The sequence below is a fragment of the Gracilinanus agilis genome, chromosome 6 (assembly GCF_016433145.1).
Source record: "Gracilinanus agilis isolate LMUSP501 chromosome 6, AgileGrace, whole genome shotgun sequence".
Classification (NCBI taxonomy): Eukaryota; Metazoa; Chordata; class Mammalia; order Didelphimorphia; family Didelphidae; genus Gracilinanus; species Gracilinanus agilis.
In genome coordinates this window covers 42,313,379-42,378,875 of record NC_058135.1, presented here as the reverse complement: position 1 = coordinate 42,378,875, position 65,497 = coordinate 42,313,379, and the positions used below count along the sequence as shown (strand labels likewise).

Here is a 65,497-nt window from a genome sequence, read left to right as displayed (position 1 = left end):
ACCTGCCTCATATGTGTTTCTTGTAGACAACATATGGTAGGATTTTGGTTTCTAATCCACTCTGCTATTTGCTTCTGTTTAATGGGTGAGTTCATCCCATTCACATTCAGAGTTATAATTATCAGTTGTGTATTTGCCGACATTTTGGTGTCCTCCCCTAATTCTATCCCTTCTTCTTACACTATTTCCTTTTAAACCAGTGGTTTGGTTTAAGCCAGTAACCCTTGCCCACTCCCTTGATTTACTTCCCTTTTTATCTCCTCCCTTATTATTCCCCTTTTTTTATTTTTAAGGCCTGATGAATTCCCTCCCCCTTCTTCTCCCCTCCCTTTTTTGACCTCCCCACTCCCCTGTTCCTCTTGGTTTATCCCTTCTGACTTTCTCAGTAGGGTTACATAGAGTTTTATATCCCAATGGATATAGCTACTCTTCCCTCTCAGGGTTAATTACACTGAGAGTAAGGTTTAAATATTACCTCTTAATGTTCTCTTCCTCTCCTTCTTATAATAGTATTCATCCCTTCCCCTTCCCATGCCCTCTTTGTGTGTAATAGAATATCCTATTTTTGTTATTCCTTCAAGATTCTTTTGGTGTCCTCCACTATTCACTCCCCTCTTTCCCTCCCACCCATATCATCTTAGACTATTTAGTATTCCAACCTCTCCCTATGAATAATTCTTCTAATTATTATAATAGTGAATGTTATAATGGTGAACAGCGTTCACTACAGAGAATTATACATAACATTTATCCACATAGGAGTTCCAATAATTAGATCTTATTGAAGCCCTTAAAGAGGCAAATTTAAAAAAAATATGAGTTTTCTTACTTTCCCTTCTGTTTCTTATTTACCTTTTCATGTTTCTCTTTATTTTTGTGGTTGGATATCTAACTTTCCATTTAGTCCTGGTCTTTTCTGTGCAAATGCTTGGAAATTTTCTATCTTGTTGAATGACCAAACTTTCCCCTGGAAGAATATAGTGAGTTTTGATGGGTACGTGATCCTTGGTTGTAAACCCAGTTCTCTTGCCTTTCTGAATATCATATTCCAAGCCTTGTGGTCTTTTAGTGTGGAAGCTGCCAGATCATGTGTGATCCTGATTGGTGCTCCTTGATATCTGAATTGTCTCTTTCTGGCTTCTTGTAAAATTTTTTCTTTTATTTGGAAGCTCTTGAATTTGGCTATTATATTCCTGGGGGTTGTCTTTTTGGGGTCTAATGTAGAGGGTGATCTATGGATCCTTTCAATGTCTATATTGCCCTCTTGTTGTAGAACTTCAGGGCAATTTTTCTGAATAATTTCTTTTAGTATGGAGTCCAAATTTCTATTAATTTCTGCTTTTTTCAGGAAGACCAATGATTTTCAGATTGTCTCTTCTAGACCTGTTTTCTTGATCTGTCAGTTTCTCATTGAGATATTTCATGTTTCCTTCTATTTTATCAATCTTTTGACTTTGTTTTATTTGCTCTTGCTGTCTTGATAGATCATTGGCTTCTACTTGCTCAATTCTTGTCTTTAGAGACTGGTTTTCTGCTATAAGCTTTTGATTTTCCTTTTCAGTTTGGTCTGACCTGTTTTCCAGCTGTTTGATTTTGGTCTCCAATTTGCTTATTAATTCTTTTGATTTGGGGGCATCTTTTTCTAATTGCCCAATTCTAGCCTTTAGAGACTGGTTTTCCTTTTCAATCAGGTCATTTCCGGTCTTTGATTTACTTGCCTCACTTTCCAATTGTGAAATTCTGCCTTTTAAACTGTTATTTTCTTGCCAGATCTCTTCCATTTTTCTCATGATCTCAGATCTGAACTCTTCAAGACCTTGTGACTCATTTTCATTGTTTTGGGAAATTTTGTATTGCTTGTTCTCCTCTACTGTTTCCTCTGTTGTCTGGATTTTTTCTGTGTAAAAGTTGTCAAGTGTTAAAGGTTTTTTCTTCTTCATCTTTCTCTTCTGGTTTTCCTGATGATTCTGACTTGCCATTGTAAGCTGAGTTCTCTCTCAGCTTTATGCTCATGGCCAGAATCTGTCTGCACCCTTTAGACTCCTGAGATCTCAGGTTTAGTTGTTTTGAGACAAGCCTCCTGGTGGTCTCCTTGCTTGTTCTTCTGCCTGAAGCTCCTTTAACAGTCTCAGGGAGCTGCTTCCACAGTCAAGCACCTCTCTGCACTGGGTCCCCACTCAAGGTCCGCTCCTGCACTCAGAATCAGCCCCTTTGTCTGTGCCTTAGTCCGCGCCTTAGCCCGCGCCTGTGTCAGTCCCTTTGTCTGCGCCTGGGCTCAGGGTCTGTGTTCAGAGTCTGTGAGTTCTTTAGCCTCTTGGGGGGTCTTAAGTCTTGCTGCTCTCAGGAACAAGCCCTGGTGAGCTGCCAATGACTTAATGCCCCAAGCTTGCTCTGACTTGTGCGCTGGCTTTGGAGTTGTAGGTGGTTTGGGGGTGGGGGGAGGGGGTTGCTCCACTCGTGTTTTCATGAGAGCTGTTTCACCTCTTTATAGCATGGAAATGCCCCGATCCCACGTACCTTCAATGCTGCGCCCTGTTGTGGGGTCCCTTCTTTCCTCTGGATTTGTTTTTATGTCCCCTTGAGGAGTCCTATATGAGTGGGTTAGGAGAGGTCCAGCAGTTACTTTTTACTCTGCCACCATCTTAACCCCGCCTCCCTCCTGTGTCAGTTTTAAACGTTCTGAGACAGTGTTCCTAGTCAAGTCTGTCAGAGGTTTTGAGATCAGAGTATAACCAGGTATCCACTGCCTATAGTAACCCGTGATTCCTAATATTGCACAGAGCTGCTTCTTGGTCTTAGGCATGCACAGCTTCTGCACATGTGCAACTCTCTTTTGGGAAATCCGTCTTCTACCCTTCTTCAACATGAAGCCAAGGTACTCGACTAGTGGCAAAACCCACTGTATCTTGGCCCTAGAAATTTTGTGTCCCCCCCCTTTTTTTTAACCCTTAACTTCGGTGCTTCGGTGTATTGTCTCATAGGTGGAAGAGTGGTAAGGGTGGGCAATGGGGGTCAAGTGACTTGCCCAGGGTCACACAGCTGGGAAATGGCTGAGGTCGGGTTTGAACCTAGGACCTCCTGTCTCTAGGCCTGACTCTCACTCCACTGAGCTACCCAGCTGCCCCTTGTGTCCCCTTTTGCATAGCTCTTGTAACAGATATTTGCTGTCCCTTTGACACACTCGAGCATTTGGTGACATTAGCAAAAAGTCATCAACATAATGCACTAGTTTACTCTCAGTGAATATGATTGACTCAAGATCTCTTTGCAGGATCTGGCAAAAAATATTTGCACTTTCTGAAAAATCCTGTGGAATTCGGGTCCAACAGAGTTGCTTGCCCTCCCAGGAAAATGCAAAAATCTTCTGACTGGACTCATGCAGGGGTACAGTAAAATATGCATAGCACAGGTCCACAACCATAAACCAGGCTGCATTGCTTGGAATTTCAGTGATGATATTTGCCGGGCTAGGTACCACTGCATGTCCCTTCTTAACAAATTTGTTTATTGCTCTAAGATCCTGCACAAAACACCATTGTGTTTTGCCATTTGGATCTTTCTTTGGTTTTTTAATGGGCATCATGGGTGTGTTGTACTTAGATATAGTATAGACCAAAATGCCTTGTTTCAGGAGACCTTGGATAATGGACCTGATACCCTCTGTGGCCTCTTTGCTCAACCTATACTGAGGGATTCTTGGTGAAGTGCCCTCTTTCACCTCAATCTTAACAGGTGTGGCAGATTTTAAAATTCCCACATTGGTTGAATGCTTAGTCCAAACTACCTCTGGGATATCTTTTGGTATTTCAAAGATACTCCCCATATGTTGTTCTTCCTCATCACCCTCCACTTGCCCTAGGAATAGCAAGGGATGGTGCTTGAGTGACTGTTTGGGTAAGTGTAGAAATATCTGACCTGACATATCACACTGGATAGTGGAACCTAATTTACAGAGAACATCCCTCCCCAGGAGGTTGGATGGTCATTCGGGTATCAACAAAAAGGAATGATCTAAAGTCATTGGACCTATTTTCACCATCTTAGATCTTAGCTTGGGCATCAACTCCATTTGCCCAGTGGCTCCTTTTACTCTCAGAGACCCCATTAGTGCACAATTTTCTGGTGCTGATGTCAACACAGATCGGGTTGCTCCAGTGTCAATAAGAGCAGGATAGATTTAATCTCCTATTGTCACCATAACCAAGGGTTCCCTGTCTTTAGGTGTCTGATCAACAGGTACCAAAGGTGTTTCTATTTCCATGTCCCCCAAATCCCATTGATCTTGTTCTAGGACTTCTGTCTGTGCTGGCTCAGGATTCTGTGAGTGTAATGATGGTAAGCCTCTTTCAAGAGTGGCTTTTTGGACTGCCAATGCCTGAATTGGCATCCCTGAACTGTTCATGGGCCTATCAGTGTCAAGGTGTATCTCAGTTTTTCCCAGACCATGAGTAAGGTCCTTCTCTTCACTGAACATGCTTTGCTTGACTTGTGCAAAGTTAGATTCAGGAGAGGTATTTCTCTGCACTAAAGGAAATTCTTCAGAATTGGGAATGTGTTTTTGGCTCATGAACACATCCCACTCCTGTGAGTCTATGCCTTCTTTTATTTGTTCCCTAGACTCCATGTCAGTAACAGGAAACTTAACTGCAGATGTACTTTGCATAGGAAACAAAGTCAGTGTTGTAGATTCACTCTTTGTTCCTATTGGTGTCATTTTGTTTCTCTCTTGGCTACTGACATTTATGGAATTGAATTCCTTTAAATGCATTAACTCAGAATCTACTCCAAAGACAGCTGTCTTTGGAGTATCACAGGCTTGAAAGTGTGCTACATCTTCATGCACCTGACCCTGAAGTAGGCTTGGTACAAATTCCCTAGCTCCAGGATCCAGCTTTAAAGTTCCTTTAGTATTGTAGCTACTAGACCTTCCATTTTCCCTTCCAGCTTCCCTAGTTGGTGATAGAGAAGAGGCTGTGCCTGTGTCTGAGAATTTAGCACTTTCATTCTCAATGGTCTACAGGAGCCCATCTCCCTTGTTGACACTGTCTGTTTTTAAGAGATCCCCATTAAAACACCTGTCTAAAATCATTGCCCTTATTGTTTGGCCTTGCTGTACTACAGATTGATGTAAATGATCCACAGTCTTACTACAGAATGATGTTTCTTTCCCCTCATAGTGAGAATCAATGAATGCTACCTTCTTCAAGCTTGTATCAAGAATTTGTGCAGATGTGCCTGGTTCCCTGTCAGTGTTCCCCACATCACTGTTTCCTTTCCCATAAATTCTCTCCTTTATTTCTATTATATCCTCCTCCATTTGCAACTCCTCCTCAGTCATTTCTTTGTAACTTTGTGTTACATCCACCAACCCATAATTCTTAATTTCTTCTGCACCCATTTTGTCTTTCCCACATTCCTCTGCCACCTCATTGTCACTGCCCTTATCTGTTCTTGCAACAACTAAGGCTGCTTTCTTGGTTCATAAGGTACAAGGTCTGGCTCCTCGGGACAGGTTTTCCTCCATTTTTGATAAACTAGGGGAATTACTAAATTTGGCACAGTCATGGTCACAACATCTGGCCTTTACTTTATCACTGTATCTGTTGTTGTCCCTGTTGTTGTTACTATTATTGTTGTTGTATCTTGAATAGGAGCAATAATAAGATATTGCTCCTATTTCCAAAATTTATTTGGGACTTGAACCTACATTCCCAAACTACGTGTTCAAGTTTTGAGCATAGGAAACACCGCTTGACCGAGTTGTTTGCACTGCTGGAAGATTGCCTAGGTCTGCTCTGGCTCCTCTGATTGTTGGACATCAGAGCCATATTTTTAATCTCCTCTATTTCCTTGGCCTTCTGAGCTTCTTTCATTTGCCTCTTCAGCTCTGCAATCTCCCTATCCTTTTCAGAGGTCTTTGATGGCTTTGGTTCACTATCTCTAGATTCATGGACATATGCAGCTGTTTTCATTAACTCCTCAATGGGTAATGGTCTCCCACTGTGGGCAATGTAACTTGAAATATGCCTGGATGTAATTCAGACTCCCCTTAACAAATTGCCTCCTGACATGCTGAATGTTGTCCTCAGCTGTCATGTCCCTGAAACCCAGGATAGTTTCACCAGCCTCTAATAACTTGTCCAGATAAATACTTGGGTGTTCCTCCACCCCCTGCCTTAATTTTTCAAAGGACCCCCATGCATTAGACCTTCTTGCATGTAGCCTCATTGCTTCTGCTAAGTCCTCCCTGCACCGTCTAAGGTAGGTAATATTAGCATGTGAGGACAGCTCTAAGTCTTGATGTTGTTCTGGCCACGAGGCAAGATGGGGGTTGCTTCTAGTTTCGGCAATAAATTTTGCCTTTTCGCTAGGGGTGAACAATTCTGAAAGTAGCAATTCCACGTCCTCAAAATTTGGGTTGTAAAGCCTCACTGCCCGTTTATATTCTTTTATTGATTTGTGTGGATTGACACAGAACTGGGGGAACCTCCTTTTCAAAATCTCCAGATCTCCCCCTGAAAAAGGTTTGTAACCATTTCACATGTATAATGCCTGCATCTGGTTGTACTATAGTTCTGTCGGTGATTGGAAGGATAGTTACAGGAGCTGCTTCAGCCCCAGCAACCTCTTGTTGTTCAGGGTTCTCATCTTTAACCTGTTGTTTCATATCACCCCCCTTCTTTTTTGTGACAGCCTTCTCAATGATCTCTAGCTGCATTATTGTTTTAGCATCCAAGTCCTTCTCTTCCCTGATCTGCCTGTTAATTTCAATTAAGGTCTTCATGTGTTCCACCATTTGCTCTAAAACCGGGTTTCTAATTTCATTTCTCCCAAAGGCAAATGCCAACACCTTTCTTAAAATCATAAGGGCCCCATAGAAAGTTGCAGTCATGGCTATCCCTGATAGCACATATGCCAAGGCATCACCCACTGATATTTTTAGCCACATGTATGTATCATAAATTTCTATAACCTGCTATATCTTGTAATATAGAAAATGGCAGGATGGAATTCCTACAAAATACAGGGTCAAGCCTCACCCAGAATTCCAGGAGACCCCCCCCCCCGGAGAACTTTGGGTGAGGGGGCAGTTGGTAGGGAGTTAAACAGTTGATTCCTGGGGGTTGAGGGGAACAGATCTTTCTGCTTGCTGTTCCTGATTTGGGGTTTGCCTGGGAGGCCATAGTGGCAAAAGCCATTGTGGTTTCTACTGAGGAGTTTGCCTGTCTAGTAGGATTAGACCTTTCCAGCATCAATATAATAATTATTTAGTTATTTAGATATTAGCAGTAATTACTATTAGCTTTGAGGGCAAGTTAGCTAATGGTCTACCACTCCCTCCTGGGGGGGGAGGGGCAGCTTCAACCCGACAGTCCAGGGCTTCCCAGTTCTTATCCAAATCCTAATTACCCCCTCTTGCCTTCCCCTTCCTTGTTTTATCAATATAAGCTTTATCTTTGATAGCAGTGCCTGGGTATTATTTGGGTATACTCACTACAGCCATTAAGCTTGATTCCTGTCCGTTGCCAGCCCAAGAAGTCTGTTCCTTCTCAGTCCTTAACATCAAGATATCTAGCTTCTACTCAGTCCTGTGGGGAATATAAGTTGAGGAGAACATCATTAGAGATTAGCTTTTCTGAGCCATGTCACAAGTCATTGCCCAGCTTCCATATTCAACTGAAAACCAACTGCTGAGTAGGAGGGGTTTGAGAGCAAGGAGAACTTGCCCCTCCCCACTCACTCAAGCCTGTGGGGTGGGGGAGGAGAGTGTCTTGCAGGCACCTGGCCCTGGCCAGACCATCAGTTTCCCATCATCCCTGTTATTACAAACATAATAATTAGCCCTAATATCAATGCATACCTAAAAGCTTTAGACTATAGAAACCTGTCATTGACTGTAAAATTTTATGGTTGGTACCCTCCTCAGGGGGATTGTATAAATAACCTAAAATCCAGGGTTTGAAATCTTTTGGAGGAATTTTGGGAGAAGAAACTTGCCAACACCTTGAATTAGGAAGACCAATCTTTTGAAGAGGGTGCCATGGAGATACCTGCAGAAACCACATGCTGCATCAAGATATCCAGAATGAACTGAACTGAAGAGGGTTAAATACATTCATTTTGAAGGTAAATTCTTATGCCAAAGTGGAACGCCCCCTACTTGGCTTTTTTTCAATGTGTCTGTTAATTTTTGTTTTTGTTTTCTTTCTCTTCTATTCCTATCTTGTTCCCAGGTTGCTGTAATTTCCCCTTTTAAAAAAGTGCAATGTTTTATACACCTTTAGTGGGAGAATCCTTAGAGGTATAGGTTGGTTATTTGAAATGATTCATTGGGGAGACTAGGGATGTTAATCTCCCAAGACCCTCAATTGGGGAGATTTCAGCATACTCACCTCCCAATAGAATTATAGGGGGGATTGTGGGTAGGGAATTTGTGTGTTGATTTGATCAATCAGAGATTTGAATTTCCCTTCCATTTGTTTTGAATTTGGGTCAATTAGCAACCACAAAATTGATCCCACAGGCCCTGCCCCACCCCCCAGGCTAATTGCAGAACTGGAATTGGTTCCTGGGGAGTGATGTAAGAGAGCTAGTGGGTATAGTAAGGATTTACAAGATGAGACCCGGCAGGAAGCTGGGGGGAAGGGGAGTGTTGTTTTCTGAGGCTGAGATTTGGAGACAGTCCCTGAGTTGTTAGGCTTTGGATTGTTAGGCTATATTTCCCTCTCTCATCTTTATCTGATTAATACAGCTATTAGAGCTACTAATAGTCTGGTGATTTAAGGATTAATTTATATAAAAGGTGATCACAACATTTTTTTTGACTCTTATAATTTAGTCAAACCCATTCTAACCATTACCCTAGCTAGACACTTTTCTATAAGGTATCCCAGGTCTGCTGGTCTACAGGTTCTTATCATCTCCCATGAAAAAAAGGAGGAATCTAAAGCTGAGAGGAGCTAAGGTGAAGTAGGAGTCAGGCTGTCCAGCCCTCTATTCACTTTGCTGGCCACCAGTGCAGATTCAGGGTATGGAGGGGTGTGTGTGTGTGTGTCCAATGTTATCTTTGACATTTGCTCATCATATGACTTTAGGCAAGTTATTTCCTATCCTTCATCCTTTGTTTTTCATTTGTAAATTGATGGTTATCTATGTGTCGTTGGGCAAATTAAAACAGTTTTCTTATTTGCAAAATAAAGAAGTTTGTAAAATTAAGAAGAGCTTCAGTTTCCTCATCTGTAAAATTAGGGACTACCTTTGTCAGTCCCTATTTAAACATCAGTCTAAGGTTTCTTCCAGTTTTAAGTCTAGAAGCCTATGATAATTAAAAAAACCCAAACTCCTCCTAGAAGTTGTCCTAAAATGCCTTTGTAACTAATTCTAATATTCTGGGAATTTTTGAGCAAGCATGACCTTGGAAATCTAAAGTGCTATTTATATAAGTGCTAATACTGTTATTTATTAATAATTTAGTAAAGATAATTTTTTTTTAAATCTTGAAAACTCTGATCGACACAAAAGTCAACTGTGATTCTAGATAATTGTTGATGAAACAGGTTACCTACACTGTGATAGAGGGGCAATGGACTCAGAGTGCAGCCTGAGATGCTTTGTTTGGATGGCTAAGGATGGAATTTGTTTTGCTTGACTCTGCATATTTGTTCTTAGGGTTTTGTTTTTCTTTCAAAAGAAAAATAAGTGGGGTGGGGGTGGGGAAGAAGGTGAGAGGGAGAGAATGTGGACTGTTATTCTTTGAAAAAATAAACCTTGGATTGCCTCATATCCTGTGTCCTTCCTTTCACCCCATAGGGGAATCATGTAACTCTGGAAGAGTTACCCTTTTCCAACCCAGGTCCACTGCTGCCATATGCTTGAGCTTTGGTCTCTGGCTGCCTCTACTTTTCTTTGCTTGATTAAACTGACTGAACTTTGATTTGGGGTTGAACATTTGGAGGCAATCTTGTGATTTTGAGAGGTCAGGAGGTCTTGGGTCTCTCAGTTCATGTACTTCAAACAACTCAAATGAACTCACTGCATTCCTCGATACCTGGGTCAAAAGAGAGCAGAGGAAAGGGGCAAAGAAGGGAGGGGAGAAGTGCTGTGAGCTAACCTCTCTGGTCCCAGAAGCAATTATAATTGTTAGACTTAACATCTCTGGGCCTCAGTTTCTTCATCTGTTAAATTAGGGATTCTCTTTATCAATCCTTATTGAAACAAGATGATGTCGAAGGTTTCTTCCAGTTTTAAGTCTAGAAGCTTAGGATAATTAAAAAAACCCAAACTCCTCCTAGGAGTTGTCCTTAACAAAAAGGTGTGTCTGTCTCTGGCTAAACTTTGCTCCATAAACACAAAACCTTCTGCTGCCAGGGAGGAAGGGTGTGGTGATTACTTTTGGAAGATGAGTTTCGCAGCACCACATTTTTTCTGCTCTGTTTTCAAACTGGTGCCTGACTACGATATGAATATAAGTCCCTGGATTGAGACCCATGCTTTGAGATATTTTCCAAACTCTTGGATGAAAGTGTTTATTACATTCCAGCAAAATGCCATAAGTGGAGAAAGGATGGACTTGGAGTCAGGAAGTCTTGAGTTCAAATTCAGATTCAAATGCTGACTAGCTATGTGGACAAATCACTAAACTGTTCTGTGCCCTAATTTCCTCATTTGTAAAATGAGAATAATAATAACAACACCTGCCTCTTGGAGCTGTTTTGAGAATAACTTTAGATAATATTTGTAAAGTGCTCTGCAAATCTTACAGTTCTATAAAAACCTCTGAATAACTATAACAATTACAGTTTAATGATGTTGTCACTGTTTTCTTAAAACAGAAGTTATTCTACAATGGAGAGACATTTCCTTTTTATTATTCTGAGTAAAAAAATTCCCACATATTTTGTAAAACTGGAACTATATACATTTTATTATTACATAATACTGAATTACCACAGGCATCTGACCATTGTCCTTAGTTGCTCTCTTTCATAACATTCTTGGATCCAAGTTAGAGAAAACCAAAAGACTGGCTGAGATTGAAAATTCTCTTCTGTCTTGAAAATTACTTTCACTTGCACTGTTGAATTCGTCCTATTTTTGTTGGTATCTTGATTTTATATTTCTTTCATTATTAAATATGCCTCTCCCTTACTTGAGTTTGTAAAGAAACTCAAAGTAATGAAATGTAAGGGATTCAATTGTAATGAAAAAGAATGAGAAGAAAAGCAGTTCTGAGAAACCCATTAGCATAATCCCTGACAGCATGTGTTGTCCCAGTCTTCATCTTCCAAATGCTGGCATGACTGTTGGGTGTGGTTTTGGCACAGTTTCCTTCATATATCCAAAGTTCGTTTCCATGCAAAAAATTTTCATCCTGGTCTCTCTGAAACAGCTTTAAAAGTGGGCGGAATTATGAACTGGAGGCTGGCCTGCTTTTCCAGAACACAACTCAGTACAATGCTAACAGCATGACTAAGTCATTCCATGACACAATGATTCTTTTTACTACTCGCTTACATGATGTTTCACTTATTTTTGACAGGGAGAACTCAACAGAAACTTTCTTTTTTCCCCCCACTTGATTATAATTATTTTCATAATTCCACTTGTGAAGAAATTGATCAGATTGAGATGACACTGTATGTGCTGCACACTGTGTGTCACCACTAACCAGTACTTACAGGATTACCATTCCATGACTGGCTATTGGGTTATTCATCCAGCTTTCTGAAATGTTTTAGGATGAACCTGTTCCATCATCATCAAAGCTGTTCATAAGACTTTGAAGTAAGACTCATGAGAAGATCAAGATGGTAAACTGTTCCAGCAGCTTAGCATGCCCTCACAACTTGACGGAGGAGAAGATGGAAAGAGGTTTGGAGAATCATGGGAACCTGGAGCTTATTTTCATGGTGGTTTTGGCTGTAATGATGGCACTGGTGATGTTTTCTCTGGGCTGTACTGTGGACATCAAGAAGCTATGGTTGCATATCAGGAGACCCTGGGGGATTGCTGTGGGTCTACTCTGCCAGTATGGGCTGATGCCTTTCATAGCCTACCTCTTGGCCACTAGCTTTTCTTTGCCACCAATTCAAGCCATTGCTGTTCTTATCCTGGGGTGCAGCCCTGGAGGGACAATATCTAATATTTTCACCTACTGGGTTGATGGAGATATGGACCTCAGGTAAGGCTACACTCTTGGCTGTATTTTGACACAAGTTTCTGGTAACCAGTGTTAAACCAGGGAATGAAAATTTCATTTTTTATTTTAATTAGTCTGAGCCAATATATATGATCTAATATTTCATAATATTATAGAATATATAACATTCCACAGGATTGTGGATTATTAATATTAACACTTCATAATATAACAGTATATATGATATATTATATAATAATATCATAGGATATATAATATGACATTATGGAATATTATGCAGTATGTGACATTACATAATAATATAAAACATATTGTTTATATTACAATTATATATTAATTATAATAGTATGTTAGAAAATATATAATATAATGTTCCATAATATCATTATGTTATATGTCTGACATATAATATAATATTCCATAATATTACAGGATATATATTGTGTATGTGTGTTCAGGGCAACTAAAAATTTTTAAATTAGGTACAATTTTTTAAAAAGCCATTATAATGTTAGAAAAAAGTTATCCCTTGTAAGAAAGAAAGCAAAAGAAAGAAAACAAAAACCAGTTTTGTAAAACTAAGCAACACAGTAACTGAGTCTGATGATAAATGCAATGTGTCTCACCCAGAGCCCTCCAACTCTGCAAAAATGAGAGAGACTTTTACTTGCTTTGTTTTTTTAATTTTCTTTTTTAAGTTGTCATCTGTTTTCTTTCTTTCCCATCCCTCCCTGCTCTACCAACTGATTGGAAAAGAAAGGAAAAACAAAACCTTTGCAACAAATATGAAGAGTCAAACAAAACATATTCTTGCATTGATTGAATCTAAAAATATATTTCTCTTTATGCATCTCAAATCATGTCAGAAGGTGGTGACCTGCTTCACTACTGGTTCTCTAGAGTCATGGTCTAGCCCACTCATTTTATAGATGAAGTTAAATAACTTGCCCAAGATCAATAAGGAGAAAGTCTCAGTTTCTCAAAATTACTCATGCTCAAGAGAAGGGAAAACTGAAAGAAGATCCTTGTTTGACTTAAGTACAAGGAACTATGGGATTTCAAGGATCAGCAAGCCAATAGGAGAGGAATCCTGTGTAAGGAGACCTTCAATTTGAGCCGGAAATTTTACCCCCAAATCACCTAATAATATTAAACTGATATTCTCAAAGCCCTCAAATGAACATTTTATGGGAGGTTTGCAATTTCAAAGGAAATAGCTATATGCCAGTAGGTACTCAACAAATACTCAAAGACTGACATTTTTCAGCTACCATTCTGTAAGTGATCTGAGCTGGTTAGAGTATATAACAAAGGTGTATATAGCATTTAACTCAACTAGCCACTTAAGAGTAAAACAAACATGCAGAATGAAGTGGAATGAAGTGGAAGAAAAAAACAAAATAATTGAGTCAAAAACAACGACTTTGTAAAAACTTTGAGGGTTTAAAGAATATCAATCAATGAAATAGTCATCCACATCTCAGTGAAAATGAGTTTCTCCCCTCTTTTTTGATATTTGGAAAAAGGGAGAGAGTTTGATGTTGTTGAAGTGGCAGAGATGGAAAGAGAAAAGGGACATCTACTATGAGGAAGTAAGAAGGATGAGGAGAAAACCAAAAGGATAGGTAAGGGCATTGACAATTCTTTGATTAGTTCCATGCAAAAATTTTTTCTTCTCATTTTTTAAAAAAAGGACCAAATAGGGTTCAAAAGATTTGTCTAATTATTAGAGTTCCTATAACATTAATAAATCAATGTTCTGATTGTACTGGAAGATAATAAGGCTCAGGTGTTAGCCAGAGGTAGTCACCATTTGGCCCCAAGTGTGGTTGTGGCATGTATTGATCAGATACCAATGATGGATTATGAATGAGCTTTTGCCATACGAAACTAGTGATTATTATACATGGTCATGTGGCAATGACCACTGATTATCAGAGTAAGAGAAACAATTCATATCTTATCACTAAGCCTTGAAATTTAACTAGTTGCCATCAATATTGTATTTTACTTATTTCAGTTCAAAAATAGTTGCTCTTTAACATATTGAGGGTATAATAAATATTTGTGAGTGAGTGTTATACTTACGATATGATCATTACTTATATTGTACTAGAAATCCGGCTTAAAGTTTCTGTGGGAAAGCCATCATCTGTCCTTTGAGACCAAGATGGTCATTGCTCTTCATCTTAGAAGATAAAGACATCTTTTAGTTTCTTTACACTATTTTAGCAAAATGTTGCTGGATCTCACCAAGTCATCTTTTCCCACTTATAGTCTAGGCACAATCATGAATGGACTCTTATTATGTTGGAGTCACTTTTAACAAAAATTCCACAATGATTAAATAGTCTAGCTGCCTGGTTGACTGCATTCTCTGATGTTTATGCAATACTGGAATTTCTTGTCAGAGATATTAAGTAACCTCTGACTTCTCACACTCTTCACAGAAGTTCATTGTATAGTTTTTCTATCCATATTAATTTATAACTACATTGGGGTTATCCAATCTTATCTAATGATTTAAAAGGAACATTTAAAAGGAAGTGCTTGAATAATTGATTTAATAATTATTTCAAGTTATATTCATGTAGTTATTTTTGTATAATTGTTCTAATTGAAAGCCCACGCAATTCCCCTCCCAAATCATGATTCTTTTTATTCAGTAAATTTATTCTGCTTTTTGAACCAGAGAGATGTAGGGAACTTTTTTGGGCCATGCTAATGTAGAGCCTTTGCCCTATTGGAAGTTAGAATTAAAAAAGTATTAAATGGAGGTGATCTTTGTCAGAAGTCTGGAGGGAAGAAGGGATGGAGAATGAAGAGTCTGGTCAGAGGCTCAAGAATACATAACACAGTGGGACAGATAGGTGGCTCAGTAGATAGAGAGCTCTTCCTGGAGATGGGAGATTCTGGATTCAAAGCTGACCTCAGATATGTCCTTGCTGTGTGACCCTGAGCAAGTCACTTAACCTCTTTTTCCTAGTCCTCACCGCTCTTTTGCCTTGGAGCCAATCCTTAGTATTGATTCTAAGTTGGAAGGTAAAGTTTTTGTGTTTTTTAAAAAATATATGCATAATCCCCTATTACTTAGACTTTTGAATGAATTGAGAAAAGGAGCTCTCCTGAATCATCTCTTCCTTATCCTTCATCTTTATTTAGTTATATGGCCTTTAGAGTTATTATACTGTGATTCTCTGAGTGATTTGACTCCTTGAGGAAGAATAATAATCATAAGCGCAATGGCAATAATGACTACTATGAAAAACTGTCAAAAAATAAAGTCTAGCAGAAATCAGAACCCTGAGAACAGAATGAGGTGCATCGCCATCCCATTATCCTGTCTACTTCTAGAGTTGTTACCAAGATGATTTTAGCTCATGTCATAAGATAAACTGGCAAATCCCAATACTTTTGTTCAATTACAAAAAGCTTTATTAATGTAATAATCCATAGAAGATTAAATATTAAAAAATAAACATAATGGGTGTTCTTGTATGAGCCTGACCCGGGTCAGTCCCCTGGAAGTTTAGGTTTGATACTGGAACAAAATGAGATACCTGGTCATTTAATAGTTAATTAATAGAGTAATTGCTATAGCAGCAGAAGGATATTCAATAGGGATAGACACTGAGAACTCTAGTTCATCCAGTTGGGTGAAACTCCTGGCCTGAGTTGCCCATTGTGTTTCACAAGCCAAGAATCACCAAGAGGTACTGAAGCTCCTTGTGGCTGCTTTGTATGTCTGGAGGTTGCTCTTAACACTTTTAAAATCAAATAACCCTTCGATTCTAAGACAAAAGAGCAGCAAGGGCTAAGCAACATGGAGGTTAAATGACTTGCCCAGGGTCGCACAGCTAGGAATTATCTGAAACCAGATTTGAACCCGGGTCTTCTTGACTCCAGGGTTGGCACTTTGTCCACTATGCTACCTAGATTCTCCCCTTAATAAATTTTAAGGAGCATTAATTTTACTAGCATAGGGCCAGGGGTTAGGAGAGTGCTCTAACCACAATAGGATAAGTGATTCTCCATCTTGTTGCTAGATTGTTCTGTAGGAGTAAAAATGAATAAATACTCCTAGTTTATATATATATAAAGCCTGGCTTTAGAAGTCTAACCCTGATTTCTCTTATATTCTATGCGTCTAGTTGATTTTTAAAAATACAAGTAAAGGTTCTATCTGTCTTTCTAGTTTGTCAGGATTTTTGTTGTTGTTATTGTTCTGATAGTTTACCCTCTTTCATCTCAAATTTGCAAGTTTGTTAAAATTTGATAAGCAAATTTGATCTGTCTTCATTCATCCAAATCACTGGTAACAAATAGTGTTTGACCTGTAGACCTCTCTCCAGACTGACAGTCATTTGTTGATTAAAATAAACTCTTTGGGTCTAGTTGTTTAGACAATTTCACCTAAAATGTGTTATCTTTCTCCCCATATCTTCCTCTATTTTGTGCAAAGTGAAAACATTTCTCAAGGGGTTTGCTGAAATCCAACATTGGTGTTTATTGAATTTTCCTTGTTTGATTATAGATCTGATTGGTTTCCAGTCTGTAATCAAAAAAGGTAATGAGATTAGTCTACTCTGATTCATACCCAGACTCATAACTAGCAATTTTGGAACCTGGGGACAAGTAGTTGCGAACTTGCTCTGAAGACTACATGCCACAATCTGGGGACCCCTGCCCCTGCCTCTTGGGCACTAACACTGCTTCTGAAGAGGTAGGTGGATAGGATGGGATCTGTGAAGAGATCACTCAAAGTATGGATGTATGTGTGAGTGTGGATGGGCTTCAAAATTATTTTATCACTATTCCTCGAATATATGATATTCTCTCTTATCCACCTGCCTTTACTGGTTTTATTTCTCCCACCTAGAATTCTTCTGGCTACTCAAATTCAAGGATGAGCTCTAAGAAACTTCACTTCTCTAACCAATGCTAATCTATTCTTTTTTTTGAACTTCTTAAAGGTAGTGAATTTCATTTTGTTTAGTATTTATTTCTTATGTAAATTGTACCCCCTCTAACTAAATTATAAGCTTCTTGAGAGCAGAGATCATGTTTTATATTTATATATTATATGACAGTCCTAGTCATATAATGGGTCGTCCACAAATAACTGGTTGATTGATTGCCTTGTGACAGAGCCCACTTCTAGAACCCTGTTCTAGATCACACAAATCTAGCCCTCTGTCCAAAATTTGTAACATTCAGAAGAATGCCAGATAATTTATCTCATGGAATCCACAAGAGTTCAATGAATTGAAAACTGAATTTTAATTTTCGCCTTGTCTTCTAAGCATCACTTTTATTTTACTTGCAGCATTTGTATGACAACTTGTTCCACAGTAGTTGCCCTTGGAATGATGCCACTTTGCCTTTATCTCTACACTCAGTCCTGGGATTTTGAACAGAATCTTACCGTGCCATATCAGACCATAGGTGAGTTTGGGGAGCAAATGTCAGCTTTTAGATACATGGAAATTAATTTTATATTCATTTCTCTGGAGAATGGATAAAATCAAAGGACTAATAAAAATGAGTAAATTTTGCTAATTTTAAATTTTAAATCATTGGACTGGAAAGTTTATTGGGCAATCAATGTGTGATTTAATGAATTATTTATTATCTGGGTTTTAAAATGATCATAGTGTAATTAAGTCAGATCTCAGCTTCCATAAATTCTTTTTCCATCATGACTATTAGACTATATGCTCAATTCTGATGAGATACAAAAAATCCATAATTGCTGCCCCCAAAACCTTCCTTTAGCCTTTCTTGGATCTAACAGTCATCCATATTAATAATCACAATATCATGCTGAATCTTTGAGCTATCTCACCTCTACTACCCAAGTGATCAGGTCTGAGTGACTTGTCTCCTCTTGCATTTATCCCTTTATTTACATTAAATTATAAGGGCTACCATTATAGTTCAGGTCATTATTGCATATCATATTCCTAGCCTTTAGATACTGTAAGGAGTAAAAATGAAAGGGTTAGACTAAATTTATAAGAGTGTGGTCACCAGGAATTATTATTCAAGTCAGAAAGACTTTTTTATGGTAGTTTATTTATAAAGGGAGAAAGACTAAGGAAATCAGAGAGAGATTAAATAATTACTCTGGCTGGTCCGAACCAGGCTGGGCTTCAGAGTCCCCAGCAAAGGGGGCCCAAAGGTAAATGAAACAAGGGTTTTAGCCATGAGGCCTCTTCCAAGATGAGGTGGCCTCTCTGGAGCCTAGTACCTCCAGGAAAACCAGGAAAAGGAATTCAGTCTTTTTCACTCACCCACGTGGTAGTTCTAAAAGAAAATTCAAGAGCAATCTGAGGTCCCCAGCTGGAGCTCCTTCAAGATCAAGTTGAAGGCGAAAGATCTCATCACAGAAAGTTCCTGACACTTTTAAAGACCCTTCCCTTCATTACTACCTGTGCCTTTCTCCACTTTACTTGGACCAATTACAGCTAAAGCTTTGCTTAGTACTGCCCAGGGGGGTAGTCAGTCGATTCTGATTCATCACCTACTATCACACACGTGGGTTACAGACCTCCCCCACTTAAGGATAAGTGGGGTATATATACTTTTGGAGATTAAATCTAAAAATGGGCAGGGGACAGTTAATCCCATCTTCACGATACTCTTACCCCAACTATCTGTCACATAGATGTCAAATATACTTGTATATTATATCCTTGTCATTTTTTGGTTCAAAATGTCTCAGTCTGGCATCGAAGGCTCTCCATAATCTGATGCCGACATGTCTTCATGTCTTTCCAGACAAATTATTATTTGAAAACTCTATGTTTCAGCCAAAGTGGGTAGGGTTGTCATTTAATCTCTTACCTATGCATCCACATAGGCTATCTATATTCCATGCTTTATCTTAGACTCTTGGACTTCTTTTTTTTCTTTAAGATTTAAGCTTAGGCATATATACTTGGTGAAGCATTCTGATCCTCCTAGGTAGTGTTCCCTCTCCCTCCTCAATTTACTTTGCATTTGATTATCTAGACACACTTCCTCTTGTAAATTTTGTTTTTGTAAATGTGCCCAGCATCTTAAATGTAAGAGATGTTAAATAAATGTTTGTGGAACTGAATAATATTTTCTTCATGGACAGCTTTTTAAAGTTCACCTGTATTCTGCAAATATTCCTTGATATCATCTATTCTCCACCCCCACCCCCCAACCCTGCACAGGACTGCTTTTATCTTTCTTTCTGATCATTTGCCTATGCCTCTTTTCTCCCTGATGACCTCTCTCTGGAAGCAAGAGATATGATAGGATCTTCTACCAATTATTATTTGATTAGAACTTTGGAACAAGTCACTGAAACCTTTGGGACTAATTTATTCCAAATTCTATAGGCCAGTCCAATACTATTTATCTTGTAGTTGCTCGAAAAATGTTTAATGATGTTGATGGTTGTGTTTAATAAAGATTTGGAGAACTTAAGCAGAAAAATTAACTTTAAAAATAAGATTTTTTAAATTCAGTTTTTCTTATCAGCTATATTGCAATCCTAATTAATGATCTAAATGACCATGTGTAGGGTGTGATAGAAAGGGTCTTGGATGGGGAGTCAGAAGATTAGAGTTCCAATATCATATCATTTTTATAGCAGGGAGAGTGGATTCTAATGAGTTCTTCAATCCCTTAAAACTACACTTAAAAATGTTCATTTCCTTGGTTATGCTGAAAGAAATTATCTTTTAAAAATTGTTTTTTTTATTTAATTGAAATAGAAATAAAAGTGAGAGATCAAGTTTCAGAAAGTGTTTGGTCTGATATATTTTCCATTTCTTCAGGAATTACTCTGTTATGCTTAATTGTACCTGTGGCTTTTGGCATCTTTGTGAATTTCAAGTGGCGGAAACAATCTAAAATCATCCTAAGAGTAAGTTACCCCATTTGTGACTTGGAAATCTTCAGTATATGACACATGACAGAGATAAAGGAAAAATTATGGTATAGACCAGTTTTTTGGATAAAAGCCACCAATTTTTTAACTTGCCCAAATAGGAATTATCTGAACTGCAAACTTGATCAAATTATTCTCCCTCTTCTCCAAAATAGTGAACTCTTCTTTGGTTTACTACATCAGTAAATATATTGAAGTATCAAATTGGAAAACTGAGAGACAATTGGGAACTGATGAAGAGCAAGCAGACTACATTTATTTATTTAACACAAGCCTTTCTAGAACCTATAGAAAGACAGTATATCACTGCAGTAATTTTCTGGTGAGGACACCACCTGAATTTCCTACCAGGTGGTGATCTAGTTAGGTGTCCAGTTCAATAGATTTGTCAGTTTTTCCCTGGTGCAGGTATCTTTCTTTAAAGGTCCTTGTTCACCAACATAGGATGTGATCTTTAGACTCCTAGACTCCTTCTGCTATTGCCAAGCCTGACATTTCAACAGTGATGCTAGACCATTTGGACCAACTCTTGCTGTATGAGTATAAAATGCAATCTAAAGATGAACTGGAATATTATTTAAAATATGGAATTATTTAGACTATTAAAATGTATATTGCACAATATACATAAAATGGAAGTTTATTAAAATGTATATATATAATATAAAAATGTAATATTTAAATTCTATACACAGAAAATGCACCCTCATTCCACTTACCTCCATTCTTCTTTCAAATCCTGACTGCCTACATTTACAAATTCAGAAATTTAACAAATTATGTTCCTATGATTTATTGCGAAAAGGGAAAAAGGTCAAACATTTCCTTTGGAGATACCTTTCTGCAACCAGGTCTGAAGTCTCTTCCTGCTTGCCCTCCCAGATTTCTAGGTGTAGCCAGGAGAGAATCATGGCCAAATGTGCCCACAGCTCATAGAAAAGAATACCAGAATGAGATATTTCTCCAAAGTCTCCAAAGAATCAAAGGCTAGAAACATTTGAAAATGAGAAAAAATGATTAGAGAATGCTCTTTCCCTCCAACTCACCAGTTGTGCAACTCAAAATCTTACTTCATACTTCTATCCCTGTTTCTTCTCCAGGACCACCATCTTAGGCTGTTTGGCTTTGCAGGCACCTCAGCTTTGGGGAGTTACTCTTCCTGGTCTTGGCACTTTCCCCTTCCATTGGCCACTTTATCTGATCACTTTCTTGGCTACATGGAAATCAAAATCTAAAGAGGAAAGAAGAAAGGAAGTAACCCTCTTTCTTATAGTTGTTACTCTCTTTTTTCTTCTAAGCAAGAAGGAGCAATCTCATTTCTGGTGGTTTGTCTCCAATTCTGTAGAAACTTACTGGGCTATTTGTTCTTCAAAAACCCATTATGGAAGCACCTGCTACAAATATAATATCAAAAATGATCTCCAGACTAAAAGATCAAACTGAAATTTCAAATGGCCCAAACATGTACCTGAAAAATATTCAGTGCAGATTTTGAAGACTGTCATAGGGACAATGTCAGTATCCTGAATTTGCTGAGACATCTCCTTTGTTGATTATCGTTACATTACAGCTACTGTTACTCTCCTCACTTCTTTGACATCTTTCTGCCTTCTGGATTCAAACTAGTGCTGGTAAATGTTTGATAATTGATCTAGGGGTGGGGAGAGAAGACTGGGAAAGGAATGCATGTAAACACTTCTAAATGTAATCTATGTTATTAACACCTTCTTAAGTCTAGACAATTAACAAAGCAATAAATCAAGCCCTAATTTGTAGCAACTTCTGAGGTGTTGATACTCAAATTAAACATTTAATAAATAGGCTTTTTAAGTAGATTAGCGCTGACTCCACCATGCCCGTGCCTAGGTTCCTGCTTCATTTAGAACTAGGACTCCAACATTAGTGTGGGATATAGGAGCCTGTGTATAGACACAAAATCTAATTAATAGTTCATATCATTTTGTTGACAGGATTGTTGATATGGAGAGGGTCACTGCTCATCTCTCAAGATCCTAGTTTTCTATGTGTCAATAAAAGCCGAATCAGAATTTTTGTGGAACACTAGAACCCCAGAAAGTTGATAGTGTTGCTTTTCCAAGCTACGTCTAAGATGGCCCTGAATTTTAGTGTAAAATAAAAATGTCTCCACAAGACTTTGGATCAACTTAACTGTTAATCTGGCTAAAAGTCATCCAGAAAAGTTTTAGGCCATTGATAACCGGACTGAATTTATATATTGGATTTTGGAAGTGGAAGTGGAAGTCATTTTGGGAAAGCCCTACCATAATTTGTGGGGTGATCTCCACTTTCTGGCTCTAGTTTCTGGACCATGCTACAGACAGGAATGTTGCTGCCATTAACTCTTCTATTGGCTAGGCATCTTCGCTTTTCTGTTTCAGCCTTCCATGCCCCTTTACTCCAGAGGCTTGGACTGCTGACCCAGTGGCTCCCATGGGCTGACAACAATCCTGGGAGATAGATGCTACTGTTAACCCCATTTTGCAGTTAAAGAAGCTGAGGCACAAAGAGTGACTTGCCAAGGATCACATAGCTAGTAAACGACTGAGGATGTATCTGAACTCAGAACTGTTGAGGAACAAATAAGATCATAATTTTTAAAGCACTTTGCCAAGTTTAAAACCCTACTCAAGTGCCAACTATTATTATTAACTGTGTCTTAAAAAACATATCTCTTTAATTAAAGTTCCTCATTCTCTTTCAGGAGGTGTACGGTATGTTTTATTTTCATTCTTTTGGACTCATTAATTGCCATTGTTTTTATCAGACCTAATGTTTCTATAATGTTGTAAATTCTCTTCCTAATTCAGTTCACTTTGCTCTTCATCTGTTCACAAAGCTCTTCCCATTTTCTGCTGAAATTATTCATTTTATTATTTCTGGCAAAATAACATTCAATCATATTCATATACCACAATTTATTTAGCTATTTCCCAATGAGAGAACAGCCCCTTTATACATACAAGATACAAAGGAAAGAGATGGATATAAGAGGAAGTTTTCAAGTTTTGGCTTCTCCAAAAAGAGCTGCTGAAGTATTTTGATATATTATGGGTCCTTTTCTTCTTCTTCTTCTTCTTTTTTTTAAACTTTGTGGTACGCATGTACTACATAGCCAAGGGGCAGCTAGGGGTGCAATGGATAAAAGCCAGGCCTGGAGTCAAGAAGACTCATCTTCTTAGGTTCAAATCTGGTTTCAGACACTTGCGCGACAGTTGTATGACCCTGGGCAAGTCACTTAACCATTTGCCTCAATTTCTTCATCTGTAAAATGAACTGGAGAAGGAAGTGGCAAACCATGCCAGGATTTTTGCCAGGAAAACCCCAAATGAGTCATAGAGAGTTGGACATGGTTTTCCAGAATGGCTGGACAACTTCAAAGTTCTACTCGCCCTATGCCAATGTGTCTGTGTATATTCTAATACCAATGTGCCTGTTTTCCCATAGCACCTACGGATTTGTCATCACTTTTTTGAATCTTTGCCAGTCTGATGTGTTCCGTGAAGAACTTCAAAGTTTCCTGAATTTCATTTCTCTACTTATTAGGATGTTAGAACATTTTTAACAATATGATTTTTTATATTCTTTTTTTACTTTATTTTTTCTTTTTTTGAAAACTGTTTAAGAGAACATTGTACACAGTAATAGTAATGCAACAATAATCAAATGAGAAAGACTATGTAAGATACTCTGATCGGTACAATGATCCATGTCAGTATCAGAGAACTTGTGATTAAAAATCCTATCCACACTTACCTTCCATCTTAGAATCAGTACAGTGTATTTGTTCCAAGGCAGAAGAGTGGTAAGGGCTAGGCAATGGGGGTTAAGTGACTTGGCACAGAGTTTGAAAGTGTCTGAAGTCAAATTTGAATCCAAGACCTTCTGTATGCAGACTTATCCCTCTATCTATTGAGCCACATAGATGCCCCTCTATCACTTATTTAGTTATGAACTTTTACCTTATGCATAGATCCAAAAGATAATTTCTTCTTTGTTTCTCAAATTTATTTTATTTATTCTTTTATGCCGAAATCATGTATCCATTTGCAGATTTTTTTGGTATATGGTATGAATGTTTTTTTTAACATTTATTAATATTCATTTTTAACATGGTTACATGATTCATGCTCCTACTTTCCCCTTCACCCCCCGCACTCCCCCCACCTATGGCCGATGCGCATTTCCACTAGTTTTGTCATGTGTCCTTGATCAAGACCTATTTCCAAATTGTTGGTAGTTGCATTGGTGTGGTAGTTTCGAGTCCACACCCTCAATCATGTCCACCCCTACCCATGCGTTGGTATGAATGTTTTTTAAATATAATTTCTGCTAAACAGATATTGAATTTTCCCAGTGATTTTTGTCAAATAGGGAATACCTGATGTCTTTGGGTTTACCAAATACTACACATTTGTTTGCTTTTGTATGTTGTGTACCTTGTAATCTTTTCCATTGATTAATCTTTCTTTTTTAAACCAGTATCAAATATTTTTAATGATTATTTCTTTACTATACAGTTTGGTAGCTTACCAGTCTGCTTTGAGACTCCTTTCCCTCACATTATTTTTCTACTATTAATCTTGAGATTCTTGACTTTTTGTTCCTCCATAAGAATTTTACAAATTTTTCTGATATATAAAATATTGTTTGGATACTTTGGTGCAGCACTAGATCAGTAAACTAATTTAATTAATACTGTTAATTTTATTATATACCAGCCTTTACCCTATGCCTGACCATTTAATGTTACTCCAATTATTTAGATCTACCCTTAGTTCTACATTTTTTTTTTTAATTTTAAACCCTTAACTTCTGTGTATTGACTTATAGGTGGAAGAGTGGTAAGGGTAGGCAATGGAGGTCAAGTGACTTGCCCAGGGTCACACAGCTGGGCAGTGTCTGAGGCTGGATTTGAACCTAGGACCTCCCGTCTCTAGGCCTGGCTCTCAATAGTTCTACAGTGTTTTATAGTTAGATTCATCCAAATACTGCTTCTTCACTGATTAGTAGGATTTGTAGACTCTTTCTAGGCATGAGCACACATTCCTTGGTTCCTTGGAATGGAGAACTCCAATTATTAGAAACAGTAAATTCTTTCCAATTCTTCCTCATTGCCTCCTTAGAGTATTTCATCATCTCTCTCCCTTTTTTCCTTTCTTACCAGCAAAACAGAATGAAATAAATGCCAGTTGGACTCTATATTTGTCTTTCTTTATTCCCTCTGTGTGATCTTGGGACAGAGTTTAATTCTAAAGAATTATGTTTCTTTTCCATGAAAGCACTTAATCATCTTTTAGCCTTTTTCTTCTAATTTCCTGTGTCTGTGATTAAAAGATCTCCCCAAGCTCTTATCTTTTCATTGAGAATTCATAAAAGTCTTTCATTTTACTAAACTTCAAAATATTTTTCATCATCAGTTTTACAAAGTAAGTTATTCTTTGTTGTTAGCCTATGTTTTTTTCCCCCTTTGGACATATCACGTTCCCAAATTTTCTGTCCTTTACAGTCATTACCTTTTCTTATTTTAATGAATCCGTTCGAGGGTACACCGTGCTCTACACTTAATCCTTTGCCTCTTTGTCCAATAGGCTTATACCCTGCCAAACACCATCAAACACCATTTGTTGCCATTATTCCCATTCATGTGCTACTGAACAGTTAGAGAAAATGAAAAAAAAAAACTGTACTGATTCTGTCCAATGCAAATCTATGCTATATACTCCCTGCCAGTCCCTCATTATAGCAAGGCAATTCTTTCCTACATCCTTAATTGAGTCACCCTCTTGCTCAGCAGTCAGCTATTTCAAACATTTTCACTGCTTTATAACCTTCCCATTGCATTACCCATTTCCTTCAGAAGAGGACCTTAACTCATCTATCATTGGAAAAATTGATGCTATTTGTTTAGGGCTTCCTCTTCATCCCTCCTCTTCAGCTCACATTACTTAGCCATCTTCCCCCTTATCTCCTCCTTCATCTGTCTTTCAGGAATATGTTTCTTTTCCCTGCCAAGGCAAATCCCACTACACATAGAGTTAGCCAGCAGGCTATTGCTATAGTCTAGAAGTAAGGTGATGAATGCCTACAACAGGGTTCAGAGCAGAGTCAGAGGCAATTAGGTGATGCAGTGGATACAGGGTCATGCCTGAAGACAGGAAGACTCATCTTCTTGAATTCAAATCTGGCTTTAAACACTTAACTCTGTGACCCTGGGCAAATCACTTCCCTGTTTGCTTCAATTTCCTCATAAGTAAAGCAAGTTGGGGAAGGAAATGGCAAACCACTCCAGTATCTCTGCCAACAAAACCCCAAATGAAGTCATGAAGTGTTGGACACGATTGAACAAAAAGTGTCGGACGAGAGAAAAGGGTATTAGCTAGAGATACTATGAAGATAAAATCCACAGACTACATATATATATGTGTATATATATATATATATGTCATAACTTGGATATGGAGTAAGGATTAGAAGGAGAGTGGAGTCAAAGATTCATGTGCTAAATAATTATTCAAGATTCATTGGAAAACAGAAACAATTTTGTTTGATGATTCTCTGATGATTAATATCCAACAAAGCATAAAATAAGGTGAATTTGCAAGGCTAGCAACAGTGTGTTCAAAAAAAGTTATTCTTTTTTAAGATTTATAATTTTATAATAATTTAAAATATTTATTTTATTGAAGAATTAAAAATACATAGAAGTAAACAGAAGGAAGCTCAGAAGGAAATACAGATAAGCAGGACAAGTTTGGAAAATAGCACTGAATTTTTTATCTATTTATGCAACACTTTGTTACAATAATTGGTTTGTTTTATGTGAAGGGATGATAAAATGGTGCATGTGACTCCTTCTGCTGCTTTAGGTAGTATATATATTTAAACTCTTATCGCCTGTCTTAGAATTTATACTGTGTATTGATTCCAGAGCTAGGCAATTGGAGTTAAGTGACTTGCCCATGTCACAAAGATCTGAGGTCAAATTTGAACCCAGGACCTCCCATCTCTAGGTCTGGCTCTCAATCCACCGAGTAACCTAGCTGGTCCCAATAGTTTCCTTTTTACAAAAAAAGTTATCAATATAATCCCAATCACTTTGAGCCTCTAGTTAGCACTGAGATATTTATGTGACCAATCCTTGGTGTCTCTCTTCTGAGGCATAGATCAGTCTTCTTTCTTTTTTCACAGGTTGCTGGTTCTTTCTGGCTCAGCTCTGTAGGACCCTACTCCTTTTTTTGGCATGCTCAGACCCTCAGACTCTCCATCTGGCTCTGAGCTAGTGCTTCCTTTATATATGAGTTCCTTTAGGACCTGAACAAACCTCTCATGTAAAGGATTTGATTCACTCAAGGAGGTATACAAGCTCTATTCAAACTCAATTCTAATTGATCCTATCAAGAAACACTCTCATCTAATAAAGGTAATTACTTCTAAATGTTATGGGATGACCAATGAAGCTCCATGCTTATATTTATTTACTTAAAAGGAAACCTTTACCTTCTGTCTTAGCGTGGATACTAAGTATAGGTTCCAAGGCACAAAGCACTAAGGGCTGGGCACTTGGGATTTATTGATTTGCCCAGGGTCACATAGCTAAGAAGTATCTGAGGCCACTTTTGAACCCAGGACCTCCCATCTCCAGGTGTGGCTCTCTATCCACTGAGCCACCAAGCTTCCCCCACAACCCCCCATCTTGTAATTAAAAAGAAAATCAAGTTATTCTTAATGAAGATTCAGTTTTATGTGTAATCTTCATTATCTGCTCTATTTGGTTTATGAAAATACTCGTTTTATTTCTTGTATGTTAAGTTCAGAGTACCAAAAAAAAAAAATTTTTTTTTCAAAACAAAGATACTGTAGACATACAATGATCAGGGCCCAACCTGGAGGGTAAAAGGGAAGAGATGGGCTGTCCTATTGGAGGTAAAGTACATACTTCAATGAGCTCAAAGATTTATTGAAATGCCAAAGTAGAGGTTATATTCTGGTTGAAATGGCAAAACAATCTAGTTTGCTTTGCAGTTCAAATAAAAATTTTTTTAGTTTGAAATCTAGCAAATTTGTCCAAAAATCAAGTTTGGTTGTCTCTGTTATGTTGTTTGACCTTACAAAGTACACACTAGCCTGTTTACCTTCACGTGGGGAGAACTTTTTCCTGTTCATCCTGCATGACTTTGAGGTTGAGTCTATAGTCTCTTATGGCTTTCAGTCAAAGCAGTGTAAAACAGGGGGGAAAAAAGGTTCTATTTAGACTTAGAAGACACAGGTTCAAATCCTGGCTCTATCATTTACTACCTGTGTGCCATTTCTAGACCTCAGTTGCCACTTATGTAAACTGAGAATGTTGTATTAGGTGCATCCATGATCCCTGCTCAGGGCTAAATCTTTCCTAGAGGGGACAGATGCAGATGAAAATGGAGGTAAAAGAGTTGATGGTTGCCTTCTTCTGCATCCATTTGTTACAAGATTGCCCAAGTTCTTATTCTCCAACAGTTCCAAGAACTCCATGAACCCAGCCCCATCTCTGCTGCCTTGTCCACTAACTCACTTAAAGAAGGGAGAGAATGAGGAGCGAGGATGCCCCAGCGAGCAAAATGAGCTTGGTAGAGAGATGAATCAGAAAGTAAACATGAACGACTTTAGCTACTTTGGCCACTTCTTCATTAGGGAGGCAGCTAAGTGGCTCCATGGATAGAGAGCTGGGACTGATAGGAGGTCTTGGGTTCAAATCTGACCTCAGACTCTTCCTAGCTTTGGGGCCTTGGGCAGGTCACTTAACCCCCATTGCCTACCCTTACCACTCCTGCCTTGGAAGCAATGCACAGTATTGATTCTGAGACAAAGTAAGGGTTTCAAACAAATGTATTTTTTTAAAGCACGCTGGTTTTAGGAGTAGAAAATTTGGATTTAAATACTAACTCTCCACTAAATTGCTATATGAATGAAGAGTAGATTTTTAAAAAAACTTTTACCTTCTGTCTTGTTATTATTTCTAAGACAGAAGAGCAGAAAGGGCTAGTTCATCAGTATTAAGTGATTTGCTCAGGGTCATACATTTAAGAGATGTCTGAAGCCATATTAGAACCCAGCTTCCTCCCAACTCCAGGTCTGGTTCTCTATCCACTGTGGTACTTCGCTGCCCCTAGAGTAGTTTTTAAAAAATTATTCTGAGACTCCATTTTCTCATCTAGAAAGTGAAGATAATAATATCTGTATTTTGGCTCATACCCCATGTAGGGCACTTCCCTGGCTGTTTAGGTTCAATATTGGAACAAAATAAAACATTTATAGGTCATTCGACAGGCAACAAGAGGTTTTCTTAGCAGTAGGAAAAGACAGGCATTGGGAACCTGCTGAGTTGAGTGATGCTCCTGCCAGAGGGCCCCTCTAGTCCCTCGTGGTTTCTCTGTACTCAGGCAATAATGAAGAGACAACAACCTGAGTCTTGGGCCAGCCAAGTTTCCATCAAAGTCTCTAAGTCTTTTCAGGAAAAACTAGCTTTCCCTGCATGGGGAAGGTGGGGCTATTGCACCTAACACTACCTGAATTACCTGTCTTATAGGGTTGGAAAGTTCTCTGTAAGCCAAGTGCTGAAATGTGAGATAGCATTATTTAAATGTGTTTCTGAAATAGCTCTTTTTCCATTATTAATACTGTCATTTCATTGGGTGGAAATTCTTTCAAGAAGGCAGAGAAGTAACATGGTATAACCAAAAGAGCATTTACAGGGGCAGCTGGGTAGCTCAGTGGATTGAGAGTCGGGCCTAGAGACGGGAGGTCCTAGGTTCAAATCTGGCCTCAGACACTTCCCAGCTGTGTGACCCTGGGCAAGTCACTTGACCCCCATTGTCCACCCTTACCACTCTTCCACCTATGAGACAATACACAGAAGTACTTATTTTTAAAAAAAGCATTTACATTCACGGGGAGAAGAAACACCTCTATTCTGTGGGGCCCTGAGTCTTCCCCATGGGCTTTATAGGCTCTGGCTGAAGGACTTGGCAGTTTGGGATGACACAGTCATCACTTGGTATTTGTGATGACGTAGGAGGAAAGGATCCAGTGGAAGTATGTGGGAGTGTAGAACTCTCACATTTAATTTTCTTTAATTTAATTTAACTCCCTTCCCACAATTTTATATAAAAATAGTTTCCAACTTTTTTCAAAGAATATTGAGTCTAGAATTCTCTCCCTTCCTCACTCCCTCTCCAACCTTTCCAAACCTCTTCCTTGAGATGGTAAATAATCTCATATAGATTTTGCATGTGAAATCATGTAAAATTTTCCCATATTAATCCTTTTGTGGAAGGAAATTCAAATAAAAAACAAGAGAGAAAATGAAAAAAGTTTGCTTTGATCTGGATTCAAACTCTATGACTTCTTTTCCTCTGGAAGTAGATGGCATTTTTTTTTATCATGAATCATTTGAGATAGTTTGGGATCATTGTATTGCTGAGAATAGCTGTTATTCACAGTTGTTCATTGTACAGTATTCCTGTCACTGTGTACACTGCTCTCCTGGTTCTGCTTATTTCACTTTGCTTCACTCAGTTCATATAAGTCTTTCTAGTTTTTTCTGAGCTCCTCTTTATTGTCATTTTTTGAACCCCTACAGCTGGAGGGGATAGGAGCCCCCTCTTCCAAAATCAAAGAGAAAGAGACAGACAGACAGAATGACAGAGACACACAGACAGTATTAGGCTATTAGCCATACACATTTTGCAGGGAGGAAGTGAAGAGTGAGAACAGCTGCTATCTTTCCCTTTAAAGTGTATCAAATGGAATACTTTTGATACTTTAGTGACCAGTCCTCTTTTGAGTTATCTACCTCTCCTTGCTGACCACATGGGGATTGTGTCATTCCCAAAGGGATAAGTCTTTCATCATTGAGCCAGAACCCCCACAATCCATTTGAAGTGTACAGGGTCCCACAAATCAAGTTTGCTATAAAAAAATCTGTTTACTCCCCCTCTCTGCCCATTACATCAGATTAGCTGTTTGAGAGAATGAGCTCTAAGATGGAAAAATGTTGGTAAAGGAATCATGATAGTAAAAAAAGTAGAGGGAAAAGTGGACCAGGGTTGGCATGTCCCAGAATAACAGAGTTTTACAGAATGGTGCTGAGGGAAATGAAAACACCATATATAATCTAGGATTATATAAAAATTTTACTTAGGTTCACACATATTCAAAATTGCTGTTATAGGGGTGTAGGGGATATATTAAGACAAACATTGCCTTCTAACCGTCTGATCAACTTCCATTTTCATTCATAACCAATATCTATTTTTTTAGATTGTTATTGCATTGATTAACTTTTATGGCCAAGTGATGTTATTTACGTGTTCTTTTTTTCTCCTTTTTATTTTGTTTTAGCTTGGGGCCGTTGTCGGGGTGGTCCTCTTATTGGTCGTCACAGTAGCTGGTGTAGTATTGGCTAAAGGATCTTTGAATTCATCTATTTCCCTTCTGGTGATCAGTTTCGTGTTTCCATTGATTGGACACATCGTTGGTTTCCTTTTGGCTCTTCTTACCCGTCACTCTTGGGAGAGGTAACTTCTGTTAAGTGACTCCTATAATTCTTTGTTTTTTAACCCTTACTTCTATGCTAGAATCAATATTGAGTAAATTGTAAACTGGTAGAGTGTGCAATTGTAAAGGTAAATTGTAAAGTGGTAAAGGCTAGGCATTGGGGGTCAAGTGACATGCCCAGGGTCTCACAGCTAAGTAGCATCTTAAACCCAGGACCTCCTGTCTGCAGGTCTGGCTCTTCATCCACTGAGCCACTTAGTTGCCCCTGCCCCCATAACTCTTAGAGGAGAATAGCTTATTGAACTCCCATTGCCTAGCCCTTACTACTCTTCTGCCTTGGAAATTATACATAATATTGAATCCAAGACAGAAGGCAACAGTTTAAAAAAATAGTAATGAAATGCTCCTGGGTCATTTGACAGTTAACAACATGATGCTTCGTGCTAAGAAGGAAGTGTGAATATAGCAGGACACTTTTGCTAATTTCTGAAATAACTTGTATGATACACAAAGTTTCTTACTTTAAACTTTTCTTAGCAGAATGATAAATTATTAAGGTTAGAGAAGTAAACAGAATACTCAACAAGGATATAGCATTCTACTTAACATCCTTTCAGTCAGTGGAGCAGGGTCAAATCTGTAGGGTCCTATCTCGACTTGGGGTGCCCTTAGGTGACTGAGAAGCCTGAGTCTATCAAATTTCAAGTCTATAAAGCTCCTTTGTCTTTCAGGGAAAGAAATGGCCTAATTAAATGCTCCCCTAGTAAATATGGCTCCTAACTCATATGGATAAAGCCCAACTGAACATTTTACTACTGATTCTTTTTTATTTTTTAACCCTTGCTTTTTGTCTTAGTATCAACTCTAAGCCAGAAGGGCAAGAGCTAGGCAATGGGGTAAGTGACTTGTGAAGGATCGCACAGCTAGGAAATGTCTGAGGTTAGATTTGAACTGGGGTCCTCTTGACTCCATGCTTCTATGTACTGTGCTACCTAACTTCCCTGCTTATTGAATCTTCCCCCCCCCCTAAATTTTTACCTTCTGCCAAGGCAGAAGAGTGGTAAGAGCTAGGCAATTGGGGTTAAGTGACTTGCCCAGGATCACACAGCTAGGAAGTGTCTGAGATCAGATTTGAACTCATTTCTAGTCCTGATTCTCAGTCCATTGAGCCACCTAGCTGTCCTCCTGCTTACTGATTTTTGATCACATTCTGCCATGTCCATCTCTCTGTCTTTTGTGATACTGTTCTGGCTTCTGGAATAGCTGTCTCCCCCTCAACCTCCTATCTATTGAAATCTTTCTCAAAGCCTGCTCAGGACCCATTTCTTCTAGGAAGCTTTTCTTTTTTTCCTTTGTATTATATCTAGTGATTTTTGTAAATATCATATCCCTTTACTAGATTATAAAGGCCTTGAAAGAAGGGGTCATTTTTGTCATCTTTGCAGCGCCTCTAGGAAATCACCAACATTTTATGATTATTGCTCATCTATGAGGCTTAAAGATGCTGGAGGTGGAAGGAATTTTAGCGATAATGGAGTCCATCTTTCTCATTTTTCCAGATGAAGAAACTGATGTCCAGAGAGGGGAAGTGATTTTCCCATGATTAAACAGCTCGCTAGTGATGGAATCATTACTAAGAGGCAGAATTGCCAAATTTTAAAATATGCCAAATAAGAGGCTGAAAATGTGTGTGAGGTGCTTAAGAGCATCAGTTATTGCCAGACTCTGACCATCTTCATAGATGGTGAAGAGTAATGTAGAGAGAAGAAAAAGGTAAGAAATGACAAGATGGAAAATTCATCTCAAATCTACATTTGGATATACTCATATCATTTTAAATCTATAATTTTATGCAAATGAAAGTCTTAAAAATTAATTGGTTTATTTGTTACATTAAAATTTCTACATATCTCTCACTCACCCCTCCCCACACCAGAAAAGGCATCACTTAACAAAGAAATTCACTTATATTATATCATATTTATTAAATGATATGATATATATATAAACTATATCTTACTTGCTTCTATTACCAGTTCTTTTTCTGGAGGTGGGAAATCATTCTTCAAGCAAATTTTCTTTTGCTGTATACACGTCTCTCTTGGTTCTGTTTGTTTCATTCTTTATCATTTTGATTTGGTCTTTCCATGTTTTTCTGAAACCAGTCTGCTCATCCTTTCTTACGGTGCAGCAGTATTCCATCACAATCAAATGCCACAACTTATTTAGCCATTCCCCAGTTGATGGGCATCCCCTTAATTTCCAATTCTTAGACACCACAAAGAGAGCTGCTATAAATATTTTAGAACATAGAGGTTCTTTTCCTTTTTCCCCAATCACCCTGGGATATAGACAAAAATAGTGATATTTCGGAATGAGAGGGCAGTTTTATAACTTTTGAGGTATAATTCCTGATTGCTCTCTAAAATGGTTGAATTGGTTTGCAGTTCTACCAACAGCATATTAGCATCCTCATTTTTCCACATTACCTCCAACATTTGTCACTTTGCCCTTTTCTCATTTAATCATCAATAATAATCTCAGGGATAAATAGAGAAACTAAATTATGTTAAAATGTACCATAGGTATATTTATATACTAATATAAATAGTATATACATATATACATATAGTATATATATATATATACTAAACCTATATGCACCAAAAGTTATAGCATCCAAATTTTTAAAGGAAAAACTAAAGGAGTTACAGGTGGAAACAGATAACAAGTTTATATCAATGGGGGACTTTAACCTTCCTCTCTCAGATAAATAGATAAATCTAACTGAAAAAAATAAGAAAGAAGTCAAGTAGATAAGTAAAATCTTAGATAAACTAGATATGATAGATATCTGGAAAGAACTGAATGGGAATAGTAAGAAATATACCTTCTTCTCAGTGGAACATGATACCTTACAAAAATTGACCATATATTAAGACCATATATTGACCATAACTTCATGTAATTTCAAAGGATGATGGTAAGGAAATTTTCATTGCATTTATTTTATCATAAAGCCTCCTAAGTGTTTTTAAAAAGTGGTCAAGGACTGTGGAAATAATAATACTCTTATTTACCTGATATTGATGTCTGCTAGCTTATGTATCAGCATGTATATGACCAACAAATATGTGTCAGAGATGGGATTTCAGCACAGATTTCTGTAAACTGTAAGTCTAGCACTTTTCCCACTGAATGACCATAATAATAATTTTATAAATGGTAGAGCTATACATGATCACGATATCATGATGATGATCAATTATAGACTAGGAGTATAGGAAAAAACTAAGGTTGGTCTTGAAGAAAACAAGACTAAGGCAAGTAAAATTTAAAATTAAAATATTTTCACATATGCGATTCACTATTTATCATGACATTTAAAAATCAATTACTAATATTTATTAAACTTGCCATGAGTCATTATGCTTAGTAAAGGGACACAGAGACAAAAGTGGAATAATCCCTTCCCTCAAGGGAATTACATTCTATGGGAAAGACAACATGTGCACATCAGTGAATGAATTAAAAAGCATTTATTAAGTATAGAGCCCTATGTGAAGGGCCCTTGATATAATCAGGAAAGAAACCTAATCCCTTTTTTCCAGGAGTGCACATTTTAAAAGAGGGAGAGAACGGTTCAGCTATTCACGTTTTATGTAAACCATTAATTGTGGTGGGACTTTGGAGATGAGAACTTGGTTTTTTTTTTTCCAGTCTTCAGTAGGCAAATGGGGAGCTAGGGACTATCAGGCATGTAGAAGCAGTCTTCACAAGGATTCATTACTTGGAAGGCGGTTGGGAGGATGGTTGGCAAAAGAACTGGGCTGGAAACAAGGTTGGCCATCTGAAAGATACTGCTCTCCTGGGGGCTCTTAGGAGCAAAGTCCTTGACTGGTTCCTTCTGGATCTGAGATTTGCCTGGCACATGCTGCCTCTAGTCTCTCCCTCAGTGGGCCTGGCTGCTTCATTACAAGGAATTTTGAGGGGGAGTATTAGCATCTGGTAGGATCAGGAAATGTTTTATGTAGGAGACGACATTTATGCTTAGCTTTGTAAGAAGCTAGGAATTGTAAGAGGTGGAGATGAGCCTGTGGGAATGGGGCATTTTATGCAAAGGTCCCAAGTGACAAAGGGAATGCCATGCTTGAGGAGCAGCAAATAGGACATTTTGGTCAGGATATAGAATGCATGAAGAGAAATAACACATATTGTGTTTGGAGATCTACTTTGGAGAGATTGTGGAGGCAAAGAGAGGGATTTATATTTGTCTGTGAAGCAATAAGGAGTCTCTGGAGCAAACTGAACAGAAGACTATGGTTCAGACATGAGCTTCAGGATTTTCACTTTAGCAGCAGTGTGGAAGATGGATTATAAAAGGGAGAAATTTTGGGCAGAGAGGAGTTAGGAGGTTCTTACAATAAATAACCCAGGAGAGAGTCAAAAATAGTCCCATGAGTAGAAAGGGAAGAATATGAGTGATAGAGAGGTAGAAATGACAAGACTAATTGGATATGGGATGAAGGAGAATGAGAAGTCAAGGAGAACATGGAAGTTGGAATCTGGGTGGTTGGAAGTGGGTGGTCAAGAAGCAGGAATTCAACTCAGGTATTCCTTACTCCAGACTTAGCCCTCTATCCACTATGCTTTGCTGTCTCATAAACATAAGTAATCATTGTTGCCAGAATTTTACTTTAGATCATCATCCCTTGGCAGGTGCAGGACTATTTCCTTGGAAACAGGAGCTCAGAATATCCAAATGTGTTCTACCATGCTTCAGTTATCTTTCAGTTCAGAACATGTGGCCCAGATATTTAGCTTCCCTTTAAGCTATGGATTTTTCCAGTTGCTGGATGGATTGCTCATTATTTCAGGTTGGTGCGTCCTAAGTATACCTCCTATAAATTTCTAGTACTTGGATTGGGATGGGAAAAGGCAGATGCCATTTTACTTCTTTTCATGGGGGCCTGAAAACATCTTACTATAAAGGACAGTGTTTGTGAATCACACTTTCCCTCATTCTGAGCACTGACTTTAACAGTACCTTAATGTACTTTCAGTTTGGTATTTCTGGGGAAAGCAGAAAACACAAAATGGGCTTTTTGGGAACAAGTTACCTAGGGAGAGATGCAAGCCAAACGATGAGATTAAAAACATAAGCATATAAACCTCAAACAAATGAAAGTACTTTCCAAAGGTATATTCCAGGTCCCATTATTTGGAGTTTACCATGAGTAGCTATCAACTAAGGAGAGTAATAATTAGATGGTAGAAAGGGGACAAAGATTTTATTGGAGCACTGCTAATGGGACTGGGAAATCTATATTAAAATACTTTTCTTTCAATTGTGTCTCTTCAAGAACTCAGATCCTCACAGACAGATTTCAAATATCAGCTGATTTTAGCAATCCACGAAGACTTCCAGACAATCAGTAGTAAAACAGTGAATGCCAAGTGCTCTCTAAGGGCATAATAGAGACTTAAGGTCTAGCCCAACAAAGTTGCATATACGGTTTATTATTATATAATCAATAATTAATCTTGTTATCCAGGATATTCACTGAAGCAAATTGTTATTAACATTTTACTGGTCCCTATTACTCTCAGGTCAATTGAATTGAGTTAGTTTAATTGGAGCAATAATAAGACTATAGTATTCAATAGGGAAAATCATATCAGAGTGAAACGTTAATTTCCAGTGTTCTTAAGGCCTTTTTTTGGTTTTGCCCAAGGTCTTTCACTGATGTAACAGATGGCTTTCAGCCTTGAATAGAACAAACTTTACACTCATGAGATCATAGATCATAGACGAGAAAGGACCTTAAAAGAAATCAATTTTAACTCTTCCTTTTACGAAAGACAAAACAATGGGGGCAGCTGGGTGGCTCAGTGGATTGAGAGCCAGGCCTAGAGACCGGAGGTCCTACGTTGGAATCTGGCCTCAGACACTTCCCAGCTGTGTGACCCTGGGCAAGTCACTTGACCCCTATTGCCTAGCCCTTACCATTCTTTTGCCTTGGAGCCAATACACAGTATTGACTCTAAGATGGAAGGTAAGGGTTTAAAAAAAAAAAAAAAGACAAAACAATTCCAGAAAGGTTCAGTCATTTGCTTGAGGTCATTTAGCTAGTAAGTGCCTATGCCTTTCAAAATCTAATTTCATTGTTTCTTCACCATATTTAGGGAGTTTGTTTTATATTTCTGTTTATATTACATTATATTATTATATTTATAATTCCCTTTGAATTATGCCCAAAGGACAGCTCTTTCTCTTCTGTTACAAGTTTTTTGCTTATTTTTAAAATTAAAAAAATTTTTTTACAATTGCATGTAATAATTTTTAACCTTCATTTATTTTTTACAAATTTTAATTCCAAATTCTTGACCACCGCTCCCCTTTCGAGAAGTCAAGAAATTTGATAAAGGTTATACATATACAGTCATACAAAACATATTTCCACATTAGTCATGTTGTGAAAGAAAACATAGACCAATCCCTCCACTTCCAAAAAAATAAAGAAACAGTATGCTTTAATCTGCATTCCGATTCCATTAGTTCTTTCTCTGGAAGTGGATAGCATTTTCATCATGAGTTCTTCAGAATTGTCTTGGATTTTTCTATTGCTGAAAATAAAGTCATTCACAGTTCATCATTGCACAATATTGCTGATACTGTGTACAATGCTCTTTTGGTTCTGCTCCCTTCACTTTGTATCAGTTCATGTGACTCCTTACAGGTTTTTCTGAAGGTATCCTGTTCATTATTTTATTTTTTTTTAAAAACCCTTGCCTTCTGTCTTGGAGTCAATCAATTGTGTATTGGCTCCAAGGTAGAAGAGTGGTAAAGGCTAGGCAATGGGGGTTAAATGACTTGCCCAGAGTCACACAGCTGGGAAGTGTCTGAGGCCAGATTTGAACCTAGGACTTCCCGTCTCTAGGTCTGGCTCTCAATCCATTGAGCTACCCAGCTGCCCTCTGTTCATTATTTCTTATAGTATTACTTATGTAATGGTATTCTATCACAATCATATACCACAACTTCTTCAGCAGTTCCCTAGTTGATGGGCATCACTTCAATTTACATTTCTTTGCCACCACAAAAAAAAAAGCTGCTATAAATATTTTTGTGCATATAAATTCTATTCCTTTTTTTAAAACCCTCTTTGGGATACTGACCTAGGAGTGCTATTGTTGGGTCAAAGGGTATGCACAAGTTTTATAGTCCTTTGGGCATAATTCCAAATTGTTCTCCAGAATGCTTAGAAAAGTTCACAATAATAACAACAACAAAAGAAAAATTCTTACTACACCAATGGTGTATTAGTGTTCCAAAATTTTCCCACATCCCCTTCAACATTTTTTTTTTATTTTTCTGTCCTAAATAGTCAATCTGATAGGTGTGGGTAGTACCTCAGTTATTTTAATTTGCATTTCTATAATTAATAGTTATTTTCGTAAGACTATAGAGAGCTTTGATTTCTTCCTCTAAAAACTGCTTTTTCATCTCATGTTTCCATTTATCAAATGGAGAATGCTTTGTATTCTTATAAGTTTGTTCTCTCTCTATATGAGAGATGAGGACCTTATAAGAGAAACTTATTAGAAAAATTTCCCTCCCATTTTCTGCTTTCTATCTAATCTTGGATGTATTGGTTTTGTTTGTGCAAATCCTTTTTAATTTAATGTAATCAAAATTATCCATTTTACATCCTTTAAGACTTTCTATCCCTTGTTACTATTATAAATAACTATATATACATATATATATATATAGATATATAGATATATAAACCCTGAAGTAAATTTAGTTGACTGCAATACAAATCATTAAATTATTAACCTTATCAAAATGGCTTACGGCTGTTATGTATTTGTCTTCCCTGAAGTTTATCAGGTGTACAAGAGACTATTTAAGAGAAGGAATGAAGAAAAGAACCTAAATTGCAATGAAGTCTCTGAACTGACAGAAAGCGATGCCAAGCATGAGACGACTTCCTTTCTGGAAAGGAATGACCCCATAGCTGCCATGACAATAGATCTCAGTGAAGCAGTCCTTTCTTCATCAAAACTCTAATAACTGTTGGCTGGCAAGTCAATTCATCTGCTTCAGATGCTGTAACTGTGTGGACAGAGACTATTTAATTATTTCAATGTGTCAGTTGTCAATGTATATTATTATTGTATGCACTGTGAATTGTAATGTGATTCCTTTTGGGAAATTGTCTTATTCCCTTTTGGGGGGGAAATTAATTTGGTATTTTCATAGTCTTGTCTAAGTAGTATTCTTATATATTAATACTTTTAATAGAACAATATACTTGGAAAAGTTCATTCATGTCATTTTATAATTCTTCTTTTGTAGTTAATGGCACCTAGTTTGGACCATGGATCATCCTTACTGCCTATAGAACTCATGGACCTGCCTGTTTATTTAAATTCAATCCAAAGTGATAAATATTTTCTTCTAAGTACTTTACTAGGCAAGGTACAAATTCCAGGTAACATTGGATCTCTGTTATCATGGAGCATATAGTTCTTGAAAATTTGCTTGCTCAATGCTGAGTGAATCTGTGACTTCCTATTCTAGTACTGCAAATTCTGTTCACCTAGAAGAGAACAAAATCAAAGTAGTTGTGTGACATAGTAGAAAGAGAGATGGACTTATCCTGGAGTTAGGCTGGAGCTCTCACCCACACTTACCAATTGTATCTTTGTTATGTTTCCATTTTCTCATCTGTAAAATGAGGAAAATATCATTTGTACCTAGATGTCAATTGACTAGGAAATAATTTAGCCAATAGTGGTAATGAATGGTCCAATGCTGTGAAAAAATGGCAATTATGAAGAATTTAGAGAAGTCTGGGAAAATATTAGGGAAGAACAAGAGAAATAACCTATACTAAAGAATAAAAAAACCTTATCAAATGCTTAGTATGATCAACCTTGGCCTTTGAAAAAGGTTGAGAAAATACATCTTTGCACAGCTGGGAGACTATAGGTGTGGAATACTGTGAATCTTGTCAGCCATGGTAGATGTGGCTGACTAATTTAGCTGCAGCAATGTTTTGTTTTTTTTTTTTCATTTTAAAAAGTTTTGTTACAAAGGAAGACACATTGGGTAGGAGAGGGGGAAAGACTATGTATGGAAACTTAAGTGATGTAAAACAAAAAGAACCATTTAAGGATGAGAAACATAAATATTAGACAACTGTTGTGAGGATCAGATAACGAATGTATGTACTGCACATTATGGTTCTTTCATTCTCATTATGGTATCATTCAGCCTACCTGGTTCCAGCTCCAAATTGGCTGTGACTGCTCTCCTCTGTGCCGTTCCAAATTCTTGCCTCTTTTATTTTTTAATGGAAAATCTTTAATTAATTAAGTAAGAATATTTTTCCATGGTTACAAGATTCATGTTCTTTCCCTCCTTTCCCCTCATCCCCTCTCGTAGCCAATGAGCAATTGCACTGGGTTTGCCATGTGTCATCGATCAAGACCTATTTCCATATTATTGATATTTGCACTAGGGTGATCCATTAGAGTCTACATCCACAATCATATCCCCATCAAGCCATGTGTTCAAGAAATTGTTTTTCTTCTGTGTTTCTATTCTCACAGTTTTGCCTGTCTTTTACAACCACTTACTAGTTGAGTGAGCTTGGGCAAGTTGCTCTCTCCTCTTAGCTTCCTCTTACATAGAATGAGGAAGAAGGCTTTCTCTGGCTTCTAAAATCCCTTCTGGTTTAGAATCTCTGATTCTAAGATCCTTTGACTTCCATTTCCTTTCTTCATGTCTTCTGGATTTTCTGGACTAACTTCTTCTTTACCTTTCATCTACCCAGTACAGGTTATCTCTAGATTATTTATTAATGACAATTCTCTATTTCCAGCAGATTGTGGAGAAGGAAATTGAAGAAACTGAGGGAACTGAGGGGATTAGAAGAGCAAGTGATTAATTTTGGGAATTGAATGAATCACACTGATGTCATATTTTGACTCAATTCTAGAGTCAGCTCAGTTCCCTTTTTATTCGAGCCTAGTCCAAATTCAGTCTTGTGAGAAAAAGTTTATTAGACCTGTTCAGTTACTGTTTCCATGTTCCTTTGATTGTTTACAGATACTCCGGAGGAGGGGAACACCTCTTTTCCTGAATTTAGGGAATTGCACCTGTTCACTCTCCCCAATCTAACTTGGAAAGTCTCTAATATTTCTTATTTAAAATCAGATTATCTAATGCTGCATTATTTTCCTTTAATTAATTTGTCTCATTTGGTTGTTTTTAATGTATAGAAGACTATTTCCTCCTGTGTTTGGGGGCCAGCACTAAGCTGAGGAAGGGGCCTGGTTTCAATTTGTTGGGCAATTGCCTTGTAAAGCTTGATAAATTAATATGATCAGAAGATCTACCCTTTGTTTCCTCGGTCATTTTATCTTTTGCTGACCACAGTGGACACCCTGAAGGAAGGAATATTTCCCTTACAAGACTTATAGATTTGGCAGAAAATGGTGCCTGCGTCAAAAAAGACATATTTCCTTACGCAACTTTATGCAAAGTTGGATCATTGGGACACACTTGTCCTGTTTTCTTCAGGCTGCTTATTGACCACAGGATTCAAGAAGTTGAATTTAGCTCCTAAAATCTTAAGTCTCCAATATTCCCAGGGTTCTTAGTTAATGTTACAATGAAAAATTGGGTAAATCAGATTTTAGTACTTTAGTCTGTATTATCTTCAATGGTATCCCAATGGTGTTTGCATAGGAAATCCATGTCCCTTGGAGCCCTGTCTCTTAAGGTTTTGTAGAAGGTAAGCACATTATTAGAGTCCCCAAAGTTTATTTAAAAGATGTTAGAAAATTTTATTTTTTTAAAGGTATGATTCATTTCAGAAATTTTTTACACTTTTGTTTTATAAATGTACCTTTAAGTTTTATGAGTTTTAATTTAACAATGATGTCAATTGGCTTTTAAAAATGTTTTAATTTTTTTAGTTAGATGTAGAAAATTTTTTTCACATTTAAAAATTCAGATTTCCTCCCTGCCCTTCCTGCCCCTTCCTGAAGCAGTAAATAGTCTGATAGAGGCTACACCCATAATTTCTCAATTGTCTTTTCATTAAATTTGAGAAAATGTATCTTCCTCTTGTCTTCATAGGAGTGGGGTACTATAATAGGAATGGAAAATTACATATAGATATGATTATAATTATTATATCTTCATGATTCTAGATATCTGTCAGTTGTTTTATGGGTAAATATTAAACACGAGTTTACTGGGTTTAGACAAAAGGGAAAAGGAGGACTGCTTGGGCAAGGGATAACTGACTAAGAACAAATACCAATGGGGAATCACCTTTACACCCACAAACACAAGACTTGGGAAAATGAGTAACACCTATATGGAAGAATGACAGTTAAATCAGTTAAGCTGTGATAATTGATTAAAATAAAGAAGTTAGGGAGATGGGTAAACAGGGATTCCTTAACTGGAGAAAAGGGAAAAGGATTTCTACACTAAAACCCCAACACTAACTAGATCCAAGCAAAGCAGGATGGAGTCTCTCACTCCTTGGGTCGTTGGCCCTCCAGGGTGGTCTCAGATATCCCAAGGTCCCAGAGGAAAATCAGCCAGTAATTCCAGTAGGTAACAAACAGTGAGCTGGTACAGAAATGGAAATCTACCCTCCAAATCTGTAACTCTAAACTCCAGCTTGCACTTGCCCACAGAGTCGATGATATCCTGGTGATGCTTTTGGGAGTTCCAACACACAGACCTCCTTCCCAGTTGCAGCCAACTGTCCCAGAGCCCTGTGTCACACACACTCCTGTATTCTAAGGCTTCATAGAATCTTCAGCTATGCCACCCTGCTTGGCAATATTTCTGTCTACACTTAAATCTATTTATTTATCTTATTTTATAAGTTTGCCTACAATAGTTGGAAAGGATTTAATTAAGTACTTATAAAATGCCTGATAGTTGGCTAAAACGTGGAGATGCAAAGAAAGGAAAAAAGAAATACTCTTCACTCTCAACGAGTTTATATTCTGCAGGGGGGAGGGGGAGAAAACTTAAATATGGCAGGATTTAGACATGGCATATATGCAGATGTAAAGCTGAGGGTTGCAGGGTAGCATCATGACCTAATGAAGCCGATCTAAATGCTGTGGTTCACAGTAATGCCCTTGGAAGTGTAGTTAAGAAACATGAATGGCTCATGATTATGCCCCCAGTTAAGGAGAGAAAATTCTCTAATAGTGTGTCAGCTGGTTGGGTTCTCTGTCTCTCCCTAGGAAAGGTTACTGTCTTCCATATGGATGCCAGAGGTGTCTCATGATCTCAAGTCACAAACAAAGAGTCCCAAGAAATGGAAAATTTAGGTGTTTATGAAAAATAAGATTAGACTAGTTAGATGCAGTCTTTGCAGACAAAAAGAATCCATTTAGAAATGAGCTCCAGGAGCTTGCAGGTTGAACTTGGGTCAAGATGGTGGTGTAAGAATTAGCATTATTGCCCAGTTTACCCACCACGCCTCTTGCACAATGACCTAGAAAATGGACCGAACCAAATTCTGATCATAAAAGTAAAAAAAAAAAAAAATTCACGGGGAAGTCATTTTTTCTATTCCAGGGCAGCCTAAGAAAATAGAGAAGTCTGAAAACACTGTGAGGGGCTGATTTGAAGGCTTTTGGTGGCCAGGAGCTTAGCACAGTGGTTGCAGCCAAGCCCTGGGGCAGTGAAGACACTGAGAACACAAAGGCAGGAAGTTTCAGGGTTGAAAGACATCCCCAAGGAACTCTGAACCAGTGCTGGGAGCAGGAACAATTTCCAGCAGGCAGTTCTGCCATCCATTACTCAGTGCTGGGTCACAGTTCCAAGGCAGAGAGAAAAAGTTGAGTTAAATGGGTCCAAGCTGTGTTGGAGAGCAAGGAATAAGTTCCCCAAACTCTGGGCTCTGAGCCCAAAAGCAGGATGGGTGTCTAGCTCTAATTTTTAGCTCTGCATATAAGCCTGCACTGGGGCAGAAGACCAAGACCAAAGGGAAGCCAGAACTTCAGAAGCACTGAAAATTTGCAGGTCCCAAAAATTGAACTATGAAAACAACAGAAGTACATAAAAACAGGCCAGACATCCCCCTCAGATGTGAGCAGAGTCCAACACTATCATAAAGTTCAAAGTTGGAGGCAGCTGGGTAGCTCAGTGGATTGAGAACCAGGCCTAGAGATGGGAGGTCCTAGGCTCCAATCTGGCCTCAGACAATTCCTAATGATGTGACCCTGGGCAAGTCACTTAACCCCCATTGCCTACCCTTACCACTCTTCCACCTAGGAATCCAATACACAGTATTGACTCCAAGACGGAAGGTAAGAGTTTAAAAAAAAAAAAATAAAAATAAAGTCCAAAGTCAAAAAGAAGCATGGAAGCTACATGGTTCAGTGGATTGAGAGCCAGTCCTAGAGATGGGAGGTCTTGGGTTCAAATGTATTCTCAGACAAGTTGTTGTAATACCTTGGGCAAGACACTTAACTCCCAGTGCCTAGTCCTTACTTACCACTCTTCTGCCCTGTATGAAGATAGAATTATCTCTTTGTCTATTTTAATGAAATCAATCAGCAACCTTTAACTCAATTAAGAACTCAAAACACCCCTTTTTTAACCATTAAGTATGAGAGTTCACAAGTCACTTACTAGAGTGACACCTCCAAAGGCCACTGACCTCTCCCCACCAGCAGTGCTAGGAAAATGAGGAGGCTGTAATTGGTTCCTGTAAAGTAGGAGAACAATAGGAAGTGACATCAAGAAAACTGCTTTAAAAAGGCCAGCCCAAGGATTCAGTCATTCACTCTGTGTTGGTGAGCCGGACTCTTTGCTTCCTTGGCTTTGGAGAGGCCCATTCCTTTCCTGGCATTTGGAAAGATTGGCTGAGATTCCTGCGTTGGCTTTGGAGGAGGCTGCGCTGGTGGACTTCTGGTTGAAGACTCCTTGTGGAGATTGAGACCTGAGGAAGCCTCCTGTCAGGGTGATGAACCTGGCTTCATTTCCTAGGAGAAGCTCTTAGGGCTGGTAGGCTTGTTAAAAATCTGTCTCTTTATCTACATTTTCCTCTTTCACTCTTTCGACCTCTTTGTAAATAAAAGCTGCTAAGTCATTTTGACTTAAGCTATAGTATTTTTAAATTGGTGACCACAATTTTACTTTTGTGAGAAGGGAATTTGTATTTTTATTTGATCAATCAGAAATTTAGACTTCCCCTCCCTTCCATTTGTTTTGAATTTGGGTCAATCAGCAACCAGGGAATTGATCCCATAGGTACTGCCCCCTTGGGTGGTGCCAGGCTAATTGAGGAATTGTGATTGGTTTCTGGGGAGTGATGTAAAAGAGCTAGTGGGTGTAGTAAACATTTACTATACCCCACTATACCCAGCAGGAAGCTGGGGCAGTTATTTTCTGAGGCTGAATTTTGGAGACAGACACTGAGTTGTTAGGCTCTGGATTATTAGGCTAGGAAATTCTTCACCGCCTTTCTATATTTCTCTCTTATTTTCTTTTTCTTATTAATAAATCTAGCTATTAAACAATTTTGAGACTTTTACAATTAATTACAATTTTTGGTGACCACCTATTCTAACCATTACACATTATAACTCTCTTATGTAGTCAAAAACCCAAATTTTAATACTTACAACTGTAACAAATACATATAATATTGATTCCAAAACAGAAGGCAAGAGTTTACAGAAAAAATATTTTTGTTCATTTTTGTCAGTTTTAATTTCCAAGATATATCAAGAATTTATTCTATTTTCTTCATTTGAGTCATTAGAGGATATGAATGGATAGTTTGAAAGGAAAAATTCCAAGCTATCAGTAATCACAGGAAAAAAAATCCTTCATATATTGTTATTAGAGAAATTCAAATTAAGTCAATCTGAAGTTCTGTATCACACCTATCAGACTGGCTGAGAAGACAAAATATTGGAGGGGAGAAGGACATATTAAATACACTGTTGTGTGTGTGTGTGTGTGTGTGTGTGTGTGGGAAGCTGTAAATTGCTGTAGCCATTCTAAATAGCAATTTGGAATTATGAAGTAAATATAGTAAACTCAGAAAAACATCTGACCCAATGAAACCACTCTGATGTCTATATACCAGACATCAGAGATGAAGGGAAAGTAGAAATACATTTTTGCAGCTCTTTTTGTAATGGCAAAGAAATGGAAATAGGGTGGTTATCAATTGGAGATGTATACCATGTAAGTTATGGTATTAAACATAATGGAATACTACTATGCTAGAAGAAATGATGATGATTTCAGAGAACTCTGGGAAGACCTGTATGAACTGATGAGACTGAGATGAGCAGAATCAGAACAACTGACAATGACAATATTATAAGGAAAAAACAACTTTGAAAGATTTAAGAATAATCAATGCAATGATCATTCATAATTCCCACTGTTGACAATGGTAAGATAATCAGTTTTGAATATGGGCAATGTAGGAATTTGTTTTACTTGACTATATTTGTTACCAAGTTTCCTCTTACCCTCCTTTCTCTTCCCTTTCCCAACTGGAAAGAAATTGGGAATAGGGGTGGGGGAGAAAATGTATGCTTAGTAATTAAAAAAAAAGTAAAATTAAATAAGTTAAATAAAATAAATTAAATAAGTAAAATAAAAGATCTATGATGAGCTACTATCTTTTTATCCTAAGAGATTCATTGGTGTTGACTGATAATTTTCAGAAAAAATCCTTCTCTTGCTTTTCTACCAATGGATTCTTTTGAATGGTGTTCAATTTATATCCAAATCAGCTTTTGAGATCAGGTACGTGGAATATTGGAATTATGGTGATGATTCCTATTTATCCTTATGGTAAGATATCATAGGCTGAGAACTTAAGAGACATTAGAGGAAACCAACCTTTCCCATTCTTTATTTTTATTTTTATTTTATTTATTTTTTTTATTAATATTCATTTTTAATCTGTTTACATACTTTATGCCCNCCCCCCACCCATGGCCAACGCACATTTCCACTGGTTGTAACAAGTGTCCTTGTTCAGGGTCTATTTCCCATTCATGTCCGCCTCAGTCCATGCATTCAAGCAATTGTTTATCTTATATGTTTCCTCTCCTGCAGTCCTTCCTCTGAATGTGGGTAGCGTCTTTACCATAAATCCCTCAGAGCTGTCTTGTGTCATTGCAGTGCTGCTGGTGCAGGAACCCATTACATTCAATTTTACCACAGTATATCAGTCTCTGTGTACAATGTTCTTCTGGCTCTGCTTCTTTCGCTCTGCATCACTTCCTGGAGGTCTCTCCAGTTTGCATGGAATTCCTCCAGTTTATTATTCCTTTTAGCACAATAGTATTCCATCACCAGCATATACCACAATTTGTTCAGCCATTCCCCAATTGAAGGACATACCCTCATTTTCCAGTTTTTTGCCACTACAAAAAGCGCAGCTAAAAATATTTTTGTACAAGTCTGTTTATCTATGATCTCTTTGGGGTACAAACCCAACAATGGTATGGCTGGATCAAAGGGCAGGCATTCTTTTATAGCCCTTTGAGCATAGTTCCAAATTGCCAGCCAGAATGGTTGGATCAGTTCACAACTCCACCAGCAATGCGTTAATGTTCCAATTTTGCCACATCCCCTCCAACATTCATTACTCTCCCCTTCTTTCATTTTAGCCAATCTGCTAGGTGTGAGGTGATACCTCAGAGTTGTTTTGATTTGCATTTCTCTAATTATTAGAGATTTAGAACACTTTCTCATGTGCTTATTGATACTTTTGATTTCTTTACCTGAGAATTTCCTATTCATGTCTCTTGCCCATTTATCAATTGGGGAATGGCTTGATTTTTTATACAATTGCTTTAACTCCTTGTATATTTGAGTGATTAGACCTTTTTTTTTTTTTTTTTTTTTTTTTTTTTTTTTTTTTTTTTTTGTTTCCCTTCTGATTTTGACTACATTGTTTTTGTTTGTACAAAAGCTTTTTAGCTTAATATAATCAAAACCATTAAATTTACATTTTGTAATTTTCTCTAACTCTTGCTTGGTTTAAAAATCTTTCCTTTCCCAGAGATCTGACAGGTATACTATTCTGTGTTCACTTAACTTGTTTATAGTTTCCCTCTTTATATTTAAGTCATTCACCCATTCTGAATTGATCTTGGTGTAGGGTGTGAGATGTTGATCTAAACCTAATCTCTCCCATATTGTTTTCCAAATTTCCCAGCAGTTTTTGTCAAATAGTGGATTCATGTCCCAAAAGTTGGGCTCTTTGGGTTTATCATACACTGTCTTGCTGACATCATTAACCCCAAGTCTATTCCACAGATCCTCCCTTCTGTCTCTTAGGCAGTACCATATTGATTTAATGACTGCTGCTTTATAGTATAGTTTGATATCTGGTACTGCTAGGCCCCCTTCCTTTACATTTTTTTTCATTATTTCCTTTGATATTCTTGATCTTTTGTTATTCCAAATGAAATTTGTTATAGTTTTTCCTAATTCGGTAAAGAAGTTTTTTGGTAATTTGATAGGTATGGCGCTAAATAGGTAAATTAATTTGGGTAGGATGTTCATTTTTATTATGTTAGCTCGTCCTACCCATGAACAGTTAATGGCTTTCCAATTGTTGAGGTCCAGTTTTATTTGTTTGGAAAGTGTTTTGTAGTTTCCATTCTTTATTTTATGGAGGAGGAAAGGAAGTCAGGAGACTTGGTCAAGATCAGATTCTTGGTAAGTGGCAGAACTAAGGTCTCTAAGATGAGTATCAACATTCTTTCTACTGCACTGTGGAGCTATGTGATTTCTGAAATAAAACAAATACTTTGAATAATTATGAAACAGGAAGTTGTGGTTGAGTCAGAGTTTTGGCTTCAAGTAGTAGGGACCACCCTAGGAAGGTGTGTACTCAGCACTGGTGGGGAAGGGGGAAGGAATAGAAAAAGCATTTATTAAACACTTACCATGTAAGGAACTGTGCTAAGTACTTTACAAATATTATCTCATTTGATCCTCACAACAACCCTGGAAGGTAGGTGCTATTATTATTTGCATTTTACATTTGAATAAACTAAGGCAGATAGAGGTTGAGTGACTTGCCAGGGTTACATAGATTTGAATTCAAGTCTTCCTAACTCTACTACCAACTGGCTGTATAGGTGCTTAATAAATTAATAATAATAATGAATACAGTAAATGCTTAATAAATTCTTTTTTAGTGATTCATTCAAATCACAACAAATGTCTCAAGAAATGTCTTTTATATATAAGATGATGCTACTGAAATTAAGATAAATAACTTCTGGATTCTTTCACTATAGGACTCCTAAAATTTCCCCAAAGAATACCTCTAAATCACAAGGCAACCCATATTCAATAAATTCCAGGCACTCTCTGTTGCCACCAGGGTCAGATATAAAATGCTGTTTGGCATTCAAAACCTTTTACAATCTGAGCCCCTTTTACCTTTCCAGTCTTTTTATAACTTACTTCTTGATACATACTCTTCTTTCCAATGATCCCATGAACAAGACCCTCCAACTCTCCACAACAAAAAAAATTTTAGCTGACTCCCATGCCTGCTATGCTCTTCCTCCTCATCTCCTAATGACTTACCTAGCTTCAAGTGCCAATTAAAATCCCATCTTCTATAGGAAGCCTTTTTCAACCCTTCTTAATCCCAGTGTCTTCTCTCTCTTATTTATTTCCTATTTATCCTGTATGTAAATTGTTTGTACATATTCTCTTGCTTGTTGCCTTCCCTCATTAGACTTTGTGTATCTTGAGGGCGGGGATTGTCTTTTGAACTTAGCAGAGTGCCTAGAACATAGAAGGTGCTTAATAAATGTTTATTGACTGACTGAATGACTGACTCCCATCCACTGCTGTATCCACTGAACTGGCTAGATGTCCCTAGTGCTGGAGCCTTGGTGGATGGGCAGGTTTGGTAGACTAAGAGGAGATGATGGAAGTTGGGGAAGGGGAAGCGGAAGATATCTCGGAGGACAAGGAAATACTCTTAAGAGTATGAGAGAAAGGAATAGGTAGACAATGTTTAGTCACAAGATTTCTTTGGAAATCTGCTGGAATGCTTGAAGACAGTGCTTTTGTCACCATTAGATCAGGGTTCAATAACCAAGAGAGAAAAATTCAGCTCTGGAATGAATTGAGCAATAACTTATATGCATCTCCCTTCCTTTCTTTTTTAAAACTCTTACCTTTTGTCTTAGAATTGACACTAAGTATTGGTTCCAAGGTAGAAGAGCCATAAGGGCTAGGCAACTGGGGTTAAGTGACTTGCTTAAGGTCACATACACACAAGGTGTTTGAACTAGATTTAAATCCAGAACCTCTAGTTCAGATCTCTATCCATTGAGTCACTGAGAAGAAGGAATAATGAAATGCAGAAAGAGGTGATGTGTGGAAGAATGAGAAAAGCAGATTTGGCTTGGAAGGCAAGAGACAGAATGTGCAGAAGGAGATTTTGGAATTCTGTGGGAGTGTTCTGGAGCCGGGAGAAGAGGAGGTGGGAGAGAGGAGTGAGACAGTCACGGCTGTTGGAATGAGCTCTCTCTCCAGATTTCTAATCTCCTACTTTGGATCTGTTGTACCTGTGAAATCCCAACCAGCAATTCCTTCATCATAGACATCTTTTGATTCTGAGAAGACTGCAATAACCATCTTTACTACTCCAGTCTGCTAATTTATCTCTGTTAACCTCAACCTGAACTTTTGGTGACTTGACCATTCTTGTCACTAGACTCCTGATCCAGCTACTAGACCTGGTACATCATCAAAGACTATTTATGGATGGGCTCAGACTGGTAGTTAGATAGGAAGGTTGGGAAAGTAGACAGAGATGAAGTAAGTGTAGCCCCAACTCTGTTGGAGGCAGAAGAGGCCTTGGCAGGTTAGTGGGTTTGGGGATAGATAAAGACTAATTAGCCTAGGGAACCTCCTAGCCCTCCATTCCTTATCCTATCCTTTGTATCAACTTAAATAAACCTACTGTTGTTGTTAAGAAGAAGCTAGATTGCATTCATCAGAGTTCTAGACCTGAGGGTAGTCATCTTGTCCTTAGGCCAAAGAGAAATAGCTATAACAACCTACCACATTACAACCTTGTGTAAGGGTCAATTTACGATCTTACAGTCACCTAACTACCCTTTAGTATTATAATAACCTGGGAGGTTGATACTTAAAATATCAAAATATGAGACATTATATGAAATTGCTGAATCAGTTTTGGCTTTGCAGTTTACCTAAGGTCCATGGCTTCTGGCAAGTCAGACAAGAAGTAGTGCTCCTATAAAGATGATAAAAATGCCATAGTGGTTGTATGGAACAGCTAGTCCTGACTGAAGAACCCAAGAGTTCCTGACATCTCAAAATCTTAACTTGTATCAGATTGGATCTAATCTCAGGAGCTCAGTTCTTTCTTTCTTTTTAAAAAAAATCCTTACCTTTCATTTTAGAATCAATACTGAGTGCTGGTTAAAAGGCTGAAGAGTGGTAAGGGTAGGCAATGGGGGTTAAGTAACTTGCCCAGGGTCACATCATTAGGAAGTGTCTGAGGTCATATTTGAACCCAGGACCTCCCATCTCTAAGTCTGACTCTCAATCCACTGAGCCACTTAGCTGCCCCTAGAAGCTCAGTTCTAAAGGTTTATCATATCTCCTTGAGTTTTCTCCAAGGAAATATTCAATACTGTTTAAGTTTACCTTCTCTTTAGGTTTACCCAAATATGGATAAGAATTCCTAGCTCATATCCTTAATGCAATAAATACATACAGGGTAGCAGTTATTTCACCCTACAAAAATGTGAAAGACTTAAAGGATTCATAGGAAGCTGCTGGGAGGTCATATTTTATAACTGCTAAACAAGAAATAGTCATTTTCTCAAAACCTGACCTGTCTAGACCATTCATAGTAAATGCAGGGTTTAGCAAGATCCATATTCTTTGTTTCTCAAAGTCTCAGGTGCCCTTGACTCTTTCTCTACACCACATGGTAATCTTCTTTCCCAAGAAGCATGTTATTCAGGAAATCTCTCTTCTCTGACTACAAATTTAATTTTGAGGATCTTGCTGACTAGGAAACAGAAATCTCTCCATAGAGGATGGGATTCAGGAACACAAAAGTAGGCACACTGATGTATGCTTCTTCCATTCACTTGTAGTTAGAAATTCCTGAGCACCCCAACTATTGCCATTTCTTGGGTTAGGAAAAAAATTCTATAACCATTATCTTCTATCTTAGAATTAATGCTATGTATTGATCAAAAACCAAACCAACCAATCAAACCCAAGAAAAGAATTATATATAAGAGGTAGAGTTATTAGATGATTCCATAGAAAACAAGAAGTTCAACAACACTGCAGCTTTATGGATTAACAGTGGAAAACACTCATTCATTGTGCCCATTTAACATCTGGCAAAGGGAACAAAGAAACCTATCATCTTGTGCACTGGGATCCACTCAGCAAGAATTTTCTTCTTGAGGCAGTCTCCACTGGTACAAAACACTCCCGACTTCTATTGTAACAAGCAGTAGATCTCCCATAATGCTCTGTTGGGTGAACAGAGGAGGAGGCACATGAAGAAGGGTGATTGTACTCCATCTGGGATGGCTTCCTAGGATAGAGAACCCCAAAATAGCAGCAACTGCCCAGAACACATACTCCACCTTCCCTGAAGCCTATTGGTTCATCTCACCTAGAGAACAACAGGTGCCGTGGTGTAAGACTGCACTGGGCTGAAAGGAAAGGAGACTAGTATCCAACTAAGGCCAGTGCTATATCTCACTGATGTTACTTGGGGCAGAAATGAAGGCTGGTAAATTCTGAATTCCTTAATCAGGACAGCTTTGAAGACTAGCCCAAGAGGAGGTAAATCCACTATCAAAGGGGAAAGCATCAGAAAGTGAGCAACAGGACAATGTAAGAAAAAGTCTAAAACTACTAAATATCTTAGAAGGAAGAAAACTCAATTGAAAAACCTAGAGTGTAAACATAAAAATTAGCTGGGAGGCTATTCAAAAGGAAGATGACAGGGGGCAGCTGGGCAAGTCACTTGACCCCCATTGCCCACCCTTACCAATCTTCCACCTATGAGACAATACACCAAAGTACAAGGGTTAAAAAAAAAAAAAAAAAAAAAAAAGGAAGATGACTAATGCAACATACAAAAAATTCCAAACATCTCTGATTAAAAGTGGAAAGATAAAGGAAATTGAAGCAACAGCTAATGAAGCATAGTCTTATGGATTACCAAGAGAGCATAGAACCACAACAGAATTTATTAGAATATATGAGAGAAATAAGAAATTTATAAGAATTTGATAGGAACAATGGTAGAATTTATGGCTTGCATAGTTGAAATAATTAGCAAAATTGAAAACCAAATTCGTATTACTTAAATTAAAAGAATATCAAATAGGGACCTTAAATAAAAAAATTAAAAAGGGAAATCAAAGCAGTGCTAAAGGAAGTCTTAGTCCTTATGGATTTATAGATGGATGGTATCAAACTTTTAAAAAACTCTTATCTTCTGTCTTAGAATCAATACTCAACATTGGTTCCAAGGCAGAAGAGTAGTAAGGGGAAGGCAATGAGGGTTAAGTGACTTGCCCAAGGTCATACAAGGTCATACAGCGAGGAAGTGTCTGAGGTCAGATTGAACCCAGACCCTCCTATCTCTAGGTCTAGCTCTCAATCCACTGAGACACCTAGCTGCCCCCAAACTTTTAAAGAATTATTAAAACTAATATTAAAACTTTTAGGAGATAGCTCCAATTCAAATTACTTAGCCAAAAAATGATAAAGCAAAGAATTGTAGACCAATATCATGAATGAACATCAATTCAAAAATTTTAAATAAGAACAAGATTTAAATGTAATCTGGAGGGGGCAGCTGGGTAGCTCAGTGGATTAAGAGCCAGGCCTAGAGACAGGAGGTCCTAGGTTCAAATCTGGCCTCAGACACTTCCCAGCTGTGTGACCCTGGGCAAGTCACTTGACTCCCATTGCCTACCCTTGCCACTTTTCTGCCTTGAAGCTAATACACAGTATTGACTCCAAGATGAAAGGTAAGGTTTTAAAAAAAATAATCTGGAAACCTTTAATAACAACAACAAAAATACAACACAACATACATAATGTTAAATTGTGGTTTTCTGAGTTAATATGGCTCCTTAGGCAACCCTTTCTTTTTTGAGTTCATCACTATTTAAGTGATTTAAGACAATATTATGACAACTTGGATACCAGTGTAGCAATCCAGGTATACATTAATTATGATATTATTTTAAGAATGCTCAAAAACTGACTCTTGTATTGCTTATGATTGATTTCTGTAACCTTGAGTTAAATTGAACTTCAACCTTGCCAAAATTCCTAGCCCTACCTAAGACTGGTCAGTTATCTCAGTCTCCTTATTTTACTTACAATAATCAATTAACATCTGTATCAAACAACTGTAGATGCCTTAGACCATATTGAACTAATCTGGGTATTGTCTTAGAATCTGGCAGTTGGTATCTCCTGATGATTACCTCATAATGTTAATGTATCAGACCACTTGGCTCTCCCCTTCCCCCTATACTGTTGTAACCCCAATAAAAGTAGCTATATGGCAGTTGAGGATGAAGCTCTTGCCCACCAGAGCTGACTCACTGTCTGATTACCTTATGCCAGAACCTTCTATGTCTGTGTGTTTTTATTCTCACCTTATGTTCTCTCTGCATTAGTCCTTAACCCGTAATCCATTTTCACTCAGTCCTTGGTTCCCCTTTCTGAGTGTCCTACCCACTAGGAATCTTTGTGGAGCTGCTGAATGGCTTCAACCAGAGATGAAAGAATGGTTCAACATTAGGAAAACCATCAACATAATTAATTATATAAAAACAAAACCACTCCAAATCACATTCTTAATTGATATAGTAAAAACTTCTGATGAGGTATTTTTATACTAAAAAAAAGGTAAACAAAGAAAACTTACTCTTCATAAGTAAAGGTATCTTTTAAAAAATATCATAAAAGGTATCTTTCTAAAACCCAAAGCAAACAACATATATGATGGGGAAACACCGTAAGCTTTCCCCAAAAATAAGGAAGGCTATCCACTCTTTCCAAAATTTTTAGAAATGGCAGCAATAGTAATAAGACCAGAGAAATAAATTAAAAGTATAAAGATAGTTATAAAGAAGATAAAACTACCTCTATTTTTCTGATGACATGATGGTTACCTAAAAAAATTTCTATGTGATAATATTGAAATCCAAGAAGCAAGATTAGGAAGAGAAATTCCATTTGCATAACTACAAAGTTAATAAAATGTTTTTGAGTCACTGTATTAAAGCACATTCCAAACTGATAGAGATTCACTTACAAAGAGCTCTTGAAAGAAATAGAGCAGTGTAAATAGCTGGAGGAATATTCAGTTGCTCATGCCTGGGTCATTTATTCTATTGAGTCATGCCAATATAATAAAAATTGAAACTATCAAGGCTAATTTATAGTTTTAATGTTATGATAATCAAACTACCAAAGAGATACTTTACAAAACTCAATAAAATAATACCAAAATTTATTTGGAGGAACAAAAGACTTAGGAGGATTCTAATGAAAAAAGGAGAGAATGCAGAGGAAATTGCACTTTTAGAGCTCAAATTTTATTATAAAGTAGCAGTCAATATGGACACCTAGGTGGCTTGGGCAGCTAGATGGTACAGTGAAGACAGCACTAAGCCTGGAGGCAAGAAGAATCCAAATTCGGACACTTACTAGCTATGTGATCCTGGGCAAGTCAACTTAATGCTACTTGCCTCAGTTTCCTCATCTGTAAATTGAGTTGGAGAAGGGCATGGCAATCTGTTCCAATATTTTTTCCAAGAAAACCCCAAATAGAATAATGAAGAGTCAAGACACAATTGAAACAAACTGAACAACAAAATAAAAAAAAAAAAAGGAATAGATTTGGGAAAGACTAGATGAGACTTAGAAGTAATGGAAAAAGCAAGAAAGGGCCAGGATGATTCCTTTATAGGCTGGCGGAAAGGAATGGGAATCTGAGACAATATGTATAAAGTTGCTATGTTTGAGAAATGAATTCCTGCAGCCAACTTTGTGATAAACTTCTCTGAACTTAGGTAGGATAGGTTTTGGATGACATATGTGCAATTTTAAGACTAAGAATTTTGGGACACCCTGTATCCTTGAGCATCAAAACCATTTCTGCTTGACTGGACTTGCTAAAAGTCTATGTTCTGTTGGCATAACCTTGATAACCCATTTTCCTGTCACACAATGATGAGGCATCAGGAGACTGGCAGCAGAATTCAATTTTTTAAAAATGACATCTGCATAGTGCTTTTAAGGTTAAAAAATTCTTTTTTTTCACAACTGCAAGGAAGTAACCCAATTTCACATTTTCTGACATATTTTTCTTTCAGAATGAGCCTGACCCAGCTAGTCCTAGTTGGTGGTCTCCACTAGAAACACAGATGATAGTGACTGTGAACATATCCTTTGGTATGTGGGAATACTTTCTTCCTGGGACTTCAGTGATACTATAAAACTATGCTTTTGCCATTTCAAAGAAATGAGGATATATGGAAACATCACATTAACATGCAGACACAATTTTAGCTTATCGAGCCACCACTTTTAAAAGTTGTATCTTTATTTACAAAGTGATGATGCCTAGTCAATTACAGAGACATCCAAAAATTTCATTTTTCGTGTAAAGTATATAAATATGTACAGGAAATCTTATAAAGTAAACATTAGAAACTGTGATGCTTACAGTTAACATTTGCTACTTTTTCTATGTTAATAGTTATCTCTTAAACTTAAATACTGGTTTCAAGTATCCCTTATAAAATAGTCCTACTTTATTAAAATAATGAAAAAGAACTCTGCTATAAACAATATTGATGTTTTAAAAATAGACTAAGAAAACATCCCAGTAACAATATTCACCTTGATCAAATATTGCCTTCATTTACCCTATAGTCTTTAAGCAAAAAAGGCAGATTAATAACTGTAGTGATACGTTAGTGTTTTATAATACAGCATTTTGTTTTTCAATAATGATCATAGGTTAAAAAAGCTATACAGTTCAGCTTTATCAGATATTTGCTGTTATACAGGATATCCTCTCATTTCAGAGAGGAGGGTCTTTATAAAGTTATGGACTCAGCTTGCTCTTTCTGAAAGCCTTGTTAAGTGGCCAGGACAGAAGTCTTGAAAGAAGAGTCTGACATAGTTAAAAAAAACAGATGTTTGCACATAGAGACCTCTAAGGATCACTTTAGATGCTGCTGCCTATTTTTCTGTTCTTCTTCAGCTTGAAGACGCCTCAGTACACAAAGGACAACTTGATAGCAGAAAATATATTGATCCTGGGAAAGAGAAATATATTTAAAAAGGCAACATTTCATACCAGCTAAACAGCTGTTCAATTTTGGGTGCTTATCGTTAAAAAAACTTGGAAAGAACTGCATGAGATAATGAAGAGTAAAATGAATTGAATCAAGAGAATATTAGATACAGCTATAGATTTCATATTTGAAGAATAACTTGTGAATGTTCACCTCCAGAGAATGAAATGAGGAGTGGATACACAAAAGTCATAATCTATATATTTTGTCAGATAATGTCTTCTATTGTGTGGGGAGGACATAAGGTGGCTAAAAAAAAAAATCAAATCATTACCTGAATCCCATTTCCACAAGGAAACTAAGGATGAGGTATTCTAGTTTGGACTGATCTTACTGAAATGGCCCTGGGGAAGCCAATATAGTTGGTTAGACTGAAATTCACAGAGATTAATTTTTGTTCAGTTCTACTTTCTCTTAGTTTTATATTCCCACCTCTAGGCTTTGAAATTCATTTTTATATAGTCATAGACAACTAAGCACAATGTTATGAAGCAATCTAAATCCTGAAAGCATGAAGTCAAACCTACAGATTTTTAAATCTCAAATTCAAAAAAAATGAAGCAATACATTTTTAAATACTGTGGATAAAAACAGTTTAAAAATCAAACCACTTAGGAAATGTGTGCTGGCTATGGGGGGAGTGAAAGGGAAAGTAAAAACATGAATCATGTAACCAGAGAAAAATTTTCTAAAAAATTAAAAAAAAAAAAAAAAAAAAAAAAAAGAAATCAAACCACTTAAAAAGTTTTATTTCCTTGTTAGCATGTTACTTCACAGAGGCAGTGTGGTAGAATTGATTGTTGGAATGGAATCAGAAAGACTTGGGTTGGGTTCAAGAAAGGCATTTTCTACTATATAACTATGGGCATCCCAACCTCTTAATGCTGGCAATCTCTAATATAAAGTTGCAGATGTACATTGGTTGAAGTAGTTTTCACAGCAGAAAATCTTCATACAGGTGAAATTACATGTCCTGACCAAATAAAAAAGTTTTTTTCCCCCTCTTATAACCTATTAACATACCCCCAAAAAAGGAGGCGGAAGGTTAGCCACCAAGTGATGCTTTTTTTTTTTTAAACCACAGTAATGAAGACCATTTCTAAATGTGAAGGTGATGCTCTGTACCACTGATTGTTGAAGTACTGAAATATTAACTCAGACCTTCAGGCTTCCAAGCAGATTTCCCACCCCATCCCTCTCCCCTTTTTGGCAAAGTGACAATAGATTCGAAAATACACATTGATGTAATATTCTCCTAGTGTTAAGTGGCCTTTTGTTTATAAATGACACTATAACCAAGATTAGGTTTAAGAACATGGTTGGAAAATGGGTGATCAAATTACAATGCCATAGCATTAAGAGGCTGCATACCTGGGTTTGAGGTCTAGGCAGCATGGGTCACTGTGGTTTCTTTGCTATGAAAATTTCTTTGTGAAAGTCAGCTGAAAATTCATTTCAGTAGATTTAAGAAAACATGTGGAGTGGCAATAAACACGAAAGGCAAAGTCTGGTTAAAAGAAGCATATTTTCTTTTCCCTTTTTTAAGACCTCTGATACGTACACAGGCAATATGTGTGTAGAAATGTGTGTCTTTTTGGAGATTTCAGGCTACAAAGGGACTTTCTCAAAATATTCTGAGTTTAGAAAGTAGAAGCAAAATGATTATTTTCTCAAGAGTTTTAGAGCTAGGCTTTAAATATTTTAAAAACAAAACCCTTCCAAAAATGGAGAAACATGACTAATAGAAGCTCTTATCATTCTCACCTTAAAGAAAAATTCTCACCACTTAAAAAAAAAGTATCAAAGATATACCTCAGTCTGAATCATCCCATGTCTCTGCAGTCTCATTGTGCGCACCAGGTCAGAGATGTCAAACTGCAAAGTGAACAGAACGTACATTCTCTGGTAAATGCAAAGGACTACAAAGAACTCTTCCCTGTCCCCCTACCTCCCTTCCCTTTAAAAGCATTCTTCTAGATTCATATTGGTTATGAGATGGGTCGTACACCCCTTTGCTACATGGTTATTTCAATGCTGTGTTCTGAGAGGCAGCATCAGTTGTGTTGAAGGAGAAAACCAAAGACTTGGTTTCAAGATATGGTTGAAAATTTCCTTGCATTTGACTGCTTTTTACTAGCTGTGTGAGCATGGGCAAATCACAACCTTCCTGGCCTCCATGAAGTAAAATAAGGTGGTAAGTCTAGCTGATCTCTAAGGTCTTCCTTCCAAATACTTGATGACAGAGAACCCCACTGCTTTTCTTGTCCATTGCTATTCTGAGACACATCATAATAATCCCTGCTTATTTATTTAATATTTTGAGGGGGAGCCCACATCAGTATGGCATAGTAGATAGAGAATCAGTCTTGAACTCAGGAAGATTGGGGTATAAGTCACTGAACCTCACCACAATGCTTAAGATAATCCGATAACATTAAGGTTGAGAGAAAGTGATAACATGCATTGGTAGCAGGAGTTTCCTTACCTGAGAATTCCCTCTATAAGTACCGGTCCAGTGTCTATCCCAACTAAGTCTATTAAAGGTTGCTGCAAAATGCAGACTTCTTTGTTACTATTCTCCTCTTCCTCCTGTCCCCCCTTCCCCAGAATTCTCAAGAGGTAGTTGAGTTGAGGTGTAAAGCATTGGGTTCAAGTCCTATTTACCTCCTCTGAGGTTTGATTCCCTCAACTGTAAAATGGGGATAATAAAATGGGTACAACTTATCTTATGGGGTTATTGTGACGTTAGTATATTATAAAATGCAAAGCAATTTGTCAATGACTGGCATCTAAGTTGTACCTGTCCTTCCCAGAGGACCTTAAAGATTACCTGGTCCAAACCCATCATTTTAGAGATGAGGAAATTGAGGCCAGTGAAGTTAAATAATTTGTTCAAGGTCACACAGTTAGTAAGCAAGTTTTCAGGAACTAGGGGATGGGTTCCCCTCCTCCCCCATTTTGAAGATTCTTTAACTAGAATTCTTTTTTTTTTTTGAAACCTGATATTAAGAAACAATGAAAACATTTTTCACTTCTGGTTTCAGAATCACAATACCAACCTTTTCCAGAGATGACAGATTCATGGAATTTTTACAAATGGAATTTATTATCTCCTTTTCGCTTGAATCTTTTGAGTTCCTGATGCTTACACTTATGATGTACAAAGCTATAGCCAGAATGAATGCAACATTATATACATACTTATCCATATTGAAGGATGTAGAATACATATTTTATATGTATAAATTGTATAGTGATGCCAACTATTAAAGCATTCAAAGTTTTCAAACCATTATCTAAACTCAAGTAACAGAATACATATTTTTTAAACCTTTACCTTCCATCTTGGAATCACTACAGTGTATTGGTTCCAAGGCAGAAGAGCAGTAGGGCTAGGCAATGGGGTTTCAGTGACTTGCCCAGGGTCCCCCATCCAGGAAGTATCTGAAACCAGACTTGAACCCAGGACCTCCCATCTCTAAACCTAGCTCTCAGTCCACTGGAGTCACATAGCTGCCCCTAGGGAACAGAATATTGATTCTAATTAAGTGCTTGGATCAAAATAGTGCCTGCATACTCACTTCAAGATCCTGATTAATTAGTCCTAGAACCACGTCTATACAAATAAGTGTCCCTGAACGTCCAATCCCTGCACTGCAGTGAATGATGATCGGCCCAGATTTATGAACATGTCTCATGTATGAGATAAACATGAGTAAGTCATCTGGTTGAGAAGGTGTATCATGGTCTGGCCAGGCAGTGAAATTCAAATGAGAAATACATCTTACTTCTCTAGTCTGAAAGATTATGAGAAAAAAAGAAAATAAATGAAAAAAGGTTAATTTTATGCAAATAATTTATATACTCTATCCCTCCCCCGACTAAAAAACTCTAGTGACTTTCTATTAATAAAAACTCTAAATTCCTTTGTTAGCTAAAACTCTTCCCAACCTGCCTCCTCCTAACTTTCCAGTCTTCTTACACATTATTCCTCTCTCTGTGCATCAGGGTCCACTCAGATGTGTGCACCAGATGCAGTCATCCATCTCTTGACTGTGTGTGATTTGGTCCTGGCTGTTCTCTTCTCTGGAATATTCTTTGGCTCTCCTGATATCTCCTCACTTCTGGAAGCCTTCCTCTACCAAATGACTCATTTCACTAGGTGTTTCATTGGGCTCTCCCACAGAAACCACAGGCACTATTATTATATCTTGGTGAAGAAAGGGCAGCTTGAAGTCAACAGCTAGAACTATTCTTCTAAAAGGTACTTCTCCCTTAGTGTGCTCTTAGGAGGAGCTATGAGGAATCCATGGGGAAGATGGATTACAAAGAGGAAGTTAGAAAGAGTCTGGGAGAAGCTGGTGATTTACAAGTGCCTCTGGAGAAAGCACGAAAGGGAGAAAGAATGAAAACTGACATTCCTGGAGATACTAAATTGAATTTAAATCTTGAAGATCTGAAAGAGATTCTATCAGTATCTTGAGTGGACTGTATCTTTGGAAAGTAAAGTCAACTGCTGTTAGACTAAAAATTTGAAGTGACTCTGGATGTGATCTTTTTCAAAGCTTAAATATTGTGAATGATGGTCTACGTGTCCTTTCTTTTATTACTAATTTTGTTGTTGTATGTAGGAAAACCTCTCTCTCTTGATATGTGTGTACATATGCATATATATGCATTATGCACACAGGCATGTATGTATATGACTTTATTTACATTTATGTTTTACTTGTCTTAAATACTTGTTTTTGAGACAGAGAGGAGCAAGAGAGGGAGAAAAAATATAACTTAATGGGTGCAAAATTAATAATTTACTATCACTGTTCTCATTTACCCAGTTTATGGCCAGAGGCTTTTTAAAAAATCAAAATTTTTTTTAATTTTTAAGAAAATCTGCCTTCTCTCCTTCCCACTTTCCAAAGAAAGAGCAAAAAACCCAAAATAACCTCTTACAAACATATACGTTCACACACATTAAAAAAAAACCTCTTTACCTTCTTTCTTAGAATCAATACTGTATATTGTTTCTAAGACAGAAGAGTGGTAAGGGCTAGGTAATGGGGTTAAGTGACTTGCCCAGAGTCACACAGCTCTACCAGATGACTAACAAAATTCAGTCAGTTGAATAACATTTGGTTCTGTAGCTTTTTGATGTTACCAACTAAATAAGGTAAATGAAAAGAGATCTACTTTCTACAGTTATAATGGCAACTTTCTGTAGGTGTGATATTAAAGATCTTTAGTGTAGAGAATTCTCTATGTTTAAAGGTTTTGTTATAAAAATTGACAGTTTCTAATATTCAGCTTTGGGGTCAATCATAAATTGATTGTGCCAGGTAAGAACTGACAGATGACTATAACTTAAATTTTATTTGTAATGCAGAGGAATCCATCCAAAACTATCAGAAGAAACTCCAAAAGGCTAGCATCTGTTCCATAGAAAAGAAGGTGGGCAGAAGAGCTAAGACGTAATCGAGGCTGATGTAAGGCAGGCATGGAAAAAGACAAGGCATATGGCGTCCCTGTTTTTCTGACAAAAGGGACAGCCTGCAGGGTTCAGAATGACTTCATTCACTTACCTGAATATCCTGGAGCTCCACTGCTCTGACAATAAAGCCTTTTAGCTGCTGCACTCTCACCAGGGCAAGCCGAAACCTGTCATTTACCATTATGGTTTTGCCCAGGATATCTGGCCAGTACCGCTGGCATTTAATCTTCTCGCCTTCTACTTCCTGGGTCATCATGGCTATCACTGTAGCATTTTGCTCCCAAATCATCTGCCAAAAGTCCGCAACAGTTGTAGGGAGAGGTCCTTGGCAGGCGATGTAAACAAATTCTTTGTTCCCCACTGGCATCTTAATGAAGCTGGCATTGATGTAACCTCCTTCATCTCCAAGAGGGACTCTGGTGGCATCATCTGTGATTCCCCACCCCCCCAAAAAAAGGGATCATCTTGACATGTCTCTTTTCAAACGATTATCTTTCAAACAACTTGGATAAGGGGTATATTAAAACTTCCATTTCAGCACATGTATGCTTAACATAGGAGCACGAGAAATTCCTTTTGTGCAATTTTTGTAATGGTATATAGGTATCTAGTGTATTGATGCAATTAATATGAATTTAAATATAACTAAAAAGAGTAAATACACTTATAGCTGTTGAATAAATAGCCAGGGAGATAAAGAACTTACAGTTATTAAAATTATTGTTATTATTTCCTTGCCTTTTAAGTAATAAGTGAAAAAGCTAAGAAGCTTTCTGCTCTGGAACAAAATAACAGATACTTTAAATACATCTATAAATGACTAATTATCAAGGTTACAGATAGGGTTAACCTTTCTGTTTTCTTTGTTAGGTTATATACTATGAATCATGAACCCAAAACAAGTATTAACTAAACTTGCTCTTGGCATTTTCCCATCTGGATTACCTACAGAGCAACAACAACAACAAAAAAATAACAAAACTGGAGACTTCGTCATGTTGGCACCATTTATTTGTTAAGCAGAGTTCTATTATCTTGGAGCCCCACCCTAACATTTATACTTTCAAAGACTCAAAGCCTTTTCTACACTATGTTGTTTTGTCTGATACTTCAAATATCAACTTAAAAAAAAAAGGAGACACCATTTGTAGTAGCTTTGGGGATATTTTTATCTTTAGTAACATTTTTTTCCAATGGAATGATTCCTTATAGTTTCCTTAACTTTGGTTCATGCTTTTTCATCTTAACAAATTTATTCAAACTCATTCGTTGGCTTGTGACCTGCCTTTCCTGCTCATGAGCCATTTCTAGGTCATCACACTTTCCTGAAACATCTTTCTTCTCTAATTTCCAAGGCATAAGTGCTCACCCAGAATATTTCACAATCCAGCAGATTCAGGCTGGCACCAATAACCATTCCTCCCTAGCCCCCAGCACTTGTGCATAATGATGAAAAGAAACAGTTGTTTCTATTAGTCACTTTCACATGTTTAGGTAAACAAATAATCCCATTTTGTTATTTGAGCATTATTGTAGAGGAAGACAAGAATTGAGAATAACTCCTTTTAGGATGCTGAAAATTTTAAGGCCGAACCACTACTGTAACTCTCCAAAGAGCCTATTTAAATTATTTGATATTCTACAGAGAAATATGGCTAATTCTTGAAATATAGTATGGGTATAAGGAAGAAATTGTTGGTGGTTGTGAAGTACAAACCTCGGAAATTTGCCCATTCAGAAACCAATCCAAAGAAGAAGTTAAAAAAATTAAAAATAGATTCTCTGACACTCAAATATTATACTAATAAAAATTTAGGAAATATTGATGAAATGTATGCTAGTTGAGCCCCATCCAATCAGTTTTAAAATCACATAGATCTAGTCATAGGGATTCACCTCTGAATGC

At 37.5% G+C, this 65,497-nt stretch overlaps 2 protein-coding genes across 2 annotated transcripts in view; one reads left to right on the top strand and one right to left on the bottom strand.

Moving 5' to 3' along the window:
* The first annotated feature begins 6,890 nt into the window (after positions 1 to 6,890).
* On the top strand, positions 6,891 to 39,813 carry SLC10A6 (solute carrier family 10 member 6). The gene is made up of 7 exons (XM_044681614.1): positions 6,891 to 6,949; positions 11,786 to 12,181; positions 17,487 to 17,605; positions 19,972 to 20,060; positions 31,482 to 31,657; positions 36,357 to 36,514; positions 39,527 to 39,813. The coding sequence occupies exons 1-7, from the start codon at positions 6,891 to 6,893 to the stop codon at positions 39,712 to 39,714; spliced, it is 1,185 nt and encodes a 394-aa protein (XP_044537549.1). The 3' UTR covers positions 39,715 to 39,813.
* Positions 39,814 to 57,322: 17,509 nt separating this feature from the next.
* PTPN13 (protein tyrosine phosphatase non-receptor type 13) overlaps positions 57,323 to 65,497 on the bottom strand; it is a 239,346-nt gene continuing 231,171 nt past the window's right edge. Inside the window, exons 45-48 of the mRNA XM_044682397.1 lie at positions 63,683 to 64,020; positions 61,685 to 61,900; positions 59,916 to 59,978; positions 57,323 to 58,064 (exon numbers count right to left, since the gene is read on the bottom strand). Coding sequence (XP_044538332.1) covers positions 57,969 to 58,064; positions 59,916 to 59,978; positions 61,685 to 61,900; positions 63,683 to 64,020 — 713 coding nt within the window. The 3' untranslated portion in view covers positions 57,323 to 57,968. The remainder of the gene's footprint in view (positions 58,065 to 59,915; positions 59,979 to 61,684; positions 61,901 to 63,682; positions 64,021 to 65,497) is intronic.

Coding starts and splice junctions, on each gene's coding strand:
- SLC10A6 (XM_044681614.1), top strand. CDS start 6,891: ATGGCTATCCCTGATAGCACATATGCCAAGGCATCACCCACTGATATT. Junction 6,950..11,785: donor ACTGATATTTTTAGCCACAT/GTATGTATCATA, acceptor AAGACTTTGAAG/TAAGACTCATGAGAAGATCA. Junction 31,658..36,356: donor ACCCGTCACTCTTGGGAGAG/GTAACTTCTGTT, acceptor ATCCCTTGGCAG/GTGCAGGACTATTTCCTTGG.